Source organism: Diospyros lotus, chromosome 11, assembly GCF_014633365.1.
Source record: "Diospyros lotus cultivar Yz01 chromosome 11, ASM1463336v1, whole genome shotgun sequence".
Classification (NCBI taxonomy): Eukaryota; Viridiplantae; Streptophyta; class Magnoliopsida; order Ericales; family Ebenaceae; genus Diospyros; species Diospyros lotus.
The window spans coordinates 4,147,952-4,219,613 of NC_068348.1; the positions used below are offsets into that span (position 1 = coordinate 4,147,952).

Here is a 71,662-nt window from a genome sequence, read left to right on the forward strand (position 1 = left end):
AACATAATAGTAAGATGAATAACAAGTATATGTATCATAAATTTATATAATCCGAGGTATAAAAGAAAAACATAGTGCAAGAAAAATAGGTGCCTAGAGACAACTCCCATAAGTTACTCATCTAACCACCTAAGTCTCCTATACTTTTTATATGCGATGCATGCACTGAATCTGAGGACCCACTAATAGAAACAGGCTTAGCGCCTATACACACATGCATACACAAGTACATATACTGGCACATATATCATCATTACACTATAATACCATAATAGCTCACATGATAGCAGTGCTGAAACATACTATCCTTGTCTCTCATGGCCTTGGCATGCCAAGCCTCACAGTATCATGATCTTTTCTTGTTGTGAGTCACCAGGGAATCTACTAGATAGTTCTCTAATAATGCAAATGATACCCTACTTAATGCACAAGTCATAACCATTTATCATTTCATGTGGTGACCAAAATGCATCATATCATTCAATATTTCACATACTCAAAAACAAGAAATCAGTTAGGGTATCACTTATAATCTTTCTGCTTATATCTCTCCCAGGAAGATGAAAATATTTCATGTATTTTAAAAACATTTAAAAGTGTTTTTCTATGATCTGCATATAAAAATCATATACAAGTTATGCATGGAACAGTATATACGTGCACAATATAAGGTAATCATAACATTTCATGTCTACTTGCCTAGGAATGAATGACTCAAGTCCGAGCTTGAAGACAAGATCGAGCAAAATTCTGAGAATCTAAACCTACAATGAATAGAACAGGATGGTCACTTTTGGGTAATAAAAATAGCGATGTAATGAAAATTATGAAAAATCCTAACCATTGCCTAACACCCTGAATCGATTATTTTATACCTTGGCCAGTGATTAGTGGTTAATTTTGTAAAAATTTTGTTATAATTATACCCTTCTTTTGATCTTAAAAATGGTTTAAATTAGATATTAATATATATTTTATGGTTATATGCAAGTTTAAATTGAAAAATGAATGAAATGAAATTTTAAAGTAAAATTTAATAATAATAATAATAATATATAAAATTATATATAATACATATACATCATTATATGCATGCATGTAATATATATATATATAATATAATCTAATATATATATATGTGTGCCATGTGTAATACATATATATAATATATAATTTATTAATAACATTAAATTATTTTTTTTTTTAGGCATGAAGAATTCAAGCCCATGAAGATTTAAAGTCCATGAAGACATCAAACCCATGAAGAAATCAAGCCCATGAAGATTTAAAGTCCATGAAGACATCAAATCCATGAAGAAATCAAGCCCATGAAAAATTCAAATCCATGAAGAATTCAAGCCCATGAAGAATTAAGGCCCAATTTGAGCAACCCATGGAAGATATTATTTGGAGAAGGCCCAAGGATTATTTTTAATCCTAATAAAGATTAAAAAACCAATTTATAGAAATCTATTTTTATTTTTTATGTGAGAGCTTTATTAGGTATGTTTTTTTAGCTAAAATCCATTTAACTATTAGGTGGATATTATAGCTAAAATCCATTTAACTTTATGAGTGCTTTATTAGGTATGTATTTTAGCTAAAATCCATTTAATATTAGGTGTGTATTATAGCTAAAATCCATTTAACTTTAAGTGTGTGAGTGCCCATTAGATATAATTATGTCTAATTGAATAATTGAAATTGTGTGGTTTGTATTGCATCTTGTGGCCTATAAATAGCTCACTTGATTGCATTTGTAAGTGTGATTATTATTCTTGAATCAAAGTTTAGTTATTTCCTTAGAATTCTCTCTTTGAGAATTGCTTTTGTTCTCTCTCATTTTCTTTAGTATTTTCTCTTGTGATCTTACTACCTTCATTTCTTTCTTCTTTTAAATTCTTATGTCATTTATTATTACTTTATTATTCACCGCCTAAATGGACGGTTAGTTTATGCCTTTAAATTTCTGTAATTTTTATTTTTGTATTTTAATTGTTCACCGCCTAAATGGACGGTTAGTTTATGCCTTTAAATTCTTGCAATTTTAATTCTTGTATTTTAATTATCTACCGCCTAAATGGCCGGTTAGTTTCTTCTATTTTAATTCCTGTCATTTAAATTCTGTTATTTAAATTATGTCATTTAAATTCCTATCAATTAATTTAATGGAGATGAGTAGCTAAATCTAATCTTGGGTTAAGGCAAGGACAGTGTCCAACGCTAATGATTCCCAAATAAAGTTACGCTTTAAATGAGTAACATTAGTTTAAACTTCAATATGAGTGTGTTTTGATTATTGAAAAATCACTAGGTTTGGATTGGAGCGTAAGCCTAACTTAGAGCTTTCATGTCATGCATGAGAGTTACTAGAACTGGAAACGCTATCATACCCAAACCCGGATGATTAATTTAGTTGTTTTGTGTATTAATTGTAATTGAATTTATGGTAGTTTCTTAACTTAGAATCCCGCATATCATGTATGGGGATTGCTGAAACTAGAGCTATCATTATCTTTAATTGCATTTAATAACAAACCCTCATATCTGAAATTAAATTAATGTTGCTAATCTTTTATGCTTAAATTTGGGAATCAACGGGTTGGCACTGAAATTGTCTTAACTCAAGTACTATCCAATTTCATATTCTCACGTTCAGTATTTATTTCAACTTCTGTCTTGTTTTATTTTCTAGTATTTGTTATCTAAAAAAAATCATAAAAAATCATGTTATCCATCCTCTAAATGCGTGTGTGTGTGTGTGACATTCTTTTTCTTTTGCCATAAATAAATCTCTCAGTGGACGACCTGGACTTATCCAGAAAGTATAAATTTAAATTTGGACTACAACTGCACTCGTACACTGACGAGTATAAACCTCTCGCCTAAATAAATAAAAAAAAATATAAAATTTTTATTGTGTTTTGTTTTGTGTTTTAAATGCAGGGTGAGAGTGCAGTCAAATTTTGGCGCCGTTGCCGGGGAGATTGAGGCAAAAACAAAAAGAAAAATAAAAAAAGAGAAAGAAGAAGCATCTCCTGATAAATTCGGTAACTCTGTTTCTTTTTACTTTATTTTTGTTTGTCCATTGTGTATGATACTTAGGTCTGGTAGAACTGTAGAAAATCAATCGCTCATGTCTCAACACAATGAGAACATACCACTTGCACACAACATGTCTGCACGTGGTAGTGACCACGGTGACCCTGATCCCATTGATCAGGAGATGATCAGACCCCTCAGAGAGTATCTTCATCCTCCTAGGCAGACAACCCCCTCTTGTATTATTCTTCCCATCAACCACCATAGGTTTAACTTCAAACCTGGCACAATCCAATTGTTGCCAACTTTTCATGGCATGGATTCTGAAAATCCATATACTCATATGAAAGAATTTGAGGAAGTATGTAGCACTTGCATGGACCATACAGTAAATGAGGATGTCATCAGATTAAAACTCTTTCCATTCTCACTGAAAGATAAGGCAAAAATATGGTTAAGCACTCTCTCACCTAGATCTATAGGAACTTGGAGAGAAATGCAAACAACTTTCTTAAAAAAATACTTCCCTGCCAACAGAACTGCTACTCTTCAAAGACAAATCATGAACTTTGCCTGTAAACCAAATGAGAATTTTGCTCAAGCGTGGGAAAGGTTTAAAGACCTTCTTCACACTTGTCCGCACCATGCTTTTGAGCAATGGAGAGTGGTCAGTTTCTTTCATGATTCACTCACTCCACAATTGAAAATGCTAGTTTCTACAATGTGCAATGGAGAATTCTATGAGAAGACTCCAGAAGAAGCTTTCCACTTCTTTGACACATTGGCTGAGAATACAAGAAACTGGGAAGTTGGTCCAACATCTGCTCTTGATTCAAGAGAAAATCCACAACCTAGAGGGAGATACCAACTAAGTGAGAGTGATGATTTAAATGCAAGACTAACTGCTTTAACAAAGAAAGTTGAAAACATGCAACCCAAAAAGGTGCAATCTGTTAATCAAGTGGAAGTAAAGTGTGTTGTGTGTGATGCAATAGATTATTCAACTGAAGAATGTCCTACCCTACCTGCTTTCAAGGAGGTATTGTATGGGCAGACTAATAACAATCATTCACACAACTTTGAGGGGAGACAAAATCAAAATCAGAGTGGAGCCTATTATGGGAATAATCAGAACTACAATTCATACCATCCCAATAATAGAAATCACCCCAATTTTTCTTGGAGAAATGATTTTGGAAATCATTCTCAACCTCCCTTCCCTGCACAACAGCACACTTTCCAACAAAATCAAGGTTCTTCATCCAATACTTATCAACCTCCTCATAGGAGATCTTTGGAAGATACCTTGCACCAGTTCATCCAAAGTCAAACAGGTATCAACAATCAGGTTGCTCAGCTTGTCAAAAATCAAGACCAAACAAATAGAGCTGTAGAAGACATTAGGAGCCAGTTGACCAAGATAACACAAACATTGAGTGTGAGAGAACCCGGAAGGTTTCCATCCCAAACTAATCCTAACCCAATTAGACAAACCAACCAGGTAGAAGCTTCAAATAGTGAAACCAACACTCATGAACAAGTGCAAGCAGTGACTGCCCTAAGAAGTGGAAGAATAATTGAGAAACCAACTGATCCTAGGATAAACCAACATGTTGATGAAGAAAAAGAACCAAAAGATTATGAATCCACCGTGGAAAAAAATGAAAAAAATGAAAAAAATGAAAAAAATGAAAAACAAAAAGAAAATGAGAAAGAAATTCAATACAGGCCCAAACCACCTTTTCCACAAAGGTTGAATCATTTGAAAAAAGAGCAACAAAATACAGATATATATGAAGTGTTTAAGCAAGTGAGAATCAACATCCCGCTGTTAGATGCAATCAAACAAACACCTTCATATGCAAAATTTTTGAAAGATTTGTGCACTGTCAAAAGAAAAACAAATGTGCATGAAAAGGCATTCTTGACTGAACAAGTCAGCGCCATTCTCCAATTGAAAACTCCTCCCAAATACAAAGACCCAGGCTGTCCAACCATTACATGCATCATAGGAAGTCAAAAGGTTGATCGAGCACTCTTGGATTTAGGAGCTAGTGTCAATTTGTTGCCATACAGTGTGTATCAACAGTTGGGATTAGGTGAGCTTAAACCTACTAGAGTGACCCTTCAGCTGGCTGATCGATCAGTCAAAGTTCCACGAGGAATTGTGGAGGATGTTCTGGTACAAATCGATAAGTTCTACTTTCCAGTAGACTTCATCGTTTTGGACACCCAGCCGCATCAGGGGCCTCAACCTCCTGTGCCAGTCATCTTAGGTCGACCATTCCTTGCCACATCAAATGCCATCATCAACTGTAGGAATGGTGTGTTAAAGCTATCTTTTGGGAACATGACTGTAGAAATGAATATCTTCAGGGTAGCCAAACATCAGGACACTGAGAGTGAAGTGGAGGAGGTAGACTTGATCCAAACACTGACCAATGACTATTTTGAAGAGTTCATGAGAAGACCCAAAGAAGGAAGTCAAGATTTTGAAGAAATAAAAGAAATGGAAGTCATAAGCAAAGAAAGTGAGAAGCCTACATGGATGCCTGGTTTAGAGCCATTAAGGAACTTGGACAGTAAGCTCATGGCTCCTGATAGCCATCAGTCCACGCCTGAGAGAAAGCCATTGCCCAGTGATTTGAAGTATGTCTTTCTAGGAGAAGGGGAAGCATTCCCAGTAGTGGTCTCTTCAAGTTTGACACCTCAGCAAGAGCAACAACTGATAAAAGTTCTAAAAGCACACAGGAAGTCATTAGGATGGACCATTTCAGATTTGCAAGGTATTAGCCCTTTGATCTGTACTCATAAGATATTCTTGGAAGAAGGAGCAAAACCAGTTAGGCAAATGCAAAGGAGATTAAATCCCAACATGAAAGAAGTTGTCAGAAAAGAAGTGCTGAAGCTATTGGATGCTGGAATAATTTACCCAATCTCTGATTCTAAGTGGGTAAGTCCAACACAAGTAGTACCCAAAAAGTCTGGAGTCACTGTTGTAAAAAATGAGAACAATGAACTGATTCCCACACGCATCCAGACAGGATGGCGTATGTGCATTGATTATAGAAAGCTCAATTCTGTGACAAGGAAAGATCATTTTCCTTTGCCTTTCTTGGATCAAGTTCTGGAGAGAATAGCAGGCCAAGCCTACTATTGTTTCTTAGATGGGTACTCAGGGTACAATCAGATAGAAATTGCACTAGAAGATCAAGAGAAGACAACTTTCACATGTCCATTTGGGACATTTGCATACAGGCGCATGCCATTTGGGTTATGCAATGCTCCAGCCACCTTTCAAAGGTGTATGATGAGCATTTTCAGTGAAATGGTTGAGCAGATTGTTGAAGTATTTATGGATGACTTTTCTGTTTATGGAAGTAACTTTGAGGCCTGTTTGGAGAATTTGAAAAAGGTTTTAGCAAGATGTGAGGAAACAAATCTGATACTCAATTGGGAAAAATGTCACTTCATGGTGAAACAGGGCATAGTCTTGGGGCACATCGTTTCATCTAGGGGGATGGAGGTAGACAGATCAAAAATTGAAACAATTCAAAAACTCCCCATCCCTAGGAATGTGAAAGACATCAGAAGTTTTTTGGGACATGCAGGGTTTTATAGGAGATTCATTGCTTCCTTTAGCACCATAACAAGACCCTTGTGCCATTTGTTGTCTCAAGATGTTCCGTTTGAATGGAGTCCTGCCTGTCAAAATGCTTTTGATAAATTGAAAGATGCACTCATTTCAGCACCTATCATTCAGTCCCCTGATTGGTCCCTCCCGTTTGAACTTATGTGCGATGCTAGTGATTACGCGGTAGGAGCTGTGTTAGGGCAGAGGAAGGATAAGAAACCTCATGTGATATACTATGCTAGCAAAACTCTTAATGAGGCACAAAAGAATTACACCACTACAGAGAAAGAGTTACTAGCAGTTGTCTTTGCCCTGGACAAGTTCCGATCTTACCTCGTAGGGTCACTAGTGATCATTTTTACTGATCACGCTGCTCTGAAGTATTTGTTCACAAAGCAAGATGCAAAACCCCGTCTGCTCCGATGGATCTTACTCCTGCAAGAGTTCAACATTGAAATCAGAGACAAGAAGGGAGTAGAAAATGTGGTGGCTGACCATTTGTCAAGGATTCCAAGTCAAGATCTCACACAATTTGATGAACCAATTCATGACAATTTCCCTGATGAGCAACTGTTTGAAGTGAATGTTATTCGTGCATTATCTGTTGTCCCTTGGTATGCTGACATTGCGAACTACCTGGCAACTGGTCTGATCCCAGACCATTGGAGTAAGCAAGATAGGCATAAATTTTTCAGAAAAGTCAGAACCTTCTTTTGGGATGAGCCCTACCTCTTCAAGTATTGTCCTGATCAAATCATCCGTAGATGCATACCCGATCATGAGCAACAAAGTGTCATCAATTTCTGTCATACTCTTGCATGTGGAGGCCATTTTTCTGTCAAGAAAACAGTTGCAAAAATTTTTCAGAGTGGATTTTATTGGCCGACATTGTTCAAGGATGTGTACAAGTTCTGTTCAAATTGTGATCGATGTCAAAGGTTAGGAAGTCTGTCAAGGAGAAACATGATGCCATTACATCCGATCCAAGTGTTAGAAGTTTTTGACTGTTGGGGTATGGATTTTATGGGCCCATTTGTCAATTCATTTGGTCATGAATATATCTTACTTGCTGTTGACTATGTGTCCAAATGGGTAGAAGCAATCCCGGCCAGAACAAATGACCATAGGACTGTCGTGAAATTTTTGAAAGAAAACATATTCAGTCGATTTGGGATGCCACGAGCAATCATCAGTGATGGGGGTTCCCATTTTTGTAATAAAGTTGTGGCAGGATTAATGAAGAAATATGGTGTACTGCATAAGGTTGCAACACCATACCATCCCCAAACCAATGGTCAAGCCGAGCTAGCCAATAGGGAGATTAAGCGCATATTGGAAAAGACTGTTGCTGCTAATCGTAAGGATTGGTCCTTAAGACTAGTAGACGCTCTTTGGGCATACAGGACAGCTTACAAAACAATTTTGGGAATGTCTCCCTATAGGCTAGTATACGGTAAATCTTGTCATCTGCCGGTGGAAATTGAGCATAAAGCATATTGGGCAATTCATAAGATCAACAAGAGTCTAACTGAAGCAGGCTTATCCAGGAAGCTCCAATTGAATGAACTTGAGGAAATTCGGAATGAAGCATTTGAAAATGCACGATTGGCCAAGGTTCGCATGAAAGAGTTACATGATCGGCACATCATTCGAAAAAGCTTTCAGGTAGGGCAACAGGTACTCTTGTACGATTCTCGATTGCATCTATTCCCAGGAAAATTGAAGTCTCGATGGGTCGGCCCTTTTGTAATCAAGTTCATCTCAGGATATGGGTCATTTGAGATAGAAAATCCGGAGTCAGGACAGCTTCTAACAGTCAATGGTCATAGGTTGAAACCATACCAGGGTAGTGTTGAGGAGAATGAAGGAGTTGTGGATTTGGATGATCCACCATCATCTGATGAATAAGGGAAGTTTCATGTCGTCTGGGAATCTGACGTTAAAAGACCACCTTTCCATTTAGGTTAAATGGATGTTTATAGATCTGAAAAAAAAAAAAAAATAAATAAAATAAAAAAAAATAAAAAAAATAATAATAATAATAATAAAGAAGTATATATATAAGTTGTTCATTTTCTGCATTACTTAATTAACTTTGATTCAAATAGTGTTTCTCTGTATGCAGTCTAAATAAAAATTTTTCCATACGAGTTCATGTATTGAAGACCGTCAGGTATGCCTATCTTCTATCCTTTTATTGCCGATTGAGGACAATGCGCAATTTAAGTTGGGGGGTAAGGTGTACTTATTGATTTATTAGTGAAATAATTTTGATTGACTTGATAATATTGTCTTGTGTGATATATATGATTTTATTGGGCCCCTACTAAAAAAAAAAAATAAAAAAAAATAATAAAAATTTACCAAAAAAAAAAAAAAATTAAAAAAAAAAAAAAAATTGAATTGAGAGAGACAGAATTGACGCTGGTGGTAGCTATCTTTTCTTGGGCAGTGCAATCACACTGCCCTATAAAGGATAAGGCACACTGCCAAATGTTGAAAAATGAGGCACCAAGCGTTGAAAAAGAGACGCCAAGCCTGACCCTGTAATTGTGACATGTCTCGACTCGAGTGTAGAATAGTGATGACCGTTGCTCTATAAGAGACTCCATATCTGTATGAGGCAAGTCACCCTTCTTGAGCTCAATCTTCTCTCCTTTGTGTTATCCTCCGATCAGGTACTCTCATCCCTTTTGCAAAGTTTATAGTTCTTTACTTTCTTTTCAGTATAGTTATTTAAAAAAAAAAAAAAAAAATGGATTTTTATCTCTCAAAAATTCACAAATACTATCCATCTCTCCCACAGAATGATTTGAAAAAGATTTATGCTGCTAGGTGTGAAAGACTTAGGCTGTTGATGCATAATAACATTCCTGAAGATATTCGTTGGCTGATCGAAGCAAAAGTTCGATTAGCTGGTGAAACTTCACCGAGTTTTAAGCACTTTCCAGGTTTAGGGAAGAGTAGTTTTTCGAAGAAAAGAAGAGCGAAAAGAGTGAATGGTTGTTACAAATGTGCTCGATGGACCTGTAACACACGATGCAAATCTGTGGGGTTTACGTCCATAAATCGAGAAGATAAAATTAGTTTCATAAAGGATGGACTGAGTAAGGAGTCTTTGGATGATATCCGATTGACTCTTGAGACGCATCCATGTGGAATAGTGCAAAGAGAACTTCTTGCTTTATGGACCCAGTTCAGAAGTGACCACCAACGCTATAGTCTTGGGAATCTGACTAAAAACGACCCTGTTTGCCAATCTATAAGAAAATTGGATGGGAAGCTTATCCCCGCTTCATAGAAAGTGTTTAAACCGTTTCTGGACGTAAAACCAGAGGAAGATGTGAGCCACAATCACAACTACTTATACATACGCATGATTTTTGTTTGTATTTATTTCTTGTTGAATTGTTGTATAGCTACTTTTGATCGCTAAATCTCTTTCCAGGGCATACAAAAGGAACAAACATGGAAGGTCAGTTAGTTCGTCGAATCAAAACCATATGTGTACTTTGTGGCTCTCAACTTGGGAGTGATATTTGTTATGCACTTGCAGCAAGCGAACTAGGCAAAAAATTAGGAGAAAAAAAAATTAATTTGGTATATGGAGGGGGAAGTCGTGGATTGAATGGTTATGTTTCACAAGCTGTACATCTTGGAAATTCATCTGTGGTAGGTGTAATGCCATTCCCTTTAGCTGAACCACATATTTCTGGGATTACACGCGGTCAACTTATAGAAACGACTTCTATGTCTGAGCGTATGGCTTGTAAGATTTATCAGTCAGACGCCTTCATTGCTTTACCAGGAGGTTTTGGAACACTTGAAGAAATGTTTTGTATAATCTCCTGGGCCAAGAGTAATCTCCATACCAAACCCATTGGACTTTTAAATGTTAACCATTTTTTTGATGGGTTGCTCTCTTTTCTTGATCAGGCTGTGGATCAAAAGTTCATTTCTCTTTCAGCAAGAAAGATTCTCATTTCCGCATCCACCATTGATGAGCTGCTAGAAAAATTACACACTTATGTTCCACAGCACGATCCTTATGAGCCTTGGATAGACTGGTCTAAGGCAATTAGTAACAAGCGCCAAAGGGGTCCGATTAATTTAGATTTATCACTGTGAGAAATGCTCTTTATTAAGATGGCTGAGTAAGGAGTACTTTTTGTACTCTTGAGACGCATTTTAAGTATTGAACAACTTGCAGGATTTTTCTTGGTTGTGTTCTTAAAAAAAAAAAAAAAAAAAAAAAAAAAACTGTGGAATGTTGTTAGGCAAAGTCTTTGATAAGATGGCTGAGTAAGGAGTACTTTTTGTACTCTTGAGACGCATTTTTTTTATCTTATGACTTGCATGGAATTTTTATTTTGGTGTGAAAATATAAATATATATATATATATGGTATGCTCATTTGTTGTTTAAGTTTTAGCAGTTCACAGCAAATCTATGGACTTGTGGAGTTACAGGTATTCCTAACAACCCTAGTTTATTACTGCAATTCAAGTTGGGGGGTGTAAGGTCTAATTATGAATTATCTGGTTCATATTTAACTGTGAGTTTGCTATTGCTAGTTTGTAGTATTGTGTGATTTTGATTATCTTTATCTGCTCTTATTAAAAAAATAAAAAATAATAATAATAAAAAAAAAAATTATGTGTTTTAAATAATGCTATTCCTAAAGCTTGAAGTTATGCACTGATAGCCGGTTAAGTTTGCAATACAAAACATGAATGCATTGATTTCTTATTTGAAAACGTATATGCATTAGAATAAGTAATTTGCATTCATCGGGGATTCAAAATTTAAAAATTAGTTATCGGTCATAAAGTCAAAGGTAACAGTAATTAGCTGATTAGTACACTGTATGATCTCTCAACAAAAGTGGAGACTATTACCCAAGTGAGTGTTTGAGCCTAATAACCGTTAATTCTGAGTGAAATAACACTTACTCTAAATATGCTTTATTGTTTATCTTATCTTTTCAATGGCTTCAAAACATCAATTCGCATTGAATGTCTAGTATGATAACGGATAAGTTTGACTGGTTTCAAACTCTGAATTAGATGACTGAGTATCATCGTTTTGTAGAAGCATGATAGGGGGATCAATTTCTTTCATTTTGAGCTTATTAAACCTTTTTCTTTCTTTAAATTAACCTCCTTTGGTAGCCCTTTTGAGCCATTTGTAGTACAACTTTCTTCGCTACCTTCGTTTTACCCAAAACAATATGAATTTTGACCAACCTGGTGTGTTTTTGGGAATTAATCTGTCTATCTATTTTCATATTTAAAGAGAAAGAAAAAGAGAAAAAGAGAGAAAAAAAAAAAAGAGAGAAAAAAAAAAGAAAGAAAAAAAAAAGTGAAAAAAAATGGGGCAACTTCTCTTAGCTATTCAGCATAACTGCTTAAAAAAAAAAAAAAAAATCCCGACACACACACTTTCCATAATCTACCTTTTCTTTGACAACCCGTATTAACCTCATAGCCCCATTACAATCCAGTCTGGTCCCATTTTATGCTATAAATCATGTGATCTCAGAATTCGAGTTTGGAGTAGGGAATCATGTTTAAATTCAGAAGTTACTCATCTAGAGCATTATTCCAATCATGAAGCTATATCAATTTCCTTGTTCTTTCATGAAAATACGTTCCTTGTATTTGGGATGACACTGAGTTTTGAACTTGTTCTGCATTTACTCTTATAACGGTGCACCCCCTTGTGTGTACACCTGAGAAATCCTTTTTATTGGAGGGAAAATCCATAGTGAGATTTGAGTCAAAACTTCAAGAGAGTAAGTCTGTGTGTTGGTCATCCTAATTGCTATTCTTGAGATTGTATGATCTTTAACCAAAAATCTGATTTAGAATGCTAAATTATTTATTCAATTTTATGCATTTCGATTTCAAATTTGAAATTTTTACATTCATACAGTTATTAAAACTTGGCATGTGTATAGTCTGATTGCTAAGGGACTAGCAATGTTTAAGTTGGGGGGTATGATTAGTGGTTAATTTTGTAAAAATTTTGTTATAATTATACCCTTCTTTTGATCTTAAAAATGGTTTAAATTAGATATTAATATATATTTTATGGTTATATGCAAGTTTAAATTGAAAAATGAATGAAATGAAATTTTAAAGTAAAATTTAATAATAATAATAATAATATATAAAATTATATATAATACATATACATCATTATATGCATGCATGTAATATATATATATAATATAATCTAATATATATATATGTGTGCCATGTGTAATACATATATATAATATATAATTTATTAATAACATTAAATTATTTTTTTTTTTAGGCATGAAGAATTCAAGCCCATGAAGATTTAAAGTCCATGAAGACATCAAACCCATGAAGAAATCAAGCCCATGAAGATTTAAAGTCCATGAAGACATCAAATCCATGAAGAAATCAAGCCCATGAAAAATTCAAATCCATGAAGAATTCAAGCCCATGAAGAATTAAGGCCCAATTTGAGCAACCCATGGAAGATATTATTTGGAGAAGGCCCAAGGATTATTTTTAATCCTAATAAAGATTAAAAAACCAATTTATAGAAATCTATTTTTATTTTTTATGTGAGAGCTTTATTAGGTATGTTTTTTTAGCTAAAATCCATTTAACTATTAGGTGGATATTATAGCTAAAATCCATTTAACTTTATGAGTGCTTTATTAGGTATGTATTTTAGCTAAAATCCATTTAATATTAGGTGTGTATTATAGCTAAAATCCATTTAACTTTAAGTGTGTGAGTGCCCATTAGATATAATTATGTCTAATTGAATAATTGAAATTGTGTGGTTTGTATTGCATCTTGTGGCCTATAAATAGCTCACTTGATTGCATTTGTAAGTGTGATTATTATTCTTGAATCAAAGTTTAGTTATTTTCTTAGAATTCTCTCTTTGAGAATTGCTTTTGTTCTCTCTCATTTTCTTTAGTATTTTCTCTTGTGATCTTACTACCTTCATTTCTTTCTTCTTTTAAATTCTTATGTCATTTATTATTACTTTATTATTCACCGCCTAAATGGACGGTTAGTTTATGCCTTTAAATTTCTGTAATTTTTATTTTTGTATTTTAATTGTTCACCGCCTAAATGGACGGTTAGTTTATGCCTTTAAATTCTTGCAATTTTAATTCTTGTATTTTAATTATCTACCGCCTAAATGGCCGGTTAGTTTCTTCTATTTTAATTCCTGTCATTTAAATTCTGTTATTTAAATTATGTCATTTAAATTCCTATCAATTAATTTAATGGAGATGAGTAGCTAAATCTAATCTTGGGTTAAGGCAAGGACAGTGTCCAACGCTAATGATTCCCAAATAAAGTTACGCTTTAAATGAGTAACATTAGTTTAAACTTCAATATGAGTGTGTTTTGATTATTGAAAAATCACTAGGTTTGGATTGGAGCGTAAGCCTAACTTAGAGCTTTCATGTCATGCATGAGAGTTACTAGAACTGGAAACGCTATCATACCCAAACCCGGATGATTAATTTAGTTGTTTTGTGTATTAATTGTAATTGAATTTATGGTAGTTTCTTAACTTAGAATCCCGCATATCATGTATGGGGATTGCTGAAACTAGAGCTATCATTATCTTTAATTGCATTTAATAACAAACCCTCATATCTGAAATTAAATTAATGTTGCTAATCTTTTATGCTTAAATTTGGGAATCAACGGGTTGGCACTGAAATTGTCTTAACTCAAGTACTATCCAATTTCATATTCTCACGTTCAGTATTTATTTCAACTTCTGTCTTGTTTTATTTTCTAGTATTTGTTATCTAAAAAAAATCATAAAAAATCATGTTATCCATCCTCTAAATGCGTGTGTGTGTGTGTGACATTCTTTTTCTTTTGCCATAAATAAATCTCTCAGTGGACGACCTGGACTTATCCAGAAAGTATAAATTTAAATTTGGACTACAACTGCACTCGTACACTGACGAGTATAAACCTCTCGCCTAAATAAATAAAAAAAAATATAAAATTTTTATTGTGTTTTGTTTTGTGTTTTAAATGCAGGGTGAGAGTGCAGTCAGCCAGCACAATATTTGAATTTGGTGCCATGAAATTCGTCGAGCTTAGCCATTGACTACGTCATCATACCTTGCCTTACATGCTACGCGTAAGTGTATAGTAGAATTACACACCCACTTATAGGCTGCAATAAGAATAATATATATATATATATTCACCCATAAACTAGATTTCTTTTAATATAAATAATATTTTAAAGTTTTTCTTTTTCAAAATACATATATATTTATATTTATAACTTAATTGGTAAATTTTTAAAAGCATAATAATTAATTAATTAGTGATTTAATAGATAACTTAAAAAAAAGATTTGTAATGTGCTAACCTCAGAATAAAATGAATCCATCATGAATCAGGATTTAGGGTAAACCCAAGTCATCATCATAGGCTAACCTATAACACACTTGGGATCAATCTTGCTCAGTCTCAAATCATCTAATAGGGTTTCGTACTTAGAACTCCAATTAACAAAGTGACACCAGTCACATCGACAATTCCAGGAGACTTAAAAGAACCCAAATTAAACTAACGTAGATATCTTGAGTAGGACTAACCTAACCATGTTATTCTAGGTTCACGGACAAGCGACAAGAAGGAAAAACAAGTCGAGTGGGTCAGCCCAAGGGCTGCCACAACTGGGTCAAACCATGCCCAACACATTGGGTAATTCTATAACCCAATCGGGCCCTGCCATCTTGGGCCAAAACCTTACTCAACTTACCGAAACCCAAAAGCCCCCCCTCCCCTCTTTTTGACGATCGAAGGCTACTATGAGGTGCACCACACCAAAGGGACCAACATACCCAAAAAAAACTAAGATCGGATGGCTAGATTTTCGTAGATCTAGGGATTATTTTTCAGCCAAAATAGAGACTCGCTACCAGTCGCCACCGGCCACCATGGCCTGCAATTTCTAGCAATCTGAGACCACCATCTGTAACACCCCAAATTTTTCGAGCGTGTTATAACTTAGGATTTTGAGAATATAAAAATTTTTCATATCACAATAGCTGTCATACATCACACAATATCCCCAAAACCCTAATTTTCACATTCTCAGCTTAACAAACCCAATAATCGAATAGCTAAGACAGGCGTTAAAATCTCGAATGCAGAAGTTAGATCGAACCTGATATGGTTCACAACCATAATAATTTATTTATCATAAAATTGTTTAAGACGTCTACAAAATATATTACATGAACATCATCAAGTGATAACTGAACATCTTAAACATATCCAAAATTACATAGGTTCGCACATAAACAAAAATATGCTAATCATGCTACAGATAGTAATTTAAGTTAATTCTTTAGCTACCTCCTTTCCCTTAGAGCCGCTCGTCGAACCTGGAACGTTTGAATATTCTAGGGACATAGTCCAATTAGAAGATGAATCTTCTAGTGAGAAACTCCAAAAACAGTTTATATCGGTGCATGATCAGGTATAAAATGTATGAGAAGACAAAGAGAACTACTCTGAAATATCTTGTGAACATGTCAGCCTTCTCCAACGAGAGCTTTCTCAATGGCACACGCATAGCACCTCTCGGGAGGTCCCTAACCATGTCACTTTGGCTCGACCTCGTAGAACTCATGCAAGCACCACATTCGTTGTTCCTTAGACTCACGATCTTCCCCACGAGAGCTTTCTTGATGGCGCACGCATAGCGCCTCTCGGGGGATATCCGACTTTTGCCCTCGGCCAACAACAATTAGGTACAACAGTATGGTCACACGAATTTTATAAATGCAACAATTAAAAAGCCAATAGCATATATTTTTCAGAAAAATACATTTCAAATATGCAACATGATTTCACGTAAGAGAATAACAAGAGTTTATGTATAAGAACTTCACAAAACACGTTTCATGCAATAGAAGTCTCTCATAAGAGAATAAAAAATAGGATTTGGAGTATAGGAGTCTCACCTTATTGGTTTATCTTTTGGACAGTATAATTTCATAGCAAACGGCCTAAGTTTTTGCAGAAAACATATGTTTCAGTAAACCTAACCTCAAATATTTTTACATAAGGTTGAGGGGCATAAAGTAGGGACAAAATTGAAAAATTTGAAGGATAATGGACCTCTCACGCACCCCAGGAAAGTGGCTCACACGCCTTCACGCGCAGCCACTTGCGGCACGTGTATCTCACGCGCTGCTACCAGATTTCGGATAGCATTGCGTCGCTTTCGTATTTCAGTCATATCTCCCTCGTTTTAACTTCGATTCGACCCCCGTTTGAACTTACACGACCCTCTCTTCCCCCTCTACAGGATTATAAAAAAAAGGGACTTATCTCGATTTTTTTCTGATTGATTTTGGCAAACTCTGACGAAGGCTCATTCTCCCCGGCTTCTCCTTCGATTCTTTCTCGCCTTCTTGCCGAACTTCCTACTCTCTCTCTAGAGCAAGCTCCTCCTCTTAGAGTACCTCAACTCTCAAATTTGCTTGGAATGATTTGAGAACAACACATGGTGCCTATTTATAGATTTCTTCAACCAATCACATTATTCCACTTGTCACAATCTTAGCCATGGACTCCAAATGCTCAAACCTATAATTGAATGGCTTTTCAAATCCAAAGCTAGAATAAATTTAACTTTTGAAATCCAAGCTAAAACCCCAAACTTCTCCCAAATAACATTTTGGCCCTTATTTCAAGTCCTCAACTTTAATATTTTACCACATAGACTCTTAATTTTATCCTTATTTTGTTTGGATAATTCTCTAATTACAATTACACCCTCAAACATCAAATTTATGGAGATACTTAAAATCTCAAAATTAATAACTCAAAATTACTCGATATGTACGATTTCCCGAATCCCCTTACCATCATTCGGCTATTTTAGGCTATAACTTAGCTTAACCGAAAAATCGTCTCTTATTTTATTTCTTTCAGTGCCATAAATATCGCTTCGAGACGCTCGTCAAAAATATACCTTTGTCCTTAGGTATCTAAGCTCCAGGGCACTCCCTGTGACCAATTCGATCACTTGTTGTCATTTCAAACATATTTTTCGATATTTTAAACTTACTTAAAATACGTGACAACCTTACGAAAATATGGGGTATTACACCATCTGACACCCTCAACTATTCCGACCAACATATCCCAAAACCAACCAAATCCAACGATCAGATCTCCGTAGATCTAAATTTAAAGATCCGGCCAAAACCCAAATCGCGTCTATATATATACATCTTGCGAAACAACAGAAAAACCATCGAGGATTAAACCAAAACACTTACCTTCTTATAGATCGGGGGCACTTAAATGGTGAAAGTGAAGTCAGATGCAAGATTAGACGGCTGGATTAGCGAGAATCCAGCAAACCCGAGAGAGAAAACGAGAGAAAGATAGTCGATTTCTAGGGGGTGCCCGCGCGCCTCCTCTGTTCTTTTATATTTTCTTCCTTTTTTAAACTTATTTATTTATTTATTATTTTATTTTTTATTTTATTTTTCCAAGTCTTTACAAAAGCTAAGAGTGGAGCTCTTGAATTACCCTATCTCCCCAAATTCTCTCTCCAATTGCTAATCCCCACTTGAACTTCGTGCTTATCCTCGGTGGCGTCTTGCTAAAAGGTGATTATTTCCAGCTTTACCCTGAGCCAATTAACACATACTCTGTAAAGGATCCCAGGGTTAGTGCCTGAAAGGTATATACCTCCATGCTACCTTAAGACGAACGTGAGTTCTTTGACATCTTGCATAACATTGCAAATGGACCTGGACAAAAGCTGATTGAGGTGAGTTCGATTTATTGCGTTTGCATCTTTGTCTTCTTTTTTAACATCGCTCTTGATTTCTAATGCAACATTTGTCCAATGGGTCTAAGGGTTGGTGATCTCAAACACTATTAGAAGGACTTACTATGATAGAGCCGAGTCAAAGAAGAAGGATGTCCCTAGGATATATAAGAGCTTATGGTAGGGTTGGGTGTAGCAGATTATTCCTTATGAGGGGTAGTTAATTCTATTGAAGTTGTTAGGGTAGTTATCTTACTTCATGTACTTTTTGTTAAGTTGTTGAAGTAGCTAAATAAAGATACTAGGATTGTTGTAAAGGGATATTCAAAAATATCAATTGAACATCTATTTTCTCTATCCAAACTCTTTCTCCCTCTTAGATCTGGCTAGTCATCTCCTCGTGCATGTGAGAGAACGCGTGATCCAACATCCCATCTATCACCTCTATTGCGAAATTAGATCAACAATAAATCACAATCAAATCAATCAACCACACACGAACACAGAATTTAACGTGAAAAACCCAAATCGAGAAAAATCATGAGTAAAAAGAACAAAATATCACTAAGCAAAAATTGGTAACACAAAAGTGATATAGGTACACACACACTCTATGTCTGATTTCATGAGACCTGGGCACCTATTTATAGACCTAAAATCATCTATCGATGAATACAAAAAATCATATCTTAATCAGAAGATGACGCATAAGAATATTCCTCAAGATGAGATAAATCTCACATAAAATCGAATTTGACAATATCATAATCACAGTCAAATTCAAAGTTATAGTCATGGTCAAATTAGGAAACCCAATTATAGATAAACAAGGATTTTGAGTCATAATTATCACAAATCTCCACCTTAACTCTAAATCCTCAAACACAATTATTCATAATTTTTTCTTCCAACAAAATCACTGAGAATCAATCTCCCTGACGAATACCAACCAAATCCACGCAATGCTCGAACTTTGCAATAGGTAGGGACTTGGTCAACATATCTGCAAGATTGTTATGAATGCTGATTTTTCTTACAGTAACTTTACCATGAACAATAATATCCTGAATAAAATGATATCGCACATCAATATGCTTCATTATCTCATGAAACATCTTATCTTTAGTGAGGAATATAACATTTTGACTGTCACAATAAACTGTACTATTATGAAGATCTTCACTGATGTCACCCATCAACCCTTTTAGCCAAATAGCTTCTTTAATAACTTCAGTAATTTTCATATATTTTGTTTTTGTAGTAGATAGGGCAACGATGGACTGTAAGGTAGCCTTCTAACTAATAGCACAACGATCAATGGTGAACACATACCTAGTAAACAATCTTCTTTTGTCGAGATCAACTGCAAAATTAGAATCAACAAAACCAATAACTTCATCTCTAGTATTTTTGAATTGTAAACAGGCATCAATGGTACCATGCAAATACCAAAAAATCCATTAGACTATCTTTCAATGTTATTTACCAAGGTTAGCCATGTATCTACTAACCAAGCTTACTGCATAAGCCAAATCAGGGCATGTACAAACCATATCATACATAAGACAACCCACTGCACTAGAGTATGGGATTTTCGACATCTAGTCAATTTCATCATCTGATTGAAGAGATAAGCTCGATGAAGCCAAATCACTTGCTGAAGTTGCACCTTCATCTGCGTCATTCTTATTCCCTCCGCCATTGCTTCCTACATCCGATTGAGTATCAAAGGCCAAGGTTTAAAGCTTTACTTCATTTCACTGTCTCAATCGTGAAAATTCACTAAAGTCCTTTGCAAGTAGCCTAGTATCGGCTACAACAAATCTGCCTCTTAGAATCGATCACCTCACCAATTAGGGACCTTCAATTTCCGATCGAAATGAATTGCTAGGCAATAAATTTGATTCTACATCCTAAGGAATAATCTACTACATCCAGCCCTATCATAAGCTCTTATACATCCTACGATCCTAACAAAGGAGTGGAAAGAGCACGAACACTCCCTTCGGGTGGAGATCTGAAAGATGGGGCGAGAGACTATTGATTTACGCTCCAAGCTAAAAAAGCCTCGCGTTGGCTTCTCAAGCATGAAATGGGAGATTGAGGAGCCTAGCAAGGCCAATGAGGCGCTAGAAAAAGAGCTTTGTGAAGTGCACAGAGGGGGTGTATGAGAAGCTCTTGCAAGAACACGCCTTGCAGATGGATAGTTATAAGAAGCAAATCAAGTCCCTCAAGGCTCAACAGAAAAAGAAATTCTTTGCAGCTCTAATAGAGGTAATAAAAGACTATCACCTTTCAATGGACTACCAAGAAAGAAAGATATGCTATGGGAGTTGCTTTACAAAGTGCAAGTTCTACCTTGCACTTTCCTTTATAGAATCCTAGCGTCCTAGAGAGCAAATTCTTGAACTAGTCTTTACTCGAAAGGTGGAGGACTCCAAGGCCCCTGATTGACGTGTATATAATGACTTGGATACCATAACCCCAAAACTTATTTGAACTTGAGTCTCGAGGATGATTTAACAAATTTAACGGGTTCATGGCAGCTGTATGCCTTCACATCATGGGAAGCAGAAATGATTGACGCGCTCTAGGGGACCGATGGTCAAGAAGGAGTCGAAGAACCGCTAACCGAAGCCGCTCCTTCTCCTTATGGCCAAGAGAAATGTGAAGTTTCGTCTGTCTTGAGCTACGTTGCTCTCTCTTTCAGCTCCACCAGGGGTCTACTAGCATAACTTTGTAGAGAATATACCCTTTCTTCTTCTTAGCTCACTTGGTGGAGCCAAAAGAGGGAACAATGTAGCTCGGGACAAATAAAACTTCATCTTTCTCTTGGCCAAAAGGAGGGGGAGCGGCTTCGATTAGTTGTTTTTTGGCTCTTTCTTGACCATCAGTCCCCTGGAGGGTGTCAACTATTTCTACTTCTCACGGTGTGAAGGAATATGGCTCCCACAGACCCGTTAAATTTGTTAAATCATCGTCGACACTCGAGTTAAAATAAGTTTCAGGGCCTCATGGGATCTGGGTCATTATATACACGTTAATCGGGGGCCTCGAAGTCCTATGCCTCTCGCATAAAGACCAGTTCAGGAAATTACCCTCCAAGGCATTCGGATTCTATAAAGGAACATGCAAGGTAAAAGTCGTACTTTCTAAAGCAGCTCTCGTAGCGTATCTTTCTTTCTTGAGGAGGTGAGAGACTCGTGGATCACCTAAGAGGGTCTCTTGGCATCACCACGAGAAAGGCTCTCAGGGGGAGTCACTCGGGTAGCTCGTTGCAGAGCATGGTGTGTGAACAAGGGTGCGTGGGCAAAGAAGCATAGGTAAGTACGCACAGGTGCACTAACGTGGACGCCACCCCTGAGTGACCACCCCTCAAGGGTGCCTTGTGTGCAAAGGCCCCCTGCCTCGTGGCCGCCCTTAACTGCCACCCCCGAGTGACCCCCATTTGAGAGAGGGTCACTTGGGGTGGTCAATAGGGCGACCACGAACTGCAGCCTACGCACGGGGCCCCTCCTTGTGGCCTTGCACACGAAAGCCCCTTGCCTTGTGGTCGCCCCTTAACTGCCACCCCCGAGTGACCCCCCTCCCCCGAGGGCATTAGGGGTGGCCCTAAGGCAACCACATGGAGGCTCGACCCCTTTCTTGTAAGCCCTTGGCCCATTTTTAACCGATCTTTTTAGCTCTTTTGGCCCACTTTAGCTGATTTTTTTGCCAATCCACAGCATAGACTTATTTTGCTAAGCGTATCAACAACAGAAAATCAACCTAAATTGACTAAGCGTTTCCAAATGGGGGACCTTCTAAATGAGGCTAATGATGATGCATTAACCTTCCCCAAAAGACAACCTGTGAAAAAGAAGCTTCAAACTGCCTTTACCACATCAGAACTCCATTAGGCATAGGCGATTTGTCATCACTCATACCAAATAAAGATTACTTGACTTCCTTAGGAGTCACCACACTAGTAAGCCCTAACCATTGGTCTTACGTCAGTTGCTTATCCACAAAGAGAGCAACTACTATAGGTTGCAACCTTGCCATGCAAGAACTACTTCCCAGGAGCTATTGATAGAATGACACAATGATGTCCACTACCTCTTCCCTAGAGTTAGCAATCAAGCCATTCAGCAATATTTCTAACAAGAGAAGATAAATTCAACCAAAAGAATTCTACAAGTAATAACATCAACAATATTACTACCATGAGAAGAGCACCATTCATGGGGAGGCAAACCTATAAGAATACTTACAATGAAGATCATAACAGAAACAAAAAAGAGTCTAAAGGTTGCCCCTTCCAATCCACATCAAAACAAAAACACAAACAATTCCCTAACCATATGAATCTTATTCCTACACCTTCAAAAGCACTACTTCGCTTCAACGATTTCACTTCCGCCACTTCAACAACTCCACTTCAATGTTGCCGCTTCCGCCGCTTCAACAGTTCCTCTTCAACGTTGCCACTTTCGCCTCCACATTTACCATATTATAAGGTAAATAATTTTATAAGGTATATCTTGATGAGATTTTGGTTGTGCTTATTAACTTATATATTGTGATTGCGTGTGTGCGTATGTATATCTGTGTGCGTGTGCGCGTATGTGTGTGTGTTCTAATTAATGGTTGGTGTTCTGTTTTAATAGTGTGATTAATGGTTAGTCTGATTTTCTTTATGCTATGTGTGTGTATGTATGCGTATATGTGTTCTGATTAATGGTTAGTTTGATTTTCTATTTTCTGGTGTTCTGTTTTTTGTTTTCTGTTGGATTGATTGTTGTTATGATTTTCTATTTTCTTGTTTGATACTTTTTCTAAAGTATCAGACTGGTCAATTTGTGGTGTCCAAAAACTAGATTTATAGCTAATAGATGCACTGTTCATGGTGGAGTCATTGGCTGAAGAACTTGTACTATTGTTCAGTTGAGAATGTTCAAGGTGTTCTGTCATACTTTTAAATGGACTAGGCTCTATATGAGAGAACTTGAAATAAGATTTCAATATATCTTCATATTGAGAACACAAGAAAAAAAGCAGCGAAAAGTTAAAAACTGCTGTAGTTTTATAGTTTTGGCCTTCCAATTATGAAATTTGGAAGTCATTTCAATTGTAATTAAGATATTTGAGTAAGGAGAACTTTGTCAAAGCACAATAGTGACATGGCTTTGAAAATGAAGGTGACACCAAATGAAGTCTTTATTTGTGTCCTAGTATTGATGATTGATGTTTGAGTACCGTCATTTTGCATTATTTTTGCTGACTCGGGAGAGACATAGGGTGGAAAAGACTGTATATTTTTGAACCCTCTACACAAAAATTTGTGATATTGAACAGTTCTGTTGTCCTTGTGAAGGAGTTCATTGATTCTCTGGTTGGTTATAGTATTTATGAAGGTAATGTTAGAATAGAATTAATGTGAAAGAAGATAATACTTCATATTGTTTGTTTAAGTTGGGAAAATAAGAGAGAATGAATAGATGCCAAGGAATCCATTTTTATTTGGTTAGTAACCCAGAATTGAGTTTATAAAGTATTTTGCTTATATTGATGAGCTATAATGCAAGTTAAGTGTTAGCTTCTGAGGTGTTAATTTTGGTCTTTGCTTGTTGTGTTGGGGAAAGTTCTTGTTATAACTTGCTCATAAATTATTTTTTGTTGATGGGTAAATATGCTATATCATCTGACACAAATGTTGTTTGTAGATCAGAAGACTTATTCCTTCTGGGAAACATTCAAATGAATTTTCTCCTTAAATTTTCTGAAATGATGTATGCTCAACAGAAATTACAACAGTATTGTGTGCAATTGGAACCAATAGAGAATGCGTGCAAAAGGGGAGGAAATTAGATTTAGCATGGCAAGCCTCAAATAAATAGCACTCAGTTACACTTTCCTACCAAAAAGAAGAGACTCCAAGGCCTTTACGTAATATAATTCAATTAATGCTATAAATTCATACAAATAAAAGGTGAAAGACTAAGATGATGTTAGAAATAAGCCTATGTTTTCCAGTGTACATCTCTGTACTAGCTTTGAAAGATATTCTATTTTAAACTTTCAAATTCCACATGCAGTTAGTGATCAAACATTCCATAAGCCTATAAGAGAGGTTTAAGAGAGATGGCATGCCATCGGCCATCCCCACCATGTTTGAGCAACAAATGATAGAAATCAGGTTGTGTCTTCAAATTAAGAAGGCCATGGTGGATCAACAAAATTAGAGAATGCCAAAGGTTAACAGACATGTCTATTTAATGTTAATAGACGTTTCTATTGGTTTAGTATAAATAGACTTCAAAGCAAAAGTCATGATCATTTTTTAACATGTAAAATCTCTCCTCTGTCTACTTCACTACAACATAGACATTAGAGAAAGGATCTTGTAGAATATAAGTGTTGATTCATCTTTGTTACAACATTACACTAGTGGATTAAACAGATTGAATCTGAATGCATAGAACATCTTTCTTAGAACCTAATCTGTGCATGAGGTAACTTTTAGATACGCAAGTTCATCTCAAATTTATGTTTTCTTAATAAAAGAAGAATGAGTTGCTCCATTTTCACAAGGAAACTCGATGAGCATGATAAGGTAAGTTAATTGGGATACAAAAGAACAGAAAGAAAAAAGTAGGGGAAAACATAAATAAGAAATTCTACTTTAGTTTGTTAGAAATATTACCTATTTTTTTCCAATTTTTTCCTTTAAAATGTTGAATAGCCTTGCGCAAAATTTCATCCTGCATCAAGAATAAAAATTCTATCTACTCAGAGAACATATGCAAAGAAAAGTATATATGAGGAACAACTTCTTTTCTCCTTCTTATACTAAAGCAACTGCTTTGACTGGCTATGTGATCTTCAACTTTCTAGAGGACTGATTTTGAGTTAATTATTTTGAGTTCCGCTGAACCCTTATCGTTGTACTTCAATGCATTAACTATGTGCAATTATTACTCTCTGCACCCTTGATTATATGCTTCAAAATAGAGCTAGGCATTAGGAAGGAACTTCACATCGACAAAAATGGTAAACTACCTCTTGCATGCTATACTTTATCTTCGAAAGAAAAATTGATGTTGTTGGAATTCTTGAAAGAGGTGAAAGTACCTGATGGTTATTCATCAAATATTTCAAGATTAGTGAATATGAAGAAGCGCAAAATTTCTTCTTTGAAGAGTCATGATTCCCACATACTTATGTAACGGTTAATACCACTTGCTATATGAGGTATTTTGCCAAAAGAAGTGTGCAATGCATTGATTGAATTAAGAAACTTTTTTCGAGAAATATGTTCTAGAGTATTGGTGGTTGAAAGGCTAAATGAATTAGAGCTCCATATTTCTGAGACTCTTTGTAAATTAGAACAGATCTTTCTTCCCATATTTTTTGATGTTAAGGAACATTTGCCAGTTCACTTGCCTTCTGAAGCTAGAATTGCTAGACCGGTCCAATATCGATGGATGTATCCAATTAAAAGGTGAAGACATTGCTTATAACATAATATATTTGAGAAAATAGGCATATATATGTTACTACAAGAGGCTGACATTTGTTTGAAAACTTTTGATAGGTATTTACGTACATTAAAGTCCTATGTGCGTAATAAGAGTCGTCCGGAGGGTTCGATTGCAGAAGGATATCTTGCAGAGGAATGCTTAACCTTTTATTCTAGGTATCTCAATGGAATCGAAACAAAATTCAATCGCATCAATAGGAATGATGATAGGGATGGGGTGGAACCTACTGGAGGATTATCTATGTTTTCCAAAGTAGGTCGTGGTTTAGGGAAAGCGACTCAATGTGAGATTGAAAGGGAGGAATGGTTGCAAGCTCGGTTGTATGTTCTAAAAAATTGTGATGAGATTCGACCATTCATTGAGTAAGTGCTAATTTTGATATATATATATATATATAAACTAACTTTCATGTTTGCCTAAGGCTTGGTATTGTACAATTTTGAACAGAGAACATAAGCAATCCTTGGCTCGCTCTCTTGCCCATTCTCTTCCTCAACACATAGAAAATATTCACAATAAGGACTTTCCTAGTTGGTTTGAGAATCAAGTATAATGTGCATTTGGGTTGACATTGGACACACATAGTGTGGCACTTACACTTTCAATGCTCACATTAATGGGATGTATTCTCTAATAGTGCCTTTCAATGAATAGGTGACACAAATGCACAATTCAGAGATTGGAGTGGATGATAATTTGTTATCACTTGCTCGGGGTCCAACTCATAGTGCATTATCATACAAGGGTTATATTGTTAATGGTTTTCGATTCCATACTCGAGATCGTGACAAAGAATTAAAGACTCAAAATAGTGGAGTTATTGTAACAGGAGAAACAAATAGTTTTGCCAGTGCACGAGATAATAGTCCAACTATCAGTAATGTGGATTACTATGACGTGTTAACGAACATTATTGAATTACAATATCTTGGAGGTAATCGAGTAGTTCTATTGAAGTGTGAATGGAGAGATGTTTATTCTCAAGGAAGAGGAATCAAGACAGATGAACATGGGTTCACTTCCTTAAATTTTGGATGTTCTTTACAAACCAATGAGCCTTTTATCCTAGCTTGCCAAGCTGAACAGGTTTATTATGTGAGGGATATGTGTGATCCTAATTGGTATGTTGTTCAAAGATCACAACCTCGAGATTTTTATGATATGCATGTTGAAGAAGACAGCGAAGATCAACCATATCAGCAGAAAGAGCCATTAATTAGCTCGTGTTCACCCCAAGATGTGAGTGCATATGAGGAAGACTTTACATTGATTAAAAGTGACATTCCAACAGAGATTCCATGTGAAGAAGATGTATCACGTCAATTGAGAAAACGAAAGAGATGGAGTGGGAAGGGAAAAAAGAAAGTCAGATGGAGAGGAAAACGAAAAGTTATTGAATGTTATGATGATGATGATGATAATGATGAATGAGCTTGAGTGTTTTGACTTTTTGGTTTGTAAGTATGAGGCACTATAACTTTATAGACACCAGAGATTGTATATGTGTGCCGGTTATTGTATAATAGTCTTGATGTTTATAAACTAAGTACGAATCAATTTAAGTTGACTTAATTTGGATTGAATTTGTATGCAAACAAATGATTAGCCTATATAGGCAAACTATAACTCTATCTTTCTATATATCTCTCTCTCTCTCTTTTTTTTTTTGGTTTACAGGTTGGTCCTTCTCTTTTTCATCTTGTGTGTGCATTTGTGATACCAACATTGTTCGAGGTATGTATCCTGTGAGTGATAGGATTTAATCACTCCCTCCGGGTGGTGGGTGATCACCCATTATTTTTTATTTTTAATACTTAGTACTATATGTATCCTGTGAGTGATAGGATTTAATCACTCCCTCCAGGTGATGGGTGATCACCCATTTTTTAAAATTTTTAATGCTTAATACTATATGTATCCTGTGAGTGATAAGATTTAATCTGTAACAACTCGTCTAGTGAGCCTTAGATGTTAATTATATTTTTATATAGTGTGTTGTATGTGGGCTTGTTAGATGCCAAAAGTAAGCTATGGGTGAATAAGAGGTTAAATGGCGCAAAATATTTCTATGTTGTCTAAAAAGTAAATTAATTAAAAATAACATTTTTGAAAAAATACATGTAAGTAAATTAATAAATGTAAGAAGCTGCTAGGTGAGTGCCTAACTGATATGATCACAACAAAAACAACTTCCATTGTTGAATGTCTTAGAGTACTTAAGCACATAGGCAGAACATGGTGTGTTATAATTCAAGACTCTGATCTAATAGTTCTGCTCAAGATTTGGTTAATCTATTAATTTTATTATCAATTGCATCCAACCTTGCATACTTATTGATGTAAAGCTTCCAAGAGCAACAGTTTTGAAAAGAAAAAGGTGCTTATGTACTCATTTTTTGACTGAAATGTTCAAAGAACTTCATTTAATATTTAAACCAATAATGCAAATATTAATCTTTCCCTAAATTATGCTAATACAAATTAATATGAGATTCATACTTTGATAAGAGACCATTCTTCTAGATAATATCTGAAGTATGATTCAAAAGCTTAATGGAGAGTAAATGAAATAAAATAAACAGTAGTCTATAGTGAACTTTTGAAAATATAATACAATGGAAGTTTAGAGCAATGGTTATGTATATTGAAAGTGTCCTTAAATTCTAGCTTATTAATTTTAAATCACTGTTTGTTCATGGCCTCTGTTTATTTGTCCTTATCAAGCTACGTAGTCTCATGCTTAAATTATGCATCAGCCATCTAGAAAATTGTTCCCTTTAATGTGATGTGAATATTTAATGAATTTTTAAATATAAAAACTAATTTTAATTATAAGATAAATTCTTTTTTTTTATTTCTATATAAACTTTTAATATTTTTTAAGTGATGTTGCTTATTGAAAAATAAAATATTAAATCATTGCCCTTTTTGAAAAATAATGCCATGAAAATAACATGATAATGCAATTTTCATTTGTGTTGATGCATTTTGTAGCTAATGGCGAGTAGAGCACACATTTCTCTAAGTGTTGATCAAAGTCCATCTATATCACCAAGTTCATCAATTCCTTGATCATTGCCTCCTTTAAACTTTTCTGCTGGAAGTGCAGGTCAAAATTAAGTTTAATCTATAATGTATTTACCTAATTTATATTGAGCTAATTTTTTCCTAATTATGTTAATTATATTGTATTTATTATAACATGAATAGGGTCTATTTCAAGAAAAAGAACTTGGAGAAATACCAAAAATAGGAAACTCACAAGTTTAGCGCCTGGTCAGAAATTGCCATTGTAGTTTAACAATGATAGCTAAGTAATAGATCCAAATGCAAACATGTTTGCAAGCTACTTAGGGAAGATTGTTGCAGTGTGTGAGGATGCTCCAATAACTTGCAAATGATGGGAAGATGTTCCTCAAGCAAACAAAGCTAAAATGTATTCATATGTATTGGTAAGGTCAATAGGCAAAATTTATAATAGATATAGTCATTTTTTAATTCCTTTTTAGATATATTCCTTTTTTTGATAGGACAAATTTGAGTTTGAGGAAAACGAAAATAGGAAAAATTGGATTATAAGAAAAATGGGAAACAAGTTTGCAAACTACAAGCATAGATTGAAAGTCAAATACTATGACGCGTACACCACAGATGAAGAGAGAATTCAAGTGGATCTAGTAGATATTGAGAGAGAGCAATGGAGAGATTTTATGCATTGGTTGAGCTCACCTGAGTTTCAAGTATACTACACTTGAAAGGTGTTTGTTTTATTATATTTGTATTTATTATTATTTACCTATAAAGCAAAGAAATTCATTAAGATTTTTTATTTAATTAATTAATTTTTTCATATTACTTGACATCAAGATCACGTGTGCTCGAAATAAGGACAATCGATCAAAATTAAAGATGAGCAAAACTACTGGTACAAGAAGTTTTGCTCGGGTTAGAGCTGAAGAGGTATAAATTTTCAATGTTTTAATTTCTATCATTACATCTCATTTTGTGTAGTATTTTTTTACCTATTGATTTAAAATATCTATTTTTGTTGATAATTACTTAAATCCAGACTCAAAAATTAGGACATGACCCAACAGAAGTAGAAATGTTTTACTTGACACACAAAAAGAAGGATGGGTCAATGGTTGATTCGACATCAACAGAAATTGTGGTAAGCATTTCAGTTACTTTTAAAGTTTATGTTGTTGTTTTGTTATTCTTGATATCATCAAAATAATTATGATCTTTTTATGGAATCTTCTTATGGATCAAAATTAAAGTTCTTCCTTGCAAGGCCCAATCCAAGAAGGTAAAAACCAACTAGAAATGTTCTCATATTACATTCATCCATGCGCATTAGAGAAAAACAAAAGGAACTAGTAACTCTGTTAATTCTGTTTGGATATGAATTTTATCTCACTCTAAGCTCTCAAACTTAATTGTTTAGTTGTGGAAAATGATTATTTTCTAATATTGTTTAAGTGCAATATGTAATAATTATTTGTGCAACATTTTATTACAGGAAAATATTCAAACTATAGCAGCCCAAAGAGCTGAGGAGTAGCCTTCTGAACCTGTTGATGAAAATTAGATTTTTCTTGAAGTGATGGGCAAAGAAAGGCATGATCGAGTTCGTGAATATGGTTTCAGCCCCACACCTTCTTCAGTCTCTGGCAAGCTTCCTTCTCAATTACAAATGACTTCAACAATTGAAACACTAAGACAAGAGAATAAAGAGTTGAAAGAAAAACTAAACACAGTAGAGTAAACCCAAGCAAAAACTCTTAGCTTGCTAAAAAGCTTCATGGAAGATGTTAGATTAGGAAGGGTTAGTAATGAATGATGATGCTCTACTGATTTAACATGTTTTAGTTGATGAATAGTATTCAACATTCCATATTTTGTAGGTTTATTGATTTTGTAAAGTGATACTTTAAATTATAGTTTTTGATTGTTGATAATATGAGTATATATATATATGTTTGCCTTTTGGGTTGTTGATGATTGTATAACAATATATTTCATATATTGTGATAGTTTGTAACATTTTGTAAAGTAAGTGTTCGTAAATTTGTAAAATAAGTGTAAAACCACTTTTAGTGACAGTCGCATATGGTCGTCACTAATGGATAAACCACTTTTAGCGACGGCCAACATTATTGTCACTAATGGATTAATTTTAGTGACGACCGACATTGTCGTCACTAATGAGTTAACTTTAGCGACGGCCGATATCGTGTCACTAACGAGTTAATTTTAGTGACGATCAACAAGTAGTGACGGCCAGCATTATAGTCACTAATTACATTAGTGACGGCCATATTGACTGTCAATAATGGGTTAACTTTAGTGACGGCCAGTTTTATCGTCACTAATTACATTAGTGACGAGGGCATTAGTGACGACTTGTGACGGTCTGTTTGGCCGTCACTAATGTTTTTAGTGGCGACTTTTTGGGCTTTTAGTGACGACCTTGGCCTCCACTAAAAAACTTGTTTCTTGTAGTGATTTCTTTCTCCAACATCATCAAAGTATGCTATCAAGCATATACAGTTTTGTATGCAAAGGACATGCATGCCAAGTGCAACCACACTGATTCCCATGGATGTCAATAACATTCACTTACATCATTGCTTTTTGAAAAACACCAGTCAAACCAAATATAGAAGAATTAAGATATTTGCAAGGAATTAAAGTCAATAATGAACCGGTATAAATATCGAATAATAGTACTACTAGCTAGAAGTTTGTAGAGTACATGATTACGCTGCAGCACATGTGAAGACGACAAGCAGTATCAGACATCTTCGCTGTAATAAGCTTGATCCTTACCCTTTGACCTTTATTCTCCATCCACGGCAATGATGTACGGTAAGGGTCACACCAAAGCAAACAAACCAGAGCACAGCCAAAATAAATCCGAAGGCACCATGGATAAAAATGGTCAATATGACGGGCAGAATTTTTTTTAGCTGTTTCTTAGACATAAATGCATAGAACATCTTTCTTAGAACCTAATCTGTGCATGAGGTAACTTTTAGATACGCAAGTTCATCTCAAATTTATGTTTTCTTAATAAAAGAAGAATGAGTTGCTCCATTTTCACAAGGAAACTCGATGAGCATGATAAGGTAAGTTAATTGGGATACAAAAGAACAGAAAGAAAAAAGTAGGGGAAAACATAAATAAGAAATTCTACTTTAGTTTGTTAGAACAATCGAGACAAAAAAATGATAAAAAATATTACCTATTTTTTTCCAATTTTTTCCTTTAAAATGTTGAATAGCCTTGCGCAAAATTTCATCCTGCATCAAGAATAAAAATTCTATCTACTCAGATAACATATGCAAAGAAAAGTATATATGAGGAACAACTTCTTTTCTCCTTCTTATACTAAAGCAACTGCTTTGACTGGCTATGTGATCTTCAACTTTCTAGAGGACTGATTTTGAGTTAATTATTTTGAGTTCCGCTGAACCCTTATCGTTGTACTTCAATGCATTAACTATGTGCAATTATTACTCTCTGCACCCTTGATTATATGCTTCAAAATAGAGTTAGGCATTAGGAAGGAACTTCACATCGACAAAAATGGTAAACTACCTCTTGCATGCTATACTTTATCTTCGAAAGAAAAATTGATGTTGTTGGAATTCTTGAAAGAGGTGAAAGTACCTGATGGTTATTCATCAAATATTTCAAGATTAGTGAATATGAAGAAGCGCAAAATTTCTTCTTTGAAGAGTCATGATTCCCACATACTTATGCAACGGTTAATATCACTTGCTATATGAGGTATTTTGCCAAAAGAAGTGTGCAATGCATTGATTGAATTAAGAAACTTTTTTCGAGAAATATGTTCTAGAGTATTGGTGGTTGAAAGGCTAAATGAATTAGAGCTCCATATTTCTGAGACTCTTTGTAAATTAGAACAGATCTTTCTTCCCATATTTTTTGATGTTAAGGAACATTTGCCAGTTCACTTGCCTTCTGAAGCTAGAATTGCTAGACCGGTCCAATATCGATGGATGTATCCAATTAAAAGGTGAAGACATTGCTTATAACATAATATATTTGAGAAAATAGGCATATATATGTTACTACAAGAGGCTAACATTTGTTTGAAAACTTTTGATAGGTATTTACGTACATTAAAGTCCTATGTGCGTAATAAGAGTCGTCCGGAGGGTTCGATTGCGGAAGGATATCTTGCAGAGGAATACTTAACCTTTTGTTCTAGGTATCTCAATGGAATCGAAACAAAATTCAATCGCATCAATAGGAATGATGATAGGGATAGGGTGGAACCTACTGGAGGATTATCTATGTTTTCCAAAGTAGGTCGTGGTTTAGGGAAAGCGACTCAATGTGAGATTGAAAGGGAGGAATGGTTGCAAGCTCGGTTGTATGTTCTAAAAAATTGTGATGAGATTCGACCATTCATTGAGTAAGTGCTAATTTTGATATATATATATATATATATAAACTAACTTTCATGTTTGCCTAAGGCTTGGTATTGTACAATTTTGAACAGAGAACATAAGCAATCCTTGGCTCGCTCTCTTGCCCATTCTCTTCCTCAACACATAGAAAATATTCACAATAAGGACTTTCCTAGTTGGTTTGAGAATCAAGTATAATGTGCATTTGGGTTGACATTGGACACACATAGTGTGGCACTTACACTTTCAATGCTCGCATTAATGGGATGTATTCTCTAATAGTGCCTTTCAATGAATAGGTTACACAAATGCACAATTCAGAGATTGGAGTGGATGATAATTTGTTATCACTTGCTCGGGGTCCAACTCATAGTGCATTATCATACAAGGGTTATATTGTTAATGGTTTTCGATTCCATACTCGAGATCGTGACAAAGAATTAAAGACTCAAAATAGTGGGGTTATTGTAACAGGAGAAACAAATAGTTTTGCCAGTGCACGAGATAATAGTCCAACTATCAGTAATGTGGATTACTATGACGTGTTAACGAACATTATTGAATTACAATATCTTGGAGGTAATTGAGTAGTTCTATTGAAGTGTGATTGGAGAGATGTTTATTCTCAAGGAAGAGGAATCAAGACAGATGAACATGGGTTCACTTCCTTAAATTTTGGATGTTCTTTACAAACCAATGAGCCTTTTATCCTGGCTTGCCAAGCTGAACAGGTTTATTATGTGAGGGATATGTGTGATCCTAATTGGTATGTTGTTCAAAGATCACAACCTCGAGATTTTTATGATATGCATGTTGAAGAAGGCAGCGAAGATCAACCATATCAGCAGAAAGAGCCATTAATTAGCTCGTGTTCACCCCAAGATGTGAGTGCATATGAGGAAGACTTTACATTGATTAAAAGTGACATTCCAACAGAGATTCCATGTGAAGAAGATGTATCACGTCAATTGAGAAAACGAAAGAGATGGAGTGGGAAGGGAAAAAAGAAAGTCAGATGGAGAGGAAAACGAAAAATTATTGAATGTTATGATGATGATGATGATAATGATGAATGAGCTTGAGTGTTTTGACTTTTTGGTTTGTAAGTATGAGGCACTATAACTTTATAGACACCAGAGATTGTATATGTGTGCCGGTTATTGTATAATAGTCTTGATGTTTATAAACTAAGTACGAATCAATTTAAGTTGACTTAATTTGGATTGAATTTGTATGCAAACAAATGATTAGCCTATATAGGCAAACTATAACTCTATCTTTCTATATATCTCTCTCTCTCTCTCTTTTTTTTTTGGTTTACAGGTTGGTCCTTCTCTTTTTCATCTTGTGTGTGCATTTGTGATACCAACATTGTTCGAGGTATGTATCCTGTGAGTGATAGGATTTAATCACTCCCTCCGGGCCCATTATTTTTTATTTTTAATACTTAGTACTATATGTATCCTGTGAGTGATAGGATTTAATCACTCCCTCCAGGTGATGGGTGATCACCCATTTTTTAAAATTTTTAATACTTAATACTATATGTATCCTGTGAGTGATAAGATTTAATCTGTAACAACTCGTCTAGTGAGCCTTAGATGTTAATTATATTTTTATATAGTGTGTTGTATGTGGGCTTGTTAGATGCCAAAAGTAAGTTATGGGTGAATAAGAGGTTAAATGACGCAAAATATTTCTATGTTGTCTAAAAGGTAAATTAATTAAAAATAACATTTTTAAAAAAATACATGTAAGTAAATTAATAAATGTAAGAAGCTGCTAGGTGAGTGCCTAACTGATATGATCACAACAAGAACAACTTCCATTGTTGAATGTCTTAGAGTACTTAAGCACATAGGCAGAACATGGTGTGTCATAATTCAAGACTCTGATCTAATAGTTCTGCTCAAGAGCAACAGTTTTGAAAAGAAAAAGATGCTTATGTACTCATTTTTTGACTGAAATGTTCAAAAAACTTCATTTAATATTTAAACCAATAATGCAAATATTAATCTTTCCCTAAATTATGCTAATACAAATTAATATGAGATCCATACTTTGATAAGAGACCATTCTTCTAGATAATATCTGAAGTATGATTCAAAAGCTTAATGGAGAGTAAATGAAATAGAATAAACAGTAGTCTATAGTGAACTTTTGAAAATATAATACAATGGAAGTTTAGAGCAATGGTTATGTATATTGAAAGTGTCCTTAAATTCTAGCTTATTAATTTTAAATCACTGTTTGTTCATGGTCTCTGTTTATTTGTCCTTATCAAGCTACGTAGTCTCATGCTTAAATTATGTATCAGCCATCTAGAAAATTGTTCCCTTTAATGTGATGTGAATATTTAATGAATTTTTAAATATAAAATCTAATTTTAATTATAAGATAAATTCTTTTTTTTTATTTCTATATAAACTTTTAATATTTTTTAAGTGATGTTGCTTATTGAAAAATAAAATATTAAATCATTGCCCTTTTTGAAAAATAATGCCATGAAAATAACATGATAATGCAATTTTCATTTGTGTTGATGCATTTTGTAGCTAATGGCGAGTAGAGCACACATTTCTCTAAGTGTTGATCAAAGTCCATCTATATCACCAAGTTCATCAATTCCTTCATCATTGCCTCCTTTAAACTTTTCTGCTGGAAGTGCAGGTCAAAATTAAGTTTAATCTATAATGTATTTACCTAATTTATATTGAGCTAATTTTTTCCTAATTATGTTAATTATATTGTATTTATTATAACATGAATAGGGTCTATTTCAAGAAAAAGAACTTGGAGAAATACCAAAAATAGGAAACTCACAAGTTTAGCGCCTGGTCAAAAATTGCCATTGTAGTTTAACAATTATAGCTAAGTAATAGATCCAAATGCAAACGTGTTTGCAAGCTACTTAGGGAAGATTGTTGCAGTGTGTGAGGATGCTCCAATAACTTGCAAATGATGGGAAGATGTTCCTCAAGCAAACAAAACTAAAATGTATTCATATGTATTGGTAAGGTCAATAGGCAAAATTTATAATAGATATAGTCATTTTTTAATTCCTTTTTAGATATATTCCTTTTTTTGATAGGACAAATTTGAGTTTGAGGAAAACGAAAATAGGAAAAATTGGATTATAAGAAAAATGGGAAACAAGTTTGCAAACTACAAGCATAGATTGAAAGTCAAATACTATGACGCGTACACCACAGATGAAGAGAGAATTCAAGTGGATCTAGTAGATATTGAGAGAGAGCAATGGAGAGATTTTGTGCATTGGTTGAGCTCACCTGAGTTTCAAGTATACTACACTTGAAAGGTGTTTGTTTTATTATATTTGTATTTATTATTATTTACCTATAAAGCAAAGAAATTCATTAAGATTTTTTATTTAATTAATTAATTTTTTCATATTACTTGACATCAAGGTCACGTGTGCTCGAAATAAGGACAATCGATCAAAATTAAAGATGAGCAAAACTACTGGTACAAGAAGTTTTGCTCGGGTTAGAGCTGAAGAGGTATAAATTTTCAATGTTTTAATTTCTATCATTACATCTCATTTTGTGTAGTATTTTTTTACCTATTGATTTAAAATATCTATTTTTGTTGATAATTACTTAAATCCAGACTCAAAAATTAGGACATGACCCAACAGAAGTAGAAATGTTTTACTTGACACACAGAAAGAAGGATGGGTCAATGGTTGATTCGACATCAACAGAAATTGTGGTAAGCATTTCAGTTACTTTTAAAGTTTATGTTGTTGTTTTGTTATTCTTGATATCATCAAAATAATTATGATCTTTTTATGGAATCTTCTTATGGATCAAAATTAAAGTTCTTCCTTGCAAGGCCCAATCCAAGAAGGTAAAAACCAACTAGAAATGTTCTCATATTACATTCATCCATGCGCATTAGAGAAAAACAAAAGGAACTAGTAACTCTGTTAATTCTGTTTGGATATGAATTTTGTCTCACTCTAAGTTCTCAAACTTAATTGTTTAGTTGTGGAAAATGATTATTTTCTAATATTGTTTAAGTGTAATATGTAATAATTATTTGTGCAACATTTTATTACAGGAAAATATTCAAACTATAGCAGCCCAAAGAGCTGAGGAGCAGCCTTCTGAACCTGTTGATGAAAATCAGATTTTTCTTGAAGTGATGGGCAAAGAAAGGCATGATCGAGTTCGTGAATATGGTTTTAGCCCCACACCTTCTTCAGTCTCTGGCAAGCTTCCTTCTCAATTACAAATGGCTTCAACAATTGAAACACTAAGACAAGAGAATAAAGAGTTGAAAGAAAAACTAAACACAGTAGAGTAAACCCAAGCAAAAACTCTTAGCTTGCTAAAAAGCTTCATGGAAGATATTAGATTAGGAAGGGTTAGTAATGAATGATGATGCTCTACTGATTTAACATGTTTTAGTTGATGAATAGTATTCAACATTTCATATTTTGTAGGTTTATTGATTTTGTAAAGTGATACTTTAAATTATAGTTTTTTATTGTTGATAATGTGAGTATATATATATATATATATGTTTGCCTTTTGGGTTTTTGATGATTGTATAACAATATATTTCATATATTGTGATAGTTTGTAACATTTTGTAAAGCAAGTGTTCGTAAATTTGTAAAATAAGTGTAAAACCACTTTTAGTGACGGTCGCATATGGTCGTCACTAATGGATAAACCACTTTTAGCGACGGCCGACATTATTGTCACTAATGGATTAACTTTAGTGACGACCGACATCGTCGTCACTAATGAGTTAACTTTAGCGACGGCCGATATCGTGTCACTAACGAGTTAATTTTAGTGACGATCAACAAGTAGTGACGGCCAGCATTATAGTCACTAATTACATTAGTGACGGCCATATTGACTGTCAATAATGGGTTAACTTTAGTGACGGCCAGTTTTATCGTCACTAATTACATTAGTGACGAGGGCATTAGTGACGACTTATGACAGTCTGTTTGGCCGTCACTAATGCTTTTAGTGGCGACTTTTTGGGCTTTTAGTAACGACCTTGGCCTCCACTAAAAAACTTGTTTTTTGTAATGATTTCTTTCTCCAACATCATCAAAGTATGCTATCAAGCATATACAGTTTTGTATGCAAAGGACATGCATGCCAAGTGCAACCACACTGATTCCCATGGATGTCAATAACATTCACTTACATCATTGCTTTTTGAAAAACAACAGTCAAACCAAATATAGAAGAATTAAGATATTTGCAAGGAATTAAAGTCAATAATGAACCGGTATAAATATCGAATAATAGTACTACTAGCTAGAAGTTTGTAGAGTACATGATTACGCTGCAGCACATGTGAAGACGACAAGCAGTATCAGACATCTTCGCTGTAATAAGCTTGATCCTTCCCCTTTGACCTTTATTCTCCATCCACGGCAATGATGTACGGTAAGGGCCACACCAAAGCAAACAAACCAGAGCACAGCCAAAATAAATCCGAAGGCACCATGGATAAAAATGGTCAGTATGACGGGCAGAATTTTTTTTAGCTGTTTCTTAGACATAAATGCATGAGCTGTGCATAATAGGACACAACCCAAGGACAGAGAACTAGGAAAAATAAGTCTCTAGTTTTGGCATCTGTACAAATACAATTAAACTTCTCTAGACAACAGCAAACTTGGGCTATATGACGAGGCCAATATTCACTGCAGAAACTGTCTCGAGTTAAAGTTGTGTGTATATTATCGAAAACAAAGCAACTGAGCAACAAAAAATGCAAAATTGGAGATTCCGCAGATGCTTGTATTTTTTAGTAACATCAATATCATTAGAACTTCATCATTTTTCTATACTCAAATGACTCCCATTTGTTGGCTCTTATACTGAGGCTTTAACTGCTATTTCCACTTTCACCATAAATGGAACTATAAAAGTAACTGTCACTGTAATTGTTAGCAACATAGACAACAGTAGTATCAATAGAGATTTCAGAATGAAGATCTGTCAATGCAATGATAAATATGATTATTCCAACTATGTTGAGTTTCATGCATTCTAGTTCACTCGGGGTGGGGGGGGGGGGGGGGGGGGGGGACACCAATTGTTAATCTCAACAATCTGATTTTGAATATTAGAATATATGAATTAACTGTCCCAATTCCTATCTCTAATTTAAAAAGTTAAACTGGGAAACGAACAGCATAGAATGTCCACTTGTGTACGTGGGTACCATGCACATGAAACTATTAAGCAGGTCAAAAGACATTTCTTTGAGTTCATATGCATCCATTCACAAGGTTCTATTTATTGTGATTAGCCTATTGGACACAATGCTTCTTAAAATTATTTAAATGACATGATTTCTAAATTAAAGGAACTCTTATCTGTAACTGGAACTCTGAAGGACCATTTACATGTTTTGGATTTTTCAATAGGCAATCCTATGATTGACCTTGTCAACAACAAAATACATCAGGGAGCCGAGACACCAAAAACAATTGAATCGGAGTCTTTTAAGAAAAAATCTGCAATTTGTAAGTATCTTTGGTGTTTATGAGCTGTGTTTTTCCAAGAATGTTTCCATTCCCAGTACTGAACTACAATTAATATGAACTTGGCAAAACAAACCTGGATCCTCTAAATCAATAGAAAACTAAAGTTAGTTCACCATTACAGAGGAAATATAGTTCACCATTACAGAGGAAATACTTTGAGATCGTATCAAAATTTTCATCTCCATAAATCAAGAATTAAGTTTTGCTACAGAGCTATAAATAGACCAATCAAGTTACCATCTCAAGACGAGGAAACAGCACTTACTGCACAGTAATGATTATTGGCAATGTCTTATCCACCTCGATATCGATTAAACCCATGATGAATGTCCACCCTCTGTCCTATTAGCTGCTAACACAAAAGTGCTTGTTGGGGGGGGGGGGGGGGGGAGGGGGAGGGGGAGGGGAGGTTGCCACTAGGGCAATCCCAAAGCAGATATGGGAACTGTCAGAAGGAATATCAGCCTCATCCATGTCCAACTTATAATCAAAATAGAGCTCCAAGGTTAGAGCCTCGGGAGAAATTTTAAGAAACAACCAACAGACATTCCAAAAACATGTTTTGATTAATAATCGTTCAAATCATCCATGGAGAATTAGCAACAACAAGTAGAGGTGCTGAACTCAAAATAGGTCAGTAGATAATTGGAGAAACCAAAAACAAATTGTTATCAAAATTTTGAATTTTTTTTGTATTCATTTTGACAGGATTTTGTTCCTTATAATCCGTCAATACTGGTATCAATTGATTTGCTAAGAATATCAAAACTCTCCTCCCCTGTTACATGAATAACTAACAAAGCCCCACTTTCCCTAGACAGAAAAGCAGAATCCAAATAGCCTACATTATGATGATAAGTCAGACACCCGTTTCAAATTTGATCAGTAAACTAAGGAGGTTACAGATGCGCGTACTTGTTCTTCACTGTGACACCGAGTTCACCGGCAACAATGACCGTCGTTGCCATGCCCAGAAAGATCCCGTGCTCCACCACACCAGGAAGCCTGAGAATTGAATCGCTGGCAGCCCCCAAATCCCCAATATCTTTCTTGAAATACAAATCGATGATGTAATTCCCGTTGTCGGTCACAAATGGTTCGCCGTTTTCACTGAAAGTCCTGAGCTTCGCGACGCAACCCACATCCTCAAACAACAATTTCAGCCTCTGAGAAGTGAATTGCCAGCAAAATGGAACAATCTCAACCGGCATAGCCAGGCCACTGCCCGCCAAATGCTTCACCAACTTGGACTCATCAACAATAACGATGAACTTCTTGCAAGCCCCCTCTATCATCTTCTCCCTGAGCAACGACCCACCTCGGCCCTTGACCAGATTCATGTAGGGGTCGACCTCGTCGGCACCGTCGATGGCCAAATCGACGACGGGGTGGCTGTCGAGGTCGGACAAGGGAATCCCGAGAGATGCGGCCTGCTCGTGGGTCTTCTTGGAGGTGGGAATTCCGACAATGTTGGTGAGCTTGCCTTGGCGCAGGAGCTCACCGATTCGGTCGACAGCGTGCTTGGCGGTGGAGCCGGTGCCCAGGCCCAAGACCATGCCAGACTCCACGAACTCCACGGCCTTGTAGGCGGCGATCTTCTTGAGCTCGTCCTGCGTTAGAATCACCGGCGACGGAGACATCAGCGCCACCTCGGAAGGACGGGAATGCGCAATCGCCATACACGTCTGCATTAATCAACGGAAGGAAAATCTAAACAAAAATAACAAGAATGTAAAACGTGTAGAAGAAGAATGGGAGCCCGCCCCACGGGGTGGGGGGCGGGTTACCGTTTGGGTTGTAGGGTTACCCTTTTTTAAGATGGTTTTTGAGATTTTTTACTTAAAAATGGTATAAATCTTTTAAAGCTAGATATCGAAATAATGTCTTTACATAAATATATTTTAAATTATTATTTATATATTTTATTTAAAAAATTGATAAGTTATCAGATAAAATAAATATGCTATTAAATAATATAAATAAAATTTATAAAATATTAATTTTTAATAAAAATAAATTATAAATTAATATTTAACTAATAAAATTTTTATTATTGAAAAATTATATATAATTATTAAAAAAATATTAATATAATACTTAATATTTAAATTTAAATTTAATTTATAAAAATATTATATATATGGACATAAAGAACGACAAGACATGGAGCCAATGACAATGATGGGATAGAACTAACGATGAAGGCGACGAAAAGGAGAATGGAGTCGATAGCAATAGTAATGAACTAGAGACGACATTGCTGCAATGAAAGTTAGAAATGATAGCGACAGTGGACTAGAGTGGTATCAAAGGCGATAGAAAATAATAATAGCATCTTGAAAAAAAGTTAGAAATTGTTTTCTAAAATATTGTTAAAATAACGTCTATATTCTTTAATTTTTAATAAATATATAATTAAATAAGTGTTAAAGCGTTTATAAGTGTTAAAACCACTGCCCCAAAACACCCCTTGAGATCATATGATTGAGCCGCTTTTGGTGGAGGCTGCGTTGCCCGATTGTCGCCTTGGATCTATCCGATCCATATCAGATGATTGACCGGCTTTTGGTGGAGAGAAAGAAAGGAAGTTGCGGAGACGCAATCGAATCGGAGAGAGACGCCAGAGTTGAGTGGAGTCGCTTAAATTTAAATAAACGCCGAGCAAAATCTAGAACCGTTCCGGATTACAATTCTATGGCTACGACGAGCCCCTCTCTCGCACTCTCTCTACGACATCGACAACGATATCGCTTCCTTCTGTTTCTGCTACAAAACGATTTGAAAGAAACGCAATCTCAATACAGCGATAGAGATTTATATTATTATAAATAAAAAGAAAATATCATCGGAAACATAAACTAGAAAAGGAATAAAGAATTGATCCGCCATTACCGAAGACCTCTCGTCGTCTGTGTCTTCTCTTTCTACCCATCCACTGGCCTTCACGTCTCCGTCGCTCTCTGATTTGTTTTTCTTTTCACTTTTCCCAAGCGGTCAATAAACATGGCAGGCCCAGTACTATTTATAGCAAAGCTTCATATTTTTTAATGTATTTCTTTAATGATATTATTATTTAAATTTGGTAATATATATTTTTGACTCCTTAATTTTATATTTTTTTTTGTCACCATTTAAATTTTTTATTATATAATTTTTTTATTTATATTTTTTAATCAATTTAACACTCCATATACTTTGATATATAAAAAAAATAAAGTAAAATGAGTCAGCCAAACCCATCTACTTGTCTATATACTTTTACATTTTTTTGTGTAATCATTCAAATTTTTTGTTATTTCAATTACACATGAATCTATATTTTTTATTTAATTTAACTCTTATATTTTTATAATTTTTTTATTATTTTGATTACACTGTTATATTTATATTTTTGAGTTAATTTAATTTGTATATTTTAATTTATAAAAAAAGTAAAATAAGATAAGTTAATTTAATTTTTATTATTTTATACATCAAAATTTAAAAATTCAAAGATTAATGTATAAAAGTGTAATCTAAGTAATGCCACTTGTTTCCTCCTTTTTCCCATACTTGGAAATTGGTAATATTTTTTTTATGAAAATTAATCTTTATTTGGGGGAAACTGACATTCTGTTTTATGGCCCACATATTGAGAAAGTAGTCATTCTCTCCACAGACATTCCATATTATATTAACTTTATTTGCACACCATCCCCACCTTATCATTGTATTAAGCTTAAAATTTATAATTTTATATACTTAAATCACTTCCAAACAATTCTATTATTACAAGTCAATTAAAAATAAAAATACTAAACCCTAACTTAAACTTCAATGGAGAAAAAAAAAATATCAAGAATGCAAGGTGTTGCTCTCTTAAGGTATGGCCATTAAAAGAGGGTGAATTGAATGATTATTTTTTTTTTAATTTTAATAAATATTCTTGATTAATGATTTTATTAAAAATTATATATTTAATAAATATAATAAATTATATTTGATATTAATAATAAATGTAAGTCACAAAATATAACAAAAATAAATATAATGAGACACAACATAATTTATAGTGGTTCGATATCTTCACACATATCTAGTTCATTCTTACAAAGTTTAACTACCCTTAGGGTTCTATAATACCTCATGATACTAATGTTAAGAGAATAAGAAAAAAAGTGAAAAACTTTCAAAAATGCCCTTAAGAATGTGATGGATCTTTCAGAGTAATGATGCCCAATGAGATGGGCATTTTGGTAATTTTGATAGTGAAGTCCAATAAAGGGTAATTTGATAAATTAAAAATAATTTCTATGTGGAATTAAGTATACAAGTGAATTGATTTCTTATTTTTGTATTTATGTGGGGATAAATAGGATTAATAATTCACAAAGGGCATTTTAATAATTTGGAGTGAAATTTCATAAAGGAATTAAATTATGAAAAATAGGAAAATAGAGAATATTCAATTATGAGAGAAAATAATTGATTTTTCCTAAATTGATAAATTATGTTTATAATTAATGGATGGTTGAGATGGAAGCTTTGAGGTAAAGACTTGTGCCTAGTGGTGACACATGGCAAATTCTCCTTTAAGGATAAGGTGAAGGTAAAGAAATGAGAAATTAGTGAATAAAGGTGGTGGAAAATTGGATGGTTTTGATTTAATGCTTGGAAGACAAGATTAGTGTTTAGAGATGACACTTGGCAATGTCTTGTTCAAGTAAAATAGTAGGATTAAATAAATTCAAATATTAATGAGAATTAGTCATTCATGTAATGATGGTGTTGGATAAAGAAATTTCAAATAAAAATGGTAAATTGTCACCATTAATGGTTAGAAAATGTGAGATTTATTTAAAAAAAATAAAGGAATTATGTCTTTCATTCTTGATGTATAAAAATTGTCTCTATTTATTAATGGTGAGAAATAAATAAATTTAATGGATGAGATTTATTCTTAGAAAAAGAATTGATCCAAGAGTTGGGATTTAAAGAGAGAAAATGACATGGATTGTGCTTCTTCCAAGAGAGGGGAATTTAATTTAAAGAGATCAATGGTTGAAATTTATTCCTCACAAAGCACTTGAATTGTGCTTTTAATTGAAGGTTGAGATTAATCAAGGGAGATCCAATGGTTAGGATTTGTTCTTGAAAAGTTAGAAAGGTAGTATAATAGGCATGTATAAAGAAGAATTGTCTTCCTTTGGCCATTTGTAGAGAGAAAAGAATGGAAGATGAAAGAAAGAAAAGAAAATGAAAGAAGAGAAAGGTAAGGGAAAGTCTCCATTGCCTTGTTGTGTAAATCCTTTTGATTCTTTTAAATGGTGGTTTAGTTTCATTAAATCTTGTTTCAATGATCTCTTAAGGAGAAGAGTTGAAAATAAAGCTAGAAAGTTCTTGAAGGTTCAAAGAATGAAAAAGATAAGAGATGATCCCATGCGGAGGTGGTTGTTGTTGTACTTTTTGTACATTAGTTTTAATGAAGAAAAACATTTATTGGTTTAATCCCTAAGTCATGAGTCAAGATTATGGTTTCCAATATACATCAATTTCAATATCATGTATTTCTTTGTGAAAATGAAAACCAAAAGCATTTCAAGTATCAAGATTTCAAAACCCTATTTTTGACTAAGTCTGGAAGGTTAGCACTTTATAAGAAGACATATATAAAAATGTTTTTATTTTGAAAAACTATCTCCCGATAATTTGATATCTAACATTATTTAGTGCTAAAATGATTTTTAATGAATTTTTTATTAAATAGAAAGTATATATTTTGAAGGTGATAAAATCGCAAAATCCTAAGTTTGTACTAAAACTCAAAATCTACTTTCTTATTATTTTGGATTTTGATTTTCTAGATATTTTTATTGAATCCAAATAGAGGGTACTTCGTTATTTATATTTATGTATTAAAGTAAATTGAGGTAAAATATAAATAAAAGAAAATGTGGACATTTACTTAAACTACAGAAATGTAAATAAGATATGACGTATACATGCTGTGGATTGTACTTTCATGCAAATGTTTTTGAAAATATGTCATGTTTCCATGCATGTTTTGAAACCCCTTTGAAAAGGTTTTCAATGTTTTCAAGTGCATATGCTATTTCGAAACATCTATGTATTAGCATTTGTTTCAGGTTTTGAACCATGTTTCGAAACCTATATATCATGTTTCAAAACCTCATTTCCAGAGAAGTGTGTTTCGAAACCTATGATGGTATGTTTCGAAACCTCATTTCTAGATAGGTATATTTCGAAACCTGTGATAGTATATTTCGAAACCTATGTCTCTGTCAGCAGAGATCCGAGATGCTTTTTGCTTTACATTTTAATATTTATCTAAAAGCTTCTCAAAACATTTTTTAATGCATTCTCCATGGCTTGCAAAATTCAAATTTGAAGTGGAGATCATTATTATGTGTTGGTGGGGAATAGATTATGTCTCCCACTCATTGCTATCTCTTGGTGCATATCCAGCTGTAAAGGCTGTATGTTTCGAAACACGTTATGTATGTTTCGAAACCTATGTGTTAAATTGTGATGTTTCGAAACCTATTAAGTATGTTTCGAAACCTACTTTTTTGTCTTGTCTCTAACGGCTATAAACGGCCAGATTTCTATCTTTTGGTATAAATAGCAAGTATTTGAAGACAATAAGAGATTGATAGAGAGACAACAAGCAAGAACAAGTGAGCACACACTAGAGACACACACACAAGCACAAATGATTTAAATCCATTCTTTTGACAAAGCTTACTTAAGAAGATGCATTCATACGATCCTAGATGTGCATTGTGATGTGAAAAAGGAGAAACAAGTGCAAACAACGAGTCTCATCTCTCCAGCTCTCCTCACCTCAAGTTAAGAGGTTTGTACAACCACATTAGTAAGATATTCATTGCTATACATTCCATTGGGTTGTAAAGATAAACTTTATTTATCTTGATTATTGTAAGGTTTGAGTTTAGCTTAAAACTCATTGTGGTGTAAAGGTTTGAATTGAGCCTAAAACTCATTGTCAAAGGTTCGAGTTTAGCCTTAAAACTCACTTGGTGCTAGGTTTGAGTTGAACCCGTAAAAACTCACTTTGTAAGGTTTTGGGGTGAATCGTGGTAAAACCCTTGTTGTGGTGATCACTAGTAAAAGTGATTGGGATTGCAAAATCCTTCAAGTGGGTAAGCTTGAAGGTAGTGGAATAGGCGGGTGCCGAACCACCATATATCTTGTGTGCAAAGTGTTCTTTAGCTTTCATGTATCATTATTGCCTATTGCACATGCTTTCATATGTTTTGTTATCAAAGTCTAAAACAAGGTTTTCATAAGCATAAGTTTATACATATACAGAGAAAACATATCTTTGATATACAAATATCTTTGGTATACTCTTAAATATATAAATCATCCTTTTCAAAGATCATTATTTTGAAATACAAGGTAAAGGATTTCGAATCAAGCAAAACAGTGAAGTAGATTTCGAAACATACATTTCATATTTCGAAACTTGTAAAAAAGTGAGTTATATTTCGAAACATATATAGTGGGTTTCGAAACCTACTGAACAGAAAGGTTTATTTCGAAACATATAGCCTATATTTCGAAACTTAATATTCTACCCACAATCAAAGTTTTAAATTATCAAAAATTTATACAAATCTCAATTCACCCTCCCTCTTAGGATATATTTGCCATCATTAGGAACCAACAGTGGCCTTGTAAGTTGGTAAATATGTTTGATAACATTTTTATGTAGCATTTGCATGATGTGAGTTCTAGTGGACCTATGGCCATATGGAGGACTAGTGTTGTGGGAGTGATAGGTTGATGCCTCAAATTTTGGTGGGTTGTGAGGATAAATGGACCTAGCCTCATTTGTATGTATGTGGCATACATAAACATAGTTATATTCATATTTACATGTATTGTACCCTTACTAAGTTTTATGGCTCATGAGGTTTTATCCTCCTCTTGTAGGGTTTTAATATGTCAAGAGGTTAGGAAGGTTGAAGCTTGAAGCCTTGGAAGGTTTGATATGTTTTGATGTATTTATGATTAATATTTTGGGTTAGAAAGCCCAAGAGAAGAAAAAAAAGAAAAGAAAAAGGATGGTAGTGGCAATAGCTGGGGCCACCAGGTGGCCTGCAAGGGGCCTTAGTGGGGGCTCGGGCAGCAGGCCGAGCGTGGGCAGCAGGCAGGGTGCGTGGGGGTTCGGCTGGGTGAGCAGACCGGCGCGCGAGGGCGCAAGTAGCATGCGCGACCAGCTCACCGCAGGGCCCTGTGCCGGCCCTAGGCGCGCCAGCAAGCCCCACCAGCTAATTTTTTTAAAAAAAAATTGAAAAGTTGGGGATTTTTGGGGCATTTTTTTATTGATTTTGGGCCCCGAAAGAATTTTCAAAATAAATGGAATTTTCAAACATTTTTGGAGATAAATGTCGAATTTTTGAAAAATGAAAATTATGAATTTTTCCTCAAATTTTTGGAAAAACCTATGGGTGCTTTGAAATTTTGAAATATATGAACGCTGGAATTCTTGAAAAGAAGAATAATTAAAATAATAATCATCATGATTGGGCAAACTTAATGAAAAATTAATTAGCCATGTGTGGTATGGTTAAAACCTAAATCTGCTAGTCGATCCTAAAATTGAGGAAAGGGAAGGACGAAACCTAGTTCCCACCTAGGGCGTTTCATGTCAAAACATAGTTCGCCCTTCACAAATAGCTGAGCATGTGAGCAATTCAGATGATTGTTCACGAGTGGAACCCGTAAGTAGAAGCGGGACATCACAGGTTCCACTAAAATAATTTCATCAAGGTTTCCACACTAGCTCACATTGAAAATTAGATACACACCTAGATTATAACAGGTTCTAGGCAATCATTACATTAAGATTTTTTTTCTATCTTATATTGGAAACTAGATTCACTTAGATTTTAATAGTTCTAGGAAATCTATACAATTTACAAGGGTAATTTAAAAGTTACAAATAATTTGTCCATACTTGGTTACAAATAATCAATTAAGAACAAATTATACAAGACAATAATATTTAAATAAATAAATAAATTTGTAATTTCAAATTGAGAAGTTCGAATTTGTCGTAGAAGACTTGAAGAACTTTTATCCTTTTGCCTTGTGACTCTTCGATGAATGTGCAATAATATTTTGAGAGTCTCGGATTGCTTGGATGCTTTATTTGAGAGCATTTGAAAGCTTTCAAGTGCTTTGAATGTGCAATAAAAGCACTTGGATACTCAAAAAATGAGTTTATGGAGTATTTATAGCTATTTTGGGTACTTTTCCAATAATCAAAAATCTGACTGTTATAGCAGAAAAACTTAGTATAACTTAAAATTAATATGTGCACTTAAATATTCAAGAGGGTTTGTAGAACAGCTGGTAAGAGAAGAGTTGGACAAATAGGAGATTTTAAGTTTAAATCCAAGCACAAACACCTAGTTGTTAAAATACTTTTTGAGATATATATGATTTAAAAATATTATATAAATTAATCTAAAATATTTTTAATAGAAAATAATATTTTTGATAACATATATGATATATAAAAAATATTTAATAAATTAATATTAAAAATATTTTTAATAAAAAATAATATTTTTGATAATGCATATGCTATGAAAAATATTTTTAACAAGAAATAATATTTTTTGTAATACATATGCTATGAAAAATATTTTATAAATTAATAAAAAATAATTTGGTACTACAATTAATATATTTAAGAAAATTACTCTTTTTGTTAATCACCAAAAAATACTATAATTTGTATATTAAATTTTTTTTATTAATCATCAAAACTTAATTAATATGAGTAAGTTGGCTCAATACAAAGATTTATAGAAGAAGAATGGGAGCTAACTTCCTTTATGAGCATGACTCAGCTCTAAAACATGTGAAATTTTACAGAGAATGTCAAGGATCAAATCTTTGTGATGGTATTTATCTCATGTGGAGGTGTGAACTGAATATCATATTCTGTGTATGTATAAATTGTGATCACATCTTAATTTATTTGACGGATGAACCAAAAAGGAAGACTGCCCGTTCTTAGGATTAGTCAGGCAAAGCTCGAACGCTAAATTATTAAAAAAAAAGAAAAGAATGGGAGCTAATTGATTTGAGTTTATTCAACTCTATTTTGTTATGATACATGAAAATGTTCAAGGGGTCGTTTTAACGTTTTAGAAACATTTCTTAAGTAAAATATCAAAAATAAGAATCATTTCTGTAATTTAAAAAAAAAATTATGATTATTTTATAATATTAAAAAATATCAAAAGTGTATTTTTGCCTTAAAAAAAATTAGAGACCCAATTTATTGGATTGTATTATAGAATTTATATTTATTTTTAAAATAAATAATTATTTTTATAATTTTGGATATTAAAAATTATATTTTATAAAAATCTTTATTTTTTTATTTTCGTCATCTGAAAAACTGATGAGCCTGATTGCCTTCACTTTTCTTTGATGCATAAAATGCCTCATTTAAATTAAAGCTCCTTTGGCATTTGATCGAGTGGACCCCACCGCTTTAATACTTACTCGGGTGGAGCTCATTGCCTTCCGCCGACTCTATCCCCTGATTGTCACTACCCTTAGCTATGGCATTAAATGCCTCATTTAACGGTCAGCTGGCGTTTAACTAGATGGTGGACCCCAACACCCCTCCCCCGCCCGTCGGCATTAAAGTCCATCATTTATCATTTATCATTTGTCATCACAGTGACCGGCGATGGCCATCCGTAAACGTGCGCACCCAATCTTCGAGCCCACCACTTCCAATCACGACGACCTTGTTTGAGAAACGCAGTCCCACCTGCACCTTCGATACCATCTACGATCGTCACCGACGGATGTTAGCTACCAGTGAACAATGTTGTACCTAAGATTTGGGGGTTCTAAGGCGAAATGCAAATATGGGCCCCTGAATCGTAGAGTAGATTTAAAATTTATTTTTTTATAATAAAATATAAAATAAATAAATAAATATTTATACCATATCAAAGAATGAAATTAAAAAATTTCTAAATTATCAATTAAAAACTACTCTCCTTGTAATTTTGGAGGAAAAAATATCAATCAATTTTACATAATCAAATTGTTCGAGCATTTTTTTCTCAATAGACAATATAACCAATCCATTCAATCTATCTTGTGACATAGTTGAGCGGAGATAAGTCTTGATCAACTTCAACTTGAAGAAATTTCTTTTTACAGATGCAACTGTAACTGGTATAGTTAACAAAATTTTGTATGCTACACAAGTATTTGGGAAACACCCATCCATTCTCTTCAAATAGGCTACACAAGCATTTGACCGAGTGGACCCCACCACATCAATTGCTTTTTTTGTTTCTTTAGGTAAAGAGTATTTCAAGATTGTCAAATCCAAAAACAAATCATCTTCATCAATATCAGAATGCCATTATGTGTTAAGGATTTTTCAAGATTCTTACCCCAATAAAGTATCATCATCAGCGCACTTTAACCTCTCCAAATTAAACAGAAATCCAAATGTTTCCTCATATTTTTTAAATTGTTCAAATCTAGTTTGAAATGAAGAACGAGCTCGATCAATTATGAAGAGGAAATAATTTATTCTAAAAGAATCTTCTGCTGATTGTGTTATCTCATCACTGCCATCCTCATCAAACTGTTTCTTTCTTCAAATCATGAGTTTTTCTCGAAATACAGCTTCAACTCCCATTTCATTTGCTATTTGTTTCGCTTCAACCATGGCCTTATCAAATCCAGATTCTATATAGTCATCAAGAAACAAAAGAAGTCCTTCTAAAAAACTGATAGCAACATCAATATCCATATTTTCAACTTGAAGGAATTTACTTACAGTGTTGATTGAATGCAATAACTTGTACCAAATTACCATGCCAAGCAAAAAGTCAAAATTCTGAAGTTCATATGTTGCTAAGGACTCAGCTTTGCTCTTTGTTTTAGGATCTTCACTAGTATCTACCAAGTCAAATAAAGCATCTGTTATTTGTACAGTTTGCTCTTTTATAGGCCTAACACTTTCAACACGACTTTCACAACGTGTTTGTGACAATGGCTTAAGTGTAAAACCTTTCACATGATCTTTGAAAATTTTCCATCGCTTGGTAGATGAAGAAAACAATGTATAGATGCGTTGTATCACTCCAAAAAATGACATAGCTTTAGGACAACAATTTGCCATATCACATAAAGTCAAATTAAGACTATGACAACCACATGGAGTATAAAAAGCCCTCGGATTTATTTCAAGTAATCTTGTCTGTACACCTTTATGCTTCCCTTTCATATTAGACCCATTGTCATACCTCTGACCTATTATATCATCAATGTCCAGCTCAAGATTGGTCAACATGTTTTTAAGCTCAGTAAAAAGTCCAAGCCCTGATGTATTATCAACCTTCAAAAATTCTATCCAATATTCTTCTACCATTACAAAGTTTGCTGAATAATCCACACATCGTATTACAAGAGACATTTGCTCCTCATGACTAGCATCTGGCGTACAATCTAATATGACCAAAAAATATTTTGCTTGTTTAACTTTTCTAAGAATTGAACTTTTTACTTCATTTGCCAACATTTGTATCAATTCATTTTGAATTTTGGGGGCCAAATATGTATAATGAGTCTCATGTGCTTGAATACGTCGAATGTGCTCTTTCATAATCAGATCAAACTCAGCAATCATTTGTAAAAAAAAACCATTGTTTTCCACATAAAGCTTCTCACAATCTCCTCGAAATGCCAAGTTATTTTTTGCCAATCTTTGCACAACAGCTATTATCCTCTTCAACACTTGTCTCCAGTGTTCTCTTTCTTTATTGATTTCAATCTGCATACTTTGATCAATTGTTTTATTTTTACTCAGTCTTGTTTCTAATTCAATCCAATTAGTCATGCAATCTATATGCTCCTTACTTGCTTCATGATTTTTAAGACCCTGACCCATATTATGCCAATCTCTGTATCCTTCATTTCCCAACGAACTAATTTTACTTATTGTTTTTTGAGTCTTGAACAACTTACAGCAAAAGCAAAAACTTTGTCCAAATGAACTGAATATACTAGCCATCTCCTATCATTTGTTTCTCCATTGAGCAATACTCGTTTATATTGTGATAATTCAAAATGTTTACCACTACTATCTTTAGAAAACAAGACTCAATCAACTCTTTTTGGACCCCTCTCTACTAACAAATCTCTCGTATTTTGGTCAATTTTATCCCAACACCCTAGATCATAAAAATTAATCAATGAATCTTTATGTTGAATATTGTCTTCTTCTTTCTCGTTTAATTCATTGACATCAACGTGATCATCTTTGTCTTCATTTAATTCATCTACTAAGTCTCCTTGTTCATTGACATTATCATTCCAAGTTTCTTGTTCCTCTACTGAAGTTTCACCCAAGTTTTCAACTATTTCTTCTCTCTGTGTTATTTTGCTTCTATTAAAGTATTTAAACATATCACCGGCTTGATATTGAACTAATGCTTCTTCCTTTCGTTTACTTTTTCTTTTTTGAGCTCCAGACATATGTTTAGGAGGCATGATTTGTGACTATTGCTTAAACCTAACAAAAGTCAAAAGAAAAAAAATATTATGACATTACACGACACACTTAAGCAATAATAATGTTAAACTTAATTTTTATCTAGACTTGTAATAATAAGAAGAAGAATAAAATGAACCAAGCATCCCTATACTCTAATTACAATTTCTAAGAATAAAACAATTATCACGTATATAAACAAAATGAGACATCAATAAAATTAAATTTTCTTTTCTTAGATTCAGCCAACATCAATAAAGCCAACATTAATAAAATAGACATAGGCAACCTATCAAATAATCCAAATCTCCCAATGTATCACAAACGAAACAAAATGAAAATGATTCGTGAAGGAGAAACTAACCGGTTGAAGCTAAGCACTAAGTAGATCTGAATTATGGAGAAGCAGATCTGCTTCAAGGACCGAATCTGAGGGAGCAAGATCTGGAGCAGCAAGATCTAGAGCAGATCTGCTTCAAGGAGCAAAGCTAAGCACGAGGGCGAGTGACCGCCAACCAAGCAGCAAGAGGCGAGAAAGCGAGGGTGAAGGGCGACGATCCGACACCACAGAGCAGCGAAAGGGGAGAAAGGCAGCGAGAGCAAAGGCGAGCCATCTGGAGCGACTGAGAGAGAGCGAGGCAGCAAGCGAGCCACCGGTGACCGGCCACGAGGGCTAGCGACCGCCGACTAAGAAGTAAGAGGCGAGAAAGTGAGGGCGAAGAGCGACGATCTGACGGAGCAGCAAAAGGAGAGAGAGGCAGCGAAAGGCGAGAGCGGAGACGAGCCACATACCAACGACGAGGGCAAGCTGGCGAAGGCGAGGCGCGAGGATGAGGATGACGAAGGGAGTTACAGAGCGACTAAGCGAGAAAGGGCAGCGAAAGCGAGAGCGAGAAGGGAAGAAGGGTAGGGGTGACTGCGAAGCTTCGAGGGGGAGGGGGTAAACCATGGCGGCTGGGCGGTTAGCAAAAATAAGGGGTTCCAATTTATGGGCCCCCAAATACATAAATTTTCATGGGCCCTGAGGCAACTACCTCACAGGCCTCATGAAGGTCCGGCCCTACCGCTGAAATTCCGACGAACTCGAATCACCTTGGTCTTGGTTTGTATCGTCAAAATGCTTCTCTTTCTGATGCACAAAGCTAACTGATTTGAGTTTGTTCAAGGCTGCTCTGAGATGAAATTGATTAAAAAAATATAAATTAATTTAATAACAATGCATTTTAATTTTAAAAATATAACAATAAACTAAAATATACATAAATACATTTTAATGAACATGTTAATTTGCGACTCCAATTTTTTTAACTAAAATTCGCATAAGGTTATAATTGTATATATTCACGAGATTTAACGAATCGAGTTTTACTAAACTCAAATTTGATTCGTTTACCATTTGAATTTCAAAATTAGAATTAAATTCATTTCATTTATCTTAACGAACGAGTTTTTATCAAATCAAATATCAAGCCGTTTATGAATGACTCGATTTATTTGCAATCTTAATTATTTCTAATCATCTCTTGTTTGTGAATTTTTTGTGGGTTTGACATCCTTATCAAATGAAATATAAAATACTATGTTATTAACCATCTCGAGATTTATTTACACAACAATATTTAAATTCCTTAAAGTTACACCTTTAGCCTTAAATTTTTAAAATCCTACTTTGACCATTAAACTTTTAGAAATTACACCTTTAACCATCTCGAGCCAAATCAATTTTAGTTATGTAGGCTTATCTTTCAATTGAGTAAAATCTTTTTGTATTTGAGTAAGTCGTTTCTTCATAATATATAATCGATTATAAGTTAAATTGTATTCGAGTAAGCATGTTATTGTACTCGACTAAATAATTTGTAATCGAGTACTTAAATTTATAATTAAGTAAATCTTATCTTAGTCGAGTATTTTTATACCATAATTGAGTAAATTTGCTTAGATAGGGATTGGGTTTTTGTATTTGAAATATTAATAGACTATGTAAATTTTGTAATCGAGTAAAAATTTAAGTTTAATTGATTAATTTTAATCCACTCGAATAAATATAAAAATTAATCGAATATTATTCTTTTATAATTGAGTAAGAAAAAGACCCACTCAACTAAACATTAGCTGAAAAAAATAGGTCTCTGGTTCTTCAGCTTTAATCGAGTAAAATTTATTTTTACTTGAATACAGTAGAAAAATACTCAATTACAAATATTATTTACTTGATTAATGTTAAAAAATACTCGATTACAAATATTTTTTATTCAAATAAAAGTGTGCTGAAACTTAAAATTATAATCGTTAAATTAATTATTGTAGACAACCAAAAAGTGTAAAGTTTTGATTCTAACTGACTAATTGTTGTAAAAAGTCTTTCTAAAATTATTTGAGCATATATTATATATCTAACTATTGTGATAAAAAAAACTAGAATATATCTTGAATATCTTTCAAGTTTTACCCTTTGGTCAAAAGGCTTACTGTTATGAGACAATAGAGCTATAAAAGGCAAATCTAATTCAAAAAAAAAAAAAGGAATGATGAGCTATTTTTTTTTTACAATCATTCTCAAGTAAAAGAATTCCTCAAAGCATTCATCTTTTATTAGAAAAAGAGAGAAAATGTTCTTATCTTCTTATCTTTCAAATCTCTCTTGTTGAGTGATATATTGTAACAGTTTCTCTGAATTTCATCATGTATTTTTTTCTATTTTGATTAAAGGGTTTGTGCTTAAGCTCATAAAAAGCATTAGTAAAAGATTTCAGTTGACCCTTATAAAAACTATGTATTCGATTATTGTTGAGCTATTGAAAATTAGAGGTTACAACTGTACATGTTAAAAGCTGATGTTATAACTGATCCTGTAAAGAGTTAAAGTGGATTGTTGAAATCTTTGGTGATGAGCCAAAATAGTGGAGTAGGTTGATTGAGCCGAATCACTATAAAATTTTTGTGTACTACATTTCTTTATTTCTATTTTTAATTCCAATTAGTCAAGTTTTTATTTCTATCATTTAAAGTTTGTTGTATTAGTTCTAAAATTAATCTTGTAAAATTTATTTTCACTCAAATCATTCTTACATCATTATTTCCTTAATCAATTAAAGTTAAATATTTCAATATATACTTTTATCACTATTTTTTAATATCTCTAAAAAAGACAAACAGTTTTATGTGCATAAAGTTGCTTCAAATTGAAAAAGGTTTTGAAACACTCAATTCACCTCTTATTGGGTGTATGTTTATTCTTACAATTCTAAAATTCACACTTTGAGAATTTTGCATATAAGAAGTGTTCCCTTATTGTCCAAAGCACAACTCTTAGGTGCCCTTAGTGTTTTGCCTCACTAAGAGAGTAGATTAGGATATCATCTATAAATATGATGACAAACTTGTATAAATACAACCTAAACACCATGTTTATTAAATCCAGTAATGTCATTTGTGCATTCATCATCCAAAAGGCATCACTACATACTCATAATACCCATGATGGGATCTGTAAAACTCTATTTTTGAAATAAATAAAAGCGAGAAATGTTTCGGAGTTCGTGGTATTAGAATGGTTAAAATTAAGGTCTTATAAAGTAGGTTGTCATTGTTATATAGCCGAGTCAATCGAAGGGAGTATCCTAAACTCTAAAGATCAAAAGCAAGATCACATCATCGATTCTCAAATCGAAATATGATTTTTAGTACTGAAAGAAATCGGATCGGAGATAGTTTCTGATACAGTTTCAGTCCGAGCTGATAAAACTGAATCATCAGATGGGGCTTTCGAAAAGTTGATAGAGCCCTTAAAAGGTCTCTATTTTTCGAGTAGAACAATTCTTTAGTATTTTTGGGTGGAAACGAGAAGAGTTTCAATGAAATAAGTCAATCGGGCCTAAGCCCAGTTTTATGAAATTGCCCGAGGGAGGTCTAAACGTTATTATTTCTGAATCTTTGGGGCATGAATGTCGATTTTAAACCTTGGGGGTCTCGTTGGAGGCAATGGAAACCTCAAGGGCTTGTGAGAAAGACCCAAGTCAAAATTGTCAAAACTAGAAGAGGCTTGTGAGAAAGACCCAGCAGCTGGCCGGCCACTATTCGACGCCTCCAGCAAGGCAAAAATCGAGAAGGATGGTCGGAGAAGCTCGAAAACCAAGTCAGGGACGGCATCGAGGCCGCGTACTGCCAGAATTTCAAGAAATTCCGATCGAGCGTGGCTGATTTTGCGAAGCCCTGTAAATGGGCTTTTGAGGGTGGTTGTCGGGGTTTTTGGGTCGCCTAAGGGTAGATTTAGGTGTTTAAGATGTCAGGTTATGCAGCCATGAGCATTTCGAGGTGTGATTTGGCCTATAAATAGAGGATTTATGGCCAAAGGTTTTGCCAAATTCAAGCTTAAAATCGAGCGTGAGAGGCAGAATCGAGTACAAGTAATAGAGGGCTTTTCACTATAAAAAACCAACGTTTAAAACATAAAAATCCATCGCTAAAAAATTTAGCGACGAATTTAGTGACGGGTACCTTTCCGTTGCTAAAAAGGGCGTCGCTGAAATTTAGCGATGGGGTTAGCGACGGGAGTATTTTAGTGACGGAATCAGCAACGGGGTTGTACCCATCGCTAATCAGCGACGGAATTAGCGACGGGGTTAACCCCATCGTTAAATTTAATTTTTTTATTTATTTTTTATTTTTTAGCACGTGGTTGACCTCGTCACTAAATTTAAATTTTTTTTATTTAATTTTTTAGCGACGAGGTCGACCCCGTAGCAAAATTTTAATTAATTAATTAATTAATTTTTTATTTTTTAGTGACGGGATTGATCCCGTAGCTAATTTAACCCAAAAATTCAAAATTCAACTCGCGCCAAGCCCCAGCCACCCCTCAGTGCGCCATGTGGTAGCATTGAAATAATACTCTCGACAATTATCTCATGCTCTCAACTAGATTCGAACCCCCAACCTCTCATGACCAAGTTTCGCACGCAAGTAAGCCAATCTGGAAGCCTCATTGTTCATTGATGTATATAAAATATATTTATACTATTATCTTTCAAATATTTCAGAATTATATTTATACAACAAAAATTTTCAAACTTATTTAATGATATTAATTTTAATATTTAATGTTAGTAAAAGGAAATGGATATTAATTTTAATTTTATTTCGTTATTAATTTAAATAAAACTTTATTAATTATTATATTAGCAGTGAAAAATTATTTTTTTATTTTGATTTTAATTTTAAAATATTTAAAAAATTATTAGTTTAATTTTTACTAATATTAATGTTAGTAAAAATTGTCATATGTTTAAATGTAAAATTTTTAGTTTTTTATTTATTTATTTTTATTTTTTAGTGACGGGTTGACTCATCGCTAAATTTTAATTCTAAATTTTAATTCTTCATTTAATTCTTTTTATGTTTTAGCAATGGGGTTGACCATGTTCCTAAATTTTAATTCTTTATTTATTTCTTTCTTATTTTTTAGCGATGGGGTTGACCAGTCACTAAATTTTAATATTTTTTATATTTTAGCGATCGGGTTGCCCCCGTCGCTAAATTAAAATTTTTTTATTTAATTTTTTTTAATTTTTAGAATTGGGAAATATCCCGTCGCTAAATTTTAATTTTTTATTTAATTTTTTTTATTTTTTAGCTACAGAGTGACTCGTCACAAAATTTTAATTTTTTTTTTTTTTTACTCTTTAGCGATGGGAGTGACCCCGTCACTAAATTTTAATTTTTTATTTAATTTTTTTTTTACTTTTTAGCGACAGAAGTGAGCTCGTCGCTAAAAAATAAAAAAAATAAATAAATAAATTTAAATTCGCTAAAAAATAAAAAAATTAAATAAAAAAATTAAAGTTTAGGGACGAGTAATAAAAAAATTAAAATTTAGCGACGGGTTACTCCTGTCGCTAAAAAATAAAAAATAAAAATTAAATAAAAAAATTTAAATTCGCTAAAAAATAAAAAAAATTAAATAAAAAATTAAAGTTTAGTGACGGGTCATCCTCATCACTAAAAAATATAAAAAATTAAATAAAAAACAAAATTTTAAAAAATAAAAAATTAAAATTTGGCGACGGGTTATTCCCGTGGCTAAAAATATAAAAAAAATTAAATAAAAAATTTAAATTTGCTAAAAAATAAAAAAAATTAAAGTTTAGCGATGGGGTCATCCCCGTGCTAAAAAATAAAAATAAAAAAATTTAGTGACGGGATTGACCTCGTCCCTAAAAAATAAAAAAAATTAAATAAAAAATTAAAATTTAGCGACGGGATTACTCCCATCGCTAAAAAATAAAAAAATAAATAAAAAAAATTCAAATTCACTAAAAAATAAATCAAATTTAAATAAAAAAATTAAAATTTAGCGACAGGATTTCCGTCACGAATTCCGTCGCTAAATTTAGTGACAGGTATTCCGTCGCTAAATTAAAAAAATATTTAAAAAAATTAGCGATGGAATAATTGCGTCTTTAAATTCTGTCACAAAATACGATTTTTCTTGTAGTGTTTTCTCTGAAGAGGGTAAGGATCATATCTAGAAAAAATGAAGGGATTTCATGTTCGTTTGGAGGGGTTTTGAGGGCTCGCCGGAGAAAGAGGTAGTGGTGTCGGCCGAGAGTTCGAAGCTTCTATCGAGGCCCTTTTGGGTGTCATTTCGAGCCACTAGAGGCACCAACATGATCGACTGAAGAAGGAGATCAAGTTAGAAGCAAAAACCCAGATCTCTAGTGTGTCATCGCCGGAGAAGATGACTAGAGCATGACTTCCACGCGCCTTTCTCACTCGCAGTCCACGCGTCGAGAGCGTGAGGGCGTGTGAGCATCAGGTTTTTTCTGAATTTTTTTTTAAAATGTTTGAAAAAATAATTTAGGATTTTTCATTCAAAATGATTTTGACAAATTGGATGTAAGTATTTATTTTAGAATTTTAGTGAGGAAAAATAAAGAAAAATTAAAGGAAAAATATGAGAAAAATTGGTGTTGGTATTTATGGATTGAATATGCTGTTTAGGGTGCCTTAGGGGTTGAGTTTGGGTATTGGTTCGAGTTTCGAGGATTGACACGTAAATCGAGGTAAAGCTTATTTCAAGGAAAAACTAAATTTATCAAAGGTGAGTGTGCCAACTTACGACCTAGTTTTACGTGAGTAATTATGTTCTAAAGACTTGATTTTATGTAAGTGTTCTACTTTAAAAACCTGATTTAGTGTGAGAAGTTCGTATCTAAAAGGCTTGATTTGTCGTGAGTAATCCTACCTTGTAAATGGTTTTTCCAAAACTCGATTTTATGTGAACAATTTTATCATGTTGATATGTCTTGATATGCGATGCATCATGTAGATTGCATTTACATGTATTGATGATGAAATGTGCATATATTCACAATGATATTATTGATCATGCATTGCATATGAGTTCAGGATGGCATCGTTGCATCCATTGACCTCAGCATGGATAAGAAGTCATAGCAATGGGGGTAGCATTAAGGTGCAAACGAAAATGCGGACCGACACTGCTGCACCCATTGACCTTTACATGGATAGGAAGCCGTAGCAATGAGGGGTAACATAAGGTGCGGTTGGTTCACGAAAGGAAAGAAGGACATTTTGCATCTTTCATACATGCACAAAAATATATGATTTTATTTCACTCACTTAGATGATTCATCATCTAAGTTGGGCTTTGCCCTTAGAATATTCAAACGTTCCAGATGTTGTTGTAGCATAACCAGATACAGAAGAAGCATGTGATGGCACTTTTCAAGTGCACGATAAAGTATGATTATAATGTTAAAGTTAATGTATTTAAGTTTCTGGTACTTAACATTTGAATATTTGAAAGATGTTGATGTATTATTAAAACTATGGTTATGGTAATGTTAGGTTCGATTCTCAGCTTTCGCATGTAATATTTTGATGACTATCTTTGAAATGAATGAAAATTTTGGGTTGATAAACGATGTGATTTAGCATTTAGTTTGAACGGAAAAAAATATATATATTCCACAAATTCTCCTAGAATTAACGCGCTTGAGAAAGCGAAGCATTACAAGATCTAAAGGTCATCTTTAGTACATCATTTGCTCGTATCTTTAATTGGCCATACCTTAACCTCAAATCATTTTTTGTAAAGATTATGAACCCCCCTACAATTGATCAAATAACTCTTTTTTTTCGAAGCAAAGGGTATTTATTTATTTTTTTAGTCACCTTATTCAATTGTTGATGGTCAATATATACACATCCTCAAACTACCATATTTATTCCTTACAAAAAGAATAGGTGCGTTCCAAGGTGACGTACTAGGCCAAATAAACCCCTTACCAACCAAATCTTAAAGTTATATTCTTAATTCCTTTAACTCTACTAAGGTCATATTATAAGGAGACATTGATACTTGATTTATCCTTAGTAATAACTAGATAGTAAACTTAATCTTCCTATCGAGAGGTAATTTAGGCAAGTCCTCAATAAATACTTCCACAAACTCTTTAACTACTTAGGATTGTTCTCTTCATGTTTTAGTTTTTAGTTTCATGTTTTGAGTATCTATTTTGAGATTGCTGAAAACTCGTTATTTTTTTCTGTAACATTTTTCGCGTTTTGAAAATTTTAAGCATATTTATAATGAAAATAGTCCAAATGACTTTTTATTATTTTAAGTTTTCTTTACAAAATTTTTCTTTGTTTTCGAAAATACATTTTTAAGAATATGAAAGTAAATACGTTTTTACTGTTTTGAAAAACTGAAAACTAAAAATGAATTGAAAACAATAAAGAAAACACGGCCTTATATTTCCTCAATCACTTTATTTAATTCATTCCCCTTGGTAACATGGTTAAATACCCATAGGCTCCTTTCATTAATAAATGTTGGGTTTGTTATGATGAAATGAATTTCTATGGTGTTACGCCGATGGTTGTCCTTAGAATTTATCTATTTTCCCCTTATGCCCCATAAATATTAGAATCTTCCTTAAACAATCCACTTCGAGAGGAAATCCAACTTGAGAATTACATCAAAATCATAAATCTCCAACAAAATCAAATCAACAACAAATTTGGAATCTACTTTCTTAATTTCACAATATGTATTACCTAGGTTAACCTCTCATCATTTGTCTCATCAGATGGCCACAACTATCTTATGCTTTAATTTCTTAGATTATGTTCCTAAACTTTTTACTACAACATAAGATATGATGGATACTGGGTCCATTAAAACATGCACTAGAGTTTGTATGATTGAAAATGTATCTTGTACCACCTTGGGATCAACCTCTATTGTTGATTTAGTTACATTTTATATATACTTCCCCTAGTGGAGGTTCTTATTCGCTTGGTCATTGCCCTTTTTCCATGACCCTTTCATTAAAGCATTCCCTAACATAATGGTTGAGTTGTTAACACTAGAAGCAAGTCACCATCCTCTTCTTTTGCTCATCCCTCTCTAGATTTCTCTTAGTGGGACATTTCTTGTTAGAATGCCTAATCTCCCTTCAACGATGACATTTCCTAGTAAGACATTCTTTGTTAGAATGCCTAATCTCCCTATCTTTCTTTTCCAAGTTGACATTCTTTCCCAATATTCCTACATAGCATTGAGAACACAACTTGGTCTTCTTAAACTTTGAAGCCTCGGGTTGTCTATGTCAATCACTCTTTACCCATACTAGTTTAGTAATTTTCAAATCTCTCCAACTTACTATCTAATCTTCAGGAAACCTCAATTGACCATGTTCTTTTCAAATGTAATGTCCTTGGACACAACTTCTCATAAGTTTGATGTCTCATATATTCAAGGACTATTGCAATTTCAACCCCAACCCTTGGACAAATCGTTGAGCTTTTCCCACTCAATTGTTTAGTACATTGTCATGTATTTAATCAACTAAATGAATCATGCCTTATACTGAACCACTATCACTAACTTGGTCTGTCACAGATTAAAAAACTCCTCTTGATGCATCACGCACCAACATGCAAGCAAGTGTTAGATTTGTATATATGATCTAACATGCTACAAATACCAAAATAGCATTTAGATCAATGCGGAAAAAAATTAAACGGAAGTTACCTCCAGCCATTGCAGATTTCTTCTATTCTGATATTGGCTCTTCCAAGCTCTCAAACACCCCAGGTGATGGTGTATGATGAAGAGAAGGGATGATGAGCTCAGGGACCAAAACCATAAATTTATATTACATTCTTCCATCAAGAATATACATACGTTTGCCACTTTACAACTCAATCAGTAAGTGATTATGGAAACATAATCATGAGAGCATAATATGGGCTAAAGAAATGTAAATAATTCCCTTGCAACCCACAACCATAATAATGACAAAACATATGGGCCACCTTAAGAACTTTACATTCTCCCACTTGGTCCAAATGTTTTAATCTGATGCCTTAATGTAATCTTATTGATTGTCGCTTCTTAAGAAATAAATACATGAATCATGGCGGTAAGTCCTCTAACAATGAGTATTACCTTCCATGTATTACAATGCATTCAGTTTCTCAAGAATTATACTTCATGTGGCAACATTACTTAATGAATAAACCTTATGTTCATTCTTGGTCCTATATAGATGCGTTTTCTCAAATAAATTAAGGTGTACATGAATATGAGAAAACATTACAATAAACAAGAGTTTCATCCATATACCAAATGTATACTATTACATAGTGGAACCAAGTCCCATTTTGTCAACATGACCCTTGAATTTCAATGGTGGCATGCCTTTAGTCAAAGGATCAGCAATCATCAACTCAGTACTGACGTGTTCAATGACCACTTTCTTTTCTTTAACACGTTCTCTTATGGCTAAGTACTTAATGTCGATGTGTTTACTTCGACTTCCACTTTTGTTATTCTTATCCATAAAGACAACAGCTGAATTGTCACAGAAAACTCTTAATGGCTTAGAAATGGAATCCATAATCTTAAGCCCAGATATGAAACTCTTGATCCATACACCGTGCGAAGTAGCCTCAAAACAAGAGACGAACTCGGCTTCCATAGTGGAAGTGGCAGTCAAGGTCTGCTTGGCACTCCTCCATGATATAGCTCCACCGGCCATCATAAAAATGTATCCTGATGTTGATTTACGAGAATCAACGCAGCCAGCAAAGTCGGAATCTGAGTAGCCAATCACTTCCAAATTATCTGTCCGTCTATACATAAGCATGTAGTCCTTGGTCCCTTGAAGGTACCTCAATACTTTCTTTGCAGCTCTCCAATGGTCCATGCCTGGATTACTCTGATATCGTCCTAACATTCCCACAACAAATGCAATGTCAGGCCTTGTACAGACCTGAGCATACATCAGGCTTCCAACAACAGAAGCATATGGAATGTTCTTCATTTGTTCCCTTTCAAAGTCGTTCTTCGGGCATTGGTTCAAATTGAACCTATCACCCTTCACAATGGGAGCTACACTTGGTGAGCAATCCTTCATCCGAAATCTCTCTAAAACTTTATTGATATAGGTTTCCTGAGACAAACCCAAGATGCCTTGAAATCTATCTTTATGGATCTTGATGCCAATGACATAAGATGCCTCACCCATATCCTTCATATCAAAATTTTCAGAGAGGAATTGTTTTACCTCATGTAGCAAACCCTTATCATTGGTTGCAAGCAAAATATCATCCACGTATAAAACAAGAAAACAAATCTTACTCCCACTGACCTTTTGGTATATACATTGATCCATGGGGTTTTCAACAAATCCAAATGAAGAAATTACCTCATGGAATTTAAAATACCATTGACGGGACGCTTGTTTTAGGTCGTATATGGATTTCTTGAGCTTGCAAACCAATTGCTCACCATTACTAGAGGGGAATCCTTCAGGTTGTTTCATATAAACCTCATCCTCCAAATCTCCATTGAGAAAAGCTGTTTTCACATCCATTTGTTGCAACTCAAGGTCAAAATGAGCTACTAATGCCAAAATAACGCGCAAGGAATCTTTCTTAGATATAGGAGAAAAGGTCTCAGTGTAATCGATTCCTTCCTTCTGAGTGAATCCCTTAGCAACGAGTCTAGCCTTGTATCTCTCAATGTTGCCTAATGAGTCCTTCTTAGTCTTAAAGACCCATTTACAGCCAATGGCTTTTGCATCATGAGGCAACTCAACAAGATCCCAGACTCCGTTACTCTTCATAGAACTCATCTCTTCCTTCATGGCATTATACCATAATTCTGACTCTTTGCAACTCATGGCCTGTGAAAATAACTCAGGATCATTTCCGGTTTCAATGCTGTAGTCAGATTCTTGTAGGTACACTATATAATCACTAGGTATTGCTGACCTTTTAGTTCTAGTGGATCTCCTTAATGCTGTATCAACATTTTCTTGAGAAGCTTGTGATTCAACTGGCTGTTCAGGAGGTGCTGGTAATTCCTGAACTACTTGATCCACTGGAATGCTGTCAGCAGCTTGTGGAACTTCATTGATTGGTTGTTCAACACCAGTTGGAACTTGAGGGGCGTTGTGAACTATAACCAATCTATCATTTGAGGTGGAAGGTTGAAGTTCTGAATGATCACATTTAGGAATATCATCCCTGATATGATCGCTCCCACTGATCAAGTCATTTTCAAGAAACTTGGCATTTCTTGATTCCACAATCCTAGTGCTGTGAGATGGACAATAAAATCTGTATCCTTTAGACCTTTCGGCATATCCAATGAAAAGCCCACTAATGGTCCTCGGGTCCAACTTCTTCTCTTGTGGATTATAAATTCTCACTTCAGACGGGCATCCCCAAATGCGCATATGTCGCAAACTCGGTTTCCAACCTTTCCATAATTCAAATGGTGTCTTTGGAACAGCCTTGGTTGGAACTCGGTTTAATATATACACAGCCGTCTTTAGTGCTTCAGTCCACAAAGATTTAGGAAGATTGGAGCTACTAAGCATACTTCGCACCATGTCCAATAATGTTCGATTTCTTCTTTCTGCCACACCATTCTGGTTTGGTGAACCAGGCATGGTGTATTGAGCAACTATTCCATGCTCTTGAAGAAATTTAGCGAACGGACCAGGTACTTGTCCATCATTAGTGTATCTACCATAATATTCTCCACCCCTATCTGATCTCACAATTTTTATTTGTTTCCCACATTGTTTCTCTACTTCGGCTTTAAAGATCTTAAATGCATCTAATGCTTTGCTTTTGTTATGAAGCAAGTAGAGATACATATATCGTGAGTAATCATCAATAAAGGTGATGAAATATTTTTGACCATGTGAGTCCATGTCTGGACTACATATATCAGTATGTATGATTTCTAATATGTCTGAACTCCTATTGGCACCTTTCTTGGACTTGTTGGTCTGCTTTCCCTTAATGCAGTCCACACATGTTTCAAAATCAGTAAAATCTAGAGTACTGAGTACCCCATCTTTTATTAATCTCTTAATTCTCTCTATGGAGATATGTCCTAATCTTCGGTGCCATAATATAGATGAGTCCTTGTTAATAATACACCTTTTAGTACCAATATGAACATGCATTGAACTGTAAGTGGTATTGTCTTGTAAATTAATACGATAAAGACCATTAGACAAAATACCATTCCCAACACAATCAGAGTTACAAAACAAACTGAATGATGTATCTGAAAATTTTAAGGAATATCCGAAAGGCACAAGTCTGGAAACTGAAATCAAGTTTCGTGAAAAACTTGGAACACAAAAGGTCCCATCTAGTTTTAAAATAAAACCACCACTTAAAGTTAAAACATCAATCCACCAGGTGTTAATATTAACATTAACCATATTAGATTCATAACAAACAAACGAGGTTGGATTACCTTTATCCTCAAGCCATTTCTTGAATTTAGCGCAATCCTTCTTCATGTGTCCCTTCTTCTTACAGAAAAAACACTTGGACTCCTTCTTAATATCAGTCTGGGGTGGCATTTTACCCTTCCCTTTCTGATTGGCCTGGGATTTGCCTTTTCCCCGTGTTGTAGTCAGCATTGCGCTTTCACCATGCTCCATCACAAGCCTACCTTCCTCTTGAACACACATGGTCATTAATTCATTAATTGACCACTTATCCTTATGAGTGTTATATGAGATTTTGAATGGCCCATATTGTGATGGGAGAGTGTTTAGGATATAGTGCACCAGAAATGAATCAGACATTGTAACCTCGAGTTTCTTAAGTTGAGCCGCAATGTCCCTCATCTGCATGATGTGCTCACGCACACCTTTTACGCTGGTGAACCTTAAGGATGAGAACTTCATAATTAGGGTGCTTGCCAGTGCCTCATCTGAAGTGATGAATTGATCATCAATGGCTTTCAGCAAGTCTCGGACTTTCTCATGCTGATCGACGAAACCACGTATACCAGCTGAAATTTTAGTCTTAATGAACATCACACTGAGGCGATTAGATCGCTCCCATCGCTCATAAAGCGCGATGTCCGCTGCACTACTGGTATCAGTGATTGCTGGTGGCTCATCTTTCCTAATAGCATAATCAATGTCCATCCACCCTAAATGGAGAAGAATTCTCTCTTTCCATATCTTAAAGTTGTCACCCGTTAATTCAGGAATATCGCAACGAATATCAGAGAAATTAGCAAGTTGTGAAGCTGCATAAATATCATAAATGCTTATGTCAAAATTTGAGGTCTAATTAAATAAATTGTATGTTTTACCAATGTAAATCATACATGAATGAATCTAATGACATAAAAATTGCCTGTGGGCTAAATTTTTAATTCAAGCAGATTCATGTGTTTCTTATGATAGAATTATCAAAATATGTACTAAATTCAAGATTTATGAGTACATTAATTCTATCAAAATAAACTTTATGATAAAATCATCAAATTATATACTAACTCATAAATCCTGTGGGAATATTATGAGAATAATTTGATATTTTATTCTAATTAATTATATAAATATAATAAAATTTCCTGTGGGATAAAATTTATTATATTAAGTATAATTAATTACAATTAATGTCTATAAATCTTCATGTGATCCCAAATAAATATAATATATAATTTTATTTAATTAAGGGTGCTGTGGCTAATCCTTAATTAATTAAAATTATATGGATCACTAGACATTTAAATATTATGCATAAATCTAAATTTTATGCAAATAATCTAAATTGCATGATTTAACTAAACACAATATGTTATCTCATGCATAAAAATGATATTGCATAATTAAATCATAATATTATGCACATATTATTAATTTATGAACTCATTCAATATTTTGCATAATTTAATATGGACATAATGAATTAATTTATGCAAATAATATAAAATTCTTTATTTTTAATTTTAACAGAAATGGGCCATCAGCACACTTAATTCTCCATGCAAACAATTAAAACATGCCCATGAAAATAAGCCCAAACCCATTTAATTAAAACAACAACCCATGAAAATTAGGCCCAAACTTATGACAGCCCAAACTTATTTAATTAAAATAACAGCCTATGTAAAATAGGCCCAACCATTTAATTAAATCAGCCCATGAAAACAGGCCCAAACTAATTTAATTAAAACAGCCCATGAAACACAAGCCCAGCCATCATTGACACTGTTGAACAGTGTCATCTTCAACCTCCAGCCGGGTCATTTTGACCCGGTTTCAACCCGTTTTGAAGACCCAGTTATATCTCACTATTCCAGCCATAAAAATTGATGATTTAAATTGCAGAATGCTCACAAATCAACTTCCCAAAGATTTCTAAACTTAAATCATCGAAATATGTCACAACTATGTAGATCTAATCAAAATAATCTTGCTGGAAAAATTTTCAGAATACTGAAAATGTCAAGGCAGAGGCAAACAATGCTCTGATACCAACTGTTAGATTTGTATATATGATCTAACATGCTACAAATACCAAAATAGCATTTAGATCAATGCGGAAAAAAATTAAACGGAAGTTACCTCCAGCCATTGCAGCTTTCCTCTATTCTGATATTGGCTCTTCCAAGCTCTCAAACACCCCAGGTGATGGTATATGATGAAGAAAAGGGATGATGAGCTCAGGGACCAAAACCATAAATTTATATTACATTCTTCCATCAAGAATATATATACGTTTGCCACTTTACAACTCAATCAGTAAGTGATTATGGAAACATAATCATGAGAGCATAATATGGGCTAAAGAAATGTAAATAATTCCCTTGCAACCCACAACCATAATAATGACAAAACATATGGCCACCTTAAGAACTTTACAGCAAGTACTTGGCCTTGAAAGCAACTTCAAATTATTCTCATGAAATATGCACAATGTGGCATAATCTTTCCACTTCCCTAATATTTTACACCTTCAATGATACTAACGTGGTTTTCCACCACATGCTTCTTTCTCCAACATAAATGTAGCACAATACGTCCATTAGTCCTTTGGATAGTCCAAGTGATCCAACAACTTGGGAGTACTCCCCTACACCTAGCCTGGCTTCAATTGCCCTCTCAAAGATTAGCGGGGTGCAAATCTAGGTTTTTCTTCAACCAGTTTGTCACAAGCATCTCTTACCTAGGTATCACTTGCAATATCCACCTCCATGGCCTCCTTGACATTTGTAGCCTTAGATTGACACTATCATTTGTTGTCTCCTTGTTCTCACTATTTGTAAGATACATAATCTTAGTTAAACACCAAAACCAAAACCAAGAATATATTCATGCAATAAACAAAAAGTCCCACGTTAAGCCATAATATAAAGTTACACGCGCGAGAGTTTAAAACATAAGCTGTTGAGTGACTCTGATAAGCAAAACCAAGGAGTACCAACCTAGCTAGGTTACTCCAAAACACCTAGGAAAGAAATGCAGCCTCTTTAATGGGTTTTCTGTTTCCTTAGGAGTATTTTTCCTTGGCAGCAGCCTCGCATTATCTCAACTTGAGTTCATCTTCAATATCAAATTCTCCAAGCCTCTTCAGTATCAGATTCTTCAATATCACACTGGACTCTCACGAATAATAGTGTTAGGCATCTTGATTTGGGTTGCTTCAAGCCTGTCTCCATGATTACCTCCATAAAAGTGCAGCAAGGATAGCATTATCTCAATCTCTTGGCCTTGTGACCCAGTTTTTTCCACTTGTCGACTAAAAAACTTATGGTAAACTCAATCCATTTATGTTCTAACTCGAGCAATTGGGTTGGCACGGGTCATTGTGCATCTTTCTCTCCACCCACAGTAAATACTCACTGAGTGTCTCCTCGTGTTGCATCACCCACCCATGGATCACATCCATCTGCTGGGAATATTGCAAGCGGTGTTAATCTAACATATCATCTTGAGGCATTCCATATGTGGGATGCACCATGTTGCCTTGTAAAATCTATCAAATATGTACTATATATATCCTCAACTACAAACAAATACACACTAACCACAAAACAAAATAAATACACCATTTACAATTTTAAACCTTGCTAATCATCTCCTTTACTTTACCGAAGCATGTCTTAGACCCTACACATGCCCAAACACAAAGGTGCAGAACAACTTTTCATATATAGTAGAAACCTAAACCAAAATCTTAAAGTTCTAGGCTACTACTTTGATACCACCGTTGTAACACCTCATCCCTAATCTAAAGTGTTATGAAGAGCCCAATTCTTCTACTTGGAAAGGGCACCCAATTAAAAGATATCAACAAGGGATAACTAGATAATGAATAACAAGATTGTCTTCCCATCCATCGAGTTGGGGAAAAACTCTACGGAAGCTTGATACTCGTGAGTACTCTATTCATATGCCAACACCTATTATAAGCTTTTTCCAAGTCCTATACATGTGAAAATGGAAAATTATAAGCTATGCATGAAATACTTTATTTTTTTCAAGAAATTTCAAGATTGCATATAGGTTATATATGTCACGGGTCTAGTGCATGCCCTTGTGTAGCATCTTCACTTACCCATGTGAGGTCATCTTCTTTTCATGGGCGACAAGAAAATAACTAACTCTTTAAAATAAGGCATATGGATAAAAGTGCACCAGCACATATAGTCGTATATCAATAAACTAATAGAAATTCGAAGAACACATATAACGTATA

At 34.3% G+C, this 71,662-nt stretch overlaps 2 protein-coding genes across 5 annotated transcripts; both read right to left on the reverse strand.

Annotated features, from left to right (window-relative positions):
* Positions 1-31,694: 31,694 nt before the first annotated feature.
* On the reverse strand, positions 31,695-41,837 carry LOC127812448 (probable ribose-5-phosphate isomerase 2). 4 transcript variants are annotated; one of them, XR_008025918.1, is made up of 3 exons: positions 40,936-41,837; positions 38,881-39,171; positions 31,695-31,871 (listed from the first exon to the last, which is right to left on the reverse strand). XR_008025918.1 is itself a non-coding variant. In XM_052352833.1 (3 exons), exons 1-2 carry the CDS (start codon positions 41,709-41,711, stop codon positions 40,332-40,334), a joined length of 831 nt encoding a protein of 276 aa, XP_052208793.1. In that variant the 5' UTR covers positions 41,712-41,837; the 3' UTR covers positions 39,031-39,171; positions 40,286-40,331. The 4 variants fall into 4 exon arrangements, 3 of the variants coding, with proteins under 3 accessions (XP_052208792.1, XP_052208793.1, XP_052208794.1); XM_052352833.1 differs by lacking the exon at positions 31,695-31,871 and adding an exon at positions 40,286-40,386 and having other exon boundaries at positions 39,031-39,171; XM_052352832.1 differs by lacking the exon at positions 31,695-31,871 and having other exon boundaries at positions 38,592-39,171.
* A 9,857-nt stretch (positions 41,838-51,694) lies between these two features.
* Positions 51,695-52,879, reverse strand: LOC127813472 (uncharacterized). Its single transcript, XM_052354436.1, has one exon. The coding sequence runs from the start codon at positions 52,877-52,879 to the stop codon at positions 51,695-51,697; it is 1,185 nt and encodes a 394-aa protein (XP_052210396.1).
* Between the last annotated feature and the right edge of the window lie 18,783 nt (positions 52,880-71,662).

Bases quoted from the DNA above. Each gene is read 5' to 3' on its own strand.
- LOC127812448 (XM_052352832.1), bottom strand. From the start codon at position 41,711: ATGCAGACGTGTATGGCGATTGCGCATTCCCGTCCTTCCGAGGTGGCG. The intron at 39,172-40,935 runs GTACGCGCATCT...CAGTTTCTGCAG, and splicing joins GGTGTCACAGTGAAGAACAA to TGAATATTGGCCTCGTCATA.
- LOC127813472 (XM_052354436.1), bottom strand. From the start codon at position 52,879: ATGCAGATTGAAATCAATAAAGAAAGAGAACACTGGAGACAAGTGTTG.